General features: G+C 45.3%; 1 long non-coding RNA gene and 1 other non-coding gene across 2 annotated transcripts; both read right to left on the bottom strand.

The window, feature by feature from the left end:
* Positions 1-13,032: 13,032 nt before the first annotated feature.
* LOC114817085 lies at positions 13,033-13,170 on the bottom strand. Its single transcript, XR_003764936.1, has one exon. It is a non-coding gene; the product is annotated as a small nucleolar RNA SNORA7 (small nucleolar RNA).
* A 12,697-nt stretch (positions 13,171-25,867) lies between these two features.
* LOC114816951 lies at positions 25,868-47,894 on the bottom strand. Its single transcript, XR_003764769.2, has 3 exons — positions 47,649-47,894; positions 28,121-28,456; positions 25,868-26,434 (listed from the first exon to the last, which is right to left on the bottom strand). It is a non-coding gene; the product is annotated as an uncharacterized LOC114816951 (long non-coding RNA).
* Between the last annotated feature and the right edge of the window lie 24,195 nt (positions 47,895-72,089).

The following is a 72,089-nucleotide window of genomic DNA, read 5'->3' as shown; positions in this document are numbered from 1 at the left end:
TACTCCATTACAAGTTCTGTGAGGTCAGGGAATCCCAAAGTTTCGCTTAATAGTGTATTCTCCAAGGTGTTTTTCTTACGCATTTGTTAAGCTCTTACTATGGGCCAGGGACCGTTCTAAGTGCCGGGGTAGATACAAGATAATCAGGTTGCACACAGACCCTTACCCATAATAATTTTTAATCCCCATTTTACAGATGAGGTAACTGAGGCACAGAGAAGTGAAGCGACTTGCCCAAGATGACTTGGTGGACAAGCAGTGGAGCTGGGATTAGAACCCAGGTCCTTCTGACTCCCAGACCCATACTCTATCCATTAGGCTACACTGCTTGGCACTATGCTCTGCACCCATTGTTCCCTAAATATTATTGAATGATTAGAAATTCAGGTTCTTATGAAACAAGAGTTCTGCTTGAGAGTACAGGGAAAGTTGCTTTCAGTGAGTCTCATTAAGCGCTTAGTATAGTGATGTGTGTATGGTAATTGCTCAAGAAATAAGATTGATGAATTGATCGACTTTTCCTGGGTCGTGTGCTTCAGAGGCATTTGGTGATTTGGATCAGTCAATCACTCAATTAACGGTTTTTATTGAGTGCTTACTGTGTACCCAGCACTGTACTAAAAGGCTGGGAGAATGTATATCATAGTTGGTAGACCCATTTCCTGCCCACAGTGAGTTTATAATTTAGAGGGGGAGGCAGGCATAAATATAAATAAATTCATTATGGATATGTTCATAAGTGCTGTGGGAGTAAAGAGAGGTGATTAAAGGGAGCAAATTCATTCATTTATTCCTTTCCTGTATTTATTGGGCACTTACTGTGTATAGAACACTGTACTAAATGTTTGAGAGTACAATACAGCAATAAACAGTCACAGTATCTGCCTACATTGGGCTTACAATCTAGAGTGGAGGAGACAGATATCAATACAAATAAATAAAAATTTAGTTATGTACATGAGAGCTTTGGGGCTGGGAGGGGGGAAGAGCAAAGGGAGCAAGTCAGGGTGACACAGAAGGCAGTGGGAGATGAGGAACAGCAGAGCTTAACAATAATAATAATAGTAATGTTGGTATTTGTTAAGTGCTTACTATGTGCAGAGCACTGTTCTAAGCGCTGGGGGAGATACAGGGTAATCAGGTTGTCCCACATGAGGCTCACGGTTAATCCCCATTTTACAGATGAGGTAACTGAGGCACAGAGAAGGTAAGTGACTTGCCCACAGTCACACAGCTGACAAGTGGCAGAGCAGGGAGTCAAACCCATGACCCCTGACTCCGAAGCCCAGGCTCTTTCCACTGAGCCACGCTGCTTCCCCGGCTTAGTCTGCGAAGGCCTCTTGGAGGAGATGTGCCTTCAGTAAGGCTTTGGAAGGGGAGATAGCAAATCCAAATGCAAGAGTAGTGCAGAAGGGAGTGAGAGAAGAGAAAATGAAGGCTTAGTCGGGGAAGACCTCTTGGAGGAGATGAGCTTTTAAATAAGGCTTTGAAGATGGGGAGAGTGAATGTTTGTAGTATATGAAGAGAGAGGACATCCGAAGCCAGAAGCAGGATGTGGGCAAGGGGTTGGGGGCGAGATAGAAGAGATCGAAGTATAGTGTGTAGGTGGGCAATAGAGGAGTGAAGTTTGTGAGCTGGGTTGTAGTAGGACAGTAACTAGGCGAGGTAGGAGTGGGCACGGCGACTGAATGCTTTAAAGCGGAGGGAGAGGAGTTTCTGTTGATGTGGAGCTCCATGGGTGATCTTGAGCAGTATCGTGTCTACCCCTTTAAGAATCCTAAAACTTGAATTTGACTGAGTGTAGTAGCAGTATGTCAGACTCTTTCATGACATTTTATCTCACGTCCTTGGGAGTTAGAATGTCATGAATACAACACACCAGGTAAGCAAATCAAAACTCACAGAATGCAAAGTAATGGAATAATAGCAATAAAGACCCTAAGCACTCAAGGTGCCTGTTTCTATTAGGGGCAATCAGGTACAACACCTGCTTCTGTTCCTAACTCCTTCTTATCCTGACTTATCAGGTGACCTGAGGCTCAGAGGAAGAAAACTGTCTTTTGCTCACTTGGTTGGAGCTGAACTGTCCTAGTTTGGCAAAACTTCTCTGGGGATGAGTTAATCCATATGCTTTAAAAACATCTCTTTGTGGTTAGAGATCACATACCAACTGTTCTTTTGTGCTTTATATAGTATTCTGTACCCAGGAAGTGTTTAAATTCCACAGATTTCCAGTGTATAGGACCACTTCAGTTAGATTATTGGGACTGCCTCTTTTGGAGTCCTAAAACCTGAACTCGATTGAGAATAGCAGTAGGTCCAACGTGTTCATGACATTTAATATCACATTCTTGGGAGTTAGTTATGAATATAACACACGGCTGTAGGCAAATCAAAATTTGTAGAATGCAAAGTAAGGGAGTAATGGAGGAGACATCTGATAGCAATAAGGACCTTAATTAGTCAAGATGCCTTTCTCTCTTACACAATCAGGTACAACACCTGCTTCTGTTCCTAACTGGGGCCTATCCTACCTCATCAGGTGATCTGAGGCTGAAAGAAGGAAACTGCCTCTTGCTCACTTAACAAGCTACCCATGAAGCTTTGCTCCTTTACCTCTTCAAGGTTCCTTCCTTACCATTTGCTCTGTAGGAGGCTTAAGTCATCCCAGGTTTTGGGGGAGTGTGGGGGATTTGTAGTTGAAGTCGGGTGGGATAGGATGACAGAACTCAGGGAAGTGACAGGAGGTGGTATTTTGGGATCTGTAAACGTTCCCAGAGTCCATAGCGTTTTTGAGCCTGTGGCCGAGAGTCGTGTATACCTTAAGGCATTTCTGGAAGGAAGAATGGTCTACTGATCAACCTGATGCCACAGAATTTGGTGAGTTTGGAACCCTAACTGGTGTTTTTATATTTTCTTTTTACTGGTGCTTACCATATGCCAGCCCTGTTCTAAGTGTTGGGGTAGGCACAAGATAATCAACTTGGGTACAATCTCTGTCCTATATAGGGGTGCTAGTCTTAATACTCATTTTGCAAATGAGATAAATTAGGCACAGAGAATTGAAATGACTTGTTCCCTGACACAATGCAGACAGGGGGTGGTGCTGGGATTAAAACCCAGGGCTTTTGCTGAGGTTTTTTCCACTAGGCCATGCTACTTCTCCCCTGTTACTTTTTGAGTATCACCCTTCCACTGGCAACCCCACCAGCTCCAGCTGACCCAGCCTGCTTAAATTAGTTTGGGGAACAAGTTTCACCCTGGATAGATTCTGTAAAATGGAGATAAGGAACTGACACAGTCCTAAATTGGGGAAAAACTTTATAGGGAGGAGTTAATCCCTTTCCTCTAAAAATATCACTCTGTGGGCAGAGATCACTTCTACCAACTGTTCTATTGTACTTTCCCACGTGTTTAGTGTACACTGCCAAGCACACAGTGCTCAATAAATATCACTCAGCTCCAGTGTACAGGACTACTCCACTGTTAGATTTTTCATTCATTCAGTTGTATTTATTGAGCGGTTCCTGGCTTATAATTGCTTCAAGAGTAAAATTGTATTTATTGCTAAGAATTAATTCTGTCCCTTTTAAACTCTCTCCCTCCCCCCTACTTCCTGAAGGGCCTAAAATGGAGCCTTACAAGAATGAAGACTTTTTTATGGTATAAAATGGTTCCTATGTGCAAAGCACTGTTCTAAGTGCTGGGATAGATACCAATTAGATACAGTCCCTGTCCTACATGGGGCTCCTAGTCAAAGTAGGAGGGGGAACAGGTATCAAATTTCCTTTCTGCAGTGGAGGAAAGTGAGGCACAGACAAGTGAAGTGACTTGTCCAAGGTTACTCAGATAAGTGGTGAAGCTGGGATTAAAAGTCAGGTCTTTCAGCTCCCAGGCCCATGTTTTATCCACTAGGCCATGCTGCTTGCCTAAAATGGAGCCTTACAATAGGTTTTCAACAAATTGTTGTGATCTCAGAGCTCTTCATTCTATGACCTTCCTTTTCATGTGGCTGGGGAGCTTCTTCCTAATATCTCATTTAGATCCCTCCTGTTGCATTTTAAGCCTAATCCCCATCTGTCATACATATGCACTTGGATCTGTGATGTTTGGGCACCTATTTGCCCCCACAGCACTTAGGTACATATCTATGAATTATATAATAAGTCTTTAATTTTTTATGATATTTAAACACTTCCTATGTGCCAGGCACTGTTCTAAGTGCTGAGGTAGATACAAGCTAATCAGGTTGGACACAGTCCCTATCCCACATGGGGCTCACAGTCTTAATCCCTGTTTTACAGATGAGGTAACTGAGTCACAGTGAAGTGATTTTTTTCCCCCCCAAGGTCACACAACAGGCAAGTGGCAGAGCCTGGTTTAGAGTCCATGTCCTCTGATTGCCAGGCCCATGTTGTACAGTAAGCGTGTAAGAAATGCCATTATTTTTATTTAGGTCTTTCTGACTCCCAGGTCTGTGCTCTATCATCTAGACTGTGTTACTTCTGTTGTTTACATCACTGCCCCTACTGCTTCAGGTCTTCTGTTCCTTTAGAGGAGGGGATTGTTACTGTTTAAATTGTGCCCTGGGATAAGCTGGTCTATGACCTTCCCCCTGCCAGTAGGGTGGGCAAAATGGCCACCCTGCCATCTGCCCTTCCTTGGTGGGATTTGTGACTCCCTCAGGCTCCTCCGGCCACCTGGTGCCACACTCCTAAAGAAATTTCTCCCATCTAGCCGACTCTTCTGTTTTCTTTCACGGAATTACTTTGATGGGGCCTGAGGACAGAAGGCAATCTCTATTATTTGCTCGTGGATTTAGCAACGGTGCATTACCTCACCCCCTGGGCCTGGTGATTTCCCAAGGAAACCCCCTGTACTATCGGCTCTCGGGAGGTGCCCAAGACCTTCAGGACTAACGTGGAAGGATCAGCAAGAGACAACGTCAACTCAGGATCCAGTCGACGCAGTCTGGAAACAGAAGACTGTCAGATCTTTTGCTTTACCCGTTTTTGCCTGGCAGGGCTCCACTTCAGGGCCGGCAGAGAGGCCAGGCAGAGACAATGCTGGGAGAGAGTTTGGGAGACACGGATTCAAGAGGTGGACCCACTGGGCTCCTTGAATCCTCTGGGTCTTGGACTAAAGTGTCACGGAAGTACCTGTCTTATAGGAAGAAGTGAGTTGAGGGAGAATGAACGTATAGGGAAAATCATTATTATCTCCCGAGTGTTCCATTCATAGTTATCTTCATGTGAAGAAAATTCTCCTGGGATGCATGAACTAGTTGTGAAGAAGCTAGATTGGGGGCAGAGAGTCTTTTCAGGCAACAGAGGCTTCATCGTGGATGGGGGTGGCATGTAAGATCTGGGTTCAGTTTGCCCCATGACTTGGATTTGGGGCAGTAGGGGGTTCTAGCATTAAAATCCCCAAATCTTGATACTTCCATAAGCTCCCTGGGGGCAGAGAACCAACCTACCTGCTTGGTTGATTGAACTTGCCCAAGTGCCTACTTAATTAAGTGCTTTGCCCATAGCATTCAATAAATAGTCTATTGAGGGGAGCCTTATGCCTGCCTATGCTGTCATCTCTTGGTTCACATCAGCATTTCTTACCATGAAGCAACGTCGCCGATTGGATAGAGTTTATGACTGGGCATCAGAAGGACCTGGGTTTTAATCCTGGTTCTGCCACGTCTTAGCTGTGTGACCTTGGGCGTGGCTCTTGGCTTCTCTGTGTCTGTTAGCTCATCTGTAAAATGGGGAGTAAGACTGTGAGCCCCATGTGGGACAGGGGCTGTGTCCAACCTGATTACCTTGTGTCTACCCCAGTGCTTAGAACAGTGCCTGGCATATAGTAAGTGCTTAACAAACAGCATGTTTTTTTTTTTATTATTAAGACACAATGTTCCTTGATACCTGGGCTAGTTCCTTATATCCCAGGGGTTTTGGGTTCAGTTCTGCCTTTTTTCAAAGCCTTGAGAGTGCTCTTAAATCTTCCAGGGGTACCACTTAAGGAGCTAAAGCTTTATGGCAAAACCCACTGTTATTCAAGTTGCTCGAATCCAAGTAACCCAGACCCAAGGGGTGGATGAAATCCAAGCGTTAATACCTTCAAGGGCACGGCCCACTAAAAAGGAAGTGTATCTCTTCCTTTTCCGGGCAAGAAAGATGCTGCTTAATCCTGAGAAGCTTTTGCAGTTTGCCCCAAGGAATGGTTTTGAATGGGGAAGACTGATTTAGCGTTTTCAATCGAGACATCTCTTTGGACTCTCTTAAGCACTCACTACAGATTTGTGTTAAGCCTGCCTGTCAAGACCTCAATGACTGTAGATTAGGTTTTCCCAGAGGGTAGGAAGAAAACAGACTTCCCCTCCTTAAATTGCTCCTGCTCTTCTGTGGGCAGGCAATGTGCCTACCAACTCTGTTAAAGCATACTCTCCGAAGTGCTTAGTATAGAATCCCAGCTCTGCCACTTGTCAGCTGTGTGACTGTGAGCAAGTCACTTAACTTCTCTGTGCCTCAGTTACCTCATCTGTAAAATGGGGATGAAGACTGTGAGCCCCACGTGGGACAACCTGATTCCCCTGTGTCTACCCCAGCGCTTAGAACAGTGCTCTGGACATAGTAAGCGCTTAGCAAATGCCAACATTTATTATTATAGAGAAGCAGCGTGGCTCAATGGAAAGAGCCCGGGTTTGGGAGTCAGAGATCATGGGTTCGAATCCCGGATCTGCCACTTGTCAGCTGGGTGACTGTGGGCAAGTCACTTAACTTCTCTGTGCCTCAGTTCCCTCATCTGTAAAATGGGGATCAACTGTGAGTCTCACATGGGACAACCTGATTACCCTGTATCTTCCCCAGTGCTTAGAACAGTGCCCTGCACATAGTAAGCGCTTAACAAATACCAACATTACACACAGTAAACTCTCAAATATTATGAATGGATAGTCTCTAAGCTGGCTGTGGGAAGGGAATGTCTTCTAACTCTGTATTGTACTCTTTCAAGTGTATTGTAATTAGTATTGTATTGTAATTAGTACGGTGCTTGGCACAGAGTAAGCGCTTGAATAGGATGGATAGATTGATTCCTTAATCCAACCGTTGATGCATTCTGAGGATTTCAGTGGATGGAGTGAGTGTAATTTTTATGACATCCGTTAAGCTCTTGACACTGAGTGTCGAGTACTGAGGTAAGCACTGAGATAGATACAAGTTCATCAGTTTGGACACAGTCCCCGTCCCAGATGGGACTCCTAGTAGGAGGGAGGAAATTACAATTGAAGAAACTGAGGCACAGAGGAGAGAAGTGAGTTGTCCAAGGCTTCCCAGCAGGCCCATGGCAGAACCGGGATTAGAACCTGAATACTCTGATTCCCAGGTTTGTACAGGAGAATGTCTGTTGCACATTTCAAAGATTTTATCTAGTGGAGGGTAACTGTAGTGTTGGGGTGGAAGACAAGCAGCCATTTTTTCCAGCTTGGAAAGATTATCTGTACATAATAGTGACTGTAATATTTAATTGCTTGCTATGTACTAAGCACCAGGGTAAAGATGAGTTAATAAGGTTGGACACAGCCCCTGAGAGCAGATATCGAATCTGCATTTTACAGATGAAAAAACGGACACAGAGAACTGAAGTGACATGCCTAAGGTCACAGAGCAGGCAAGTGATAGAGCAGGGTTTGGTACTCAGGTCCTCTGCCCCTCTCCCCTCCACCTATGCAGAGGGTTGTTTTTTTATGGTATTTGTCAAGTGCTTACTATGTTCTGGACACCGTACTAAGAGCTGGAGTAGATAGACAATGGGGTTGGACACGGTCCCTGTCCCATTTGTGACTCTCCATCTTAATCCCTATTTTACAGATGAGGTAACTGAGGCAGGGACAAGTGAAGTGACTTACTCACGGTCACCCAGCAGAAAAGTGGCATAGCTAGGATTAAAACCGAGGCCCTCTGACTGCATACTCTTTCCACTAGGCCATACGGCTTCTCTTGGCATTCTCAATAGAACTGACTAAACAAATGGTGGTGGGGAGGGTGGGGGGATGACCTAATGTCTTTGACATCTGATTGGCTGCCTTTTTCCACCATCTCTACCTCTCCTCCCCTTCCTACTAATGCTCCTCTCTCAGGACACTCTGTTGCCTGGACAACAATGAGTTTTCAAACTTGTTGTCCAAAGAAATAGCTGTTCTTTATCTTTCTGACAGGGGGAGAAGGGTGAGGGAGGTGTATTGGAATGGTGAATTGAGGGAATATTATGGACTAAGTAAAAAAAAAATGCAAGAAAAAAAATGGTAAAATGCCCTGAAATGCAAATGGAAGAGATCAAGACTGGCTGTCTTTATGGAATTTGAAACTGAAGGTAGATGGAAATTCATTTGAGTCCAGCATGGCTCTAAACTTTTCTACAATGTGAATCCAGGAGTCAGTTCCTGAGAGATGTGGATTGTGTACCCCAGCTAGGTATTGATTTGTCTTTTAATGATATTGGTTAATCACTATGTGTCAGGCACTGTATTAAATGCTGGTGTGGATACAAGCTAATCAGGCTGGACACAGTCCATGTTCCACATAGGGCTCAGTCTTAACCCCCATTTTATAGTCAGGATAATTGAGACTGAAGTGAATTGACTTGCCCAAGATCACACACAGCAGACAAATGTTGTAGCTGAGATTAGAACCCTGGTACTGTGACTAATTTTTGCTCTGGGATGAGGAAAGTGGCTTTTTGTCTAGATGCTTTTAGTCAAATCTGCTTAAAGTTCCTCCCCTTCTGAACCTTCCTGTAAGAAAACAGTCTCTTGGAGCATTGGGGCATACTGGAAAGAGCACAGACCTGGGGGTAAGAGGCACTAGGTTCTAATCCTAGCTCTGCAACTTTTCTGTTGTATGACCTTGGACAAGTCACTTAGCTTTTCTGGGGCTCTGGTTTCTCATCTGTAAAATGGGGATTAAACACACATTCTCCATCCCCCTTTAACTGAGCACCATGTAGGGCAGGGAACTGATGGTTTTGTCTCTATACCAGCACTTATTACAGTTCTTGGCACAGAGTAAGCACTTAAGTTGTTATTATTTTTACTCTGGTGCTAGTATCCCTGGCACTTCATCTGCTTCGTCTACACAGTAGCACAATGGGAAATAGGTGTAATTATCTGGAAAATTTCCACCTAAAAACTCCTATGTGAGAGAGAAGCTCTCTGATCCTGGTATTTGGAATAGGAGCTATGGCAATAGTAGCAAGGTATGCTAGAGAGCATTTTTGCATTCACTGCTTTTATCCAGTCACTTTTTAGACTACCTCCTCTTATATAATAATAGTAGCATTTAAGTGCTCAACTTTGTACTAAGCATTGAGGTGGACACAAGATCATCAGGCCTTAGCTGGGGTTTGAACTGAAGCACACAAGTGAAGTGATTTGCCCAAGCTCAAACAGCAGACAAGTGATGGAGCCATGATTAGAACCTAGGTTCTCTCACTCCCAGGCCGTTGCTCTTTCCAATAGGCCATGCTTCTTGGAAAATGATTTTTATATCAGCAACCCCTACTCGATTGTGAGCTCCAACTGGGCAGTTGTCATATTTTCTTCTTCAATTTTACTCCAAGTGCTTAGTGCAGTGCTCTGCACATTAAATGCTTAGTAAATGATTGAGTCCTCTGAACACTATAGGTATGTAATAATTATGATCTGGAGGATGGGGAGAATTTAGCCAGGTTGTCCTGTGATGAGACTGAGCCAATAGTCTAAGCCTTGGTAGGGAGAGGACAAATAGGGTGTGTTGGATGGGTCATCTATCTTGTAATTTGGGTTATTTATGTGGCTCCATTTCTGTTGGCTTGGGTCAGGGAGGTTGAAAGGTCTCCTGGGTCTTGGGAAGGGGATGATCTTAATGGGATTGTGACCACCAGAAATGGAAGGAGATGCCATAATAATAATAATAAAAATTATGGTATTTGTTAAACACTTACTATGCACCAGGTACTGTAGTAAGCACTGGGTGGATACAAGCAAATCAGGTTGGACACAGTCCCTGTCGCATATGGGCTTCACAGTCTCAATCCCCATTTTCCAGAAGAAGTAGCCGAGGCACAGAGAAGTCAAGTGATTTGCCCAAGGTCACCCAGCAGACAAGTGGTGGAACCGGAATTATGACCTTCAGACTCCCAGGCTCTTGTTCAATCCACTGTGGCATTTTTGCTTCTAGCTCCCAAAACTTTCGTGTCCAGAAATTAAAAAAAAAAAATGAAATGGTTGCAAACGAGAGGCTGTTTTGATGGGATTTTTCCACAGGCAAAAAGGAGGCTGTTTCCAGTTGTTTGGCATCTTTTGGATTAGGGGAATGACTGGGATAAAGTGTGTATGCACTGGTTGCTGAGGTAAATTAATCAGTGGTCCTGCCCCAGCTCCTGAAAGTATTAATAGAGAGACTCCAGGTGCAGTGCAATATGCTAAGCACTAGGGAAGTACAAAACAGACACGTGTTAGATTCCCTACCCCCAAGAGGTTTTCATGCTAAAGAGACACCTGGGAAAAGGTTACAGAGAAGCAGTATGGCCTAGCTGAAAGAACTCGGGCTTGGGGATCAGAGGACCTGCATTCTAATTGCGGCTCTGCTATTTGTCTGCTGTGTGACCTTGGTCAAGTTGCTTAACATCTCTTCCTGTTTCCTCATCTTTAAAATGCAAATTGACTGTGAGCCCCATGTGAGACATGGACTCTGACCGAGCTGATGGTGGTGTAGCAATCCCAGTGCTTAGTACAGTGCCTGGCACATAGGCAATTAAATACCTTTTAAAAAAAAGTCAAGTACTTAGGCAGTGCTCTGCAAGCAAAGTGTTCAATAAATGCTACTGATCGACAGCCTTTCGAAGCACCTAATACTCTGCTCTGTACCTAGAGAGTGCTCAAATGAATCCTGATAAGCCTTAGGTGAAACCGAGATGAGCAGTAGCAAAGAAAAACGGTCACCGAAGTTTCGAGCCGCCAGGACTCTTGAGGTCAGACCTGCAACTGAAACAGAACCCTAAATCTGGTGACTTCCTGGATTCAGGGGATTTCTCCTCATGCCCTCAGCCACAGTTCCCTAGAGTTGTAGGCTGACACTTTACCAGGCTCAACATTTTTCACCCGTGACATAACGAGCAAGCATGACTAAATGGCCATTAGGCAGAATGCTTGTGTGAACCTGGGTAGAAGAGTTCCTTCAAGCTTCCTGAAAAGGAAGATAATGTATCTAAATAACTTCCTGTCTTTGTGACTGCCAAGCCGCTGCAGAATGGGTTATTCAGCATGGAAATATTTAGCGCTTTGGCTTGGAGTGAGTGTGGTCGTGTAAGGGTGTTATCTGGAATGGCACAAAGAGTATTTTCCTTAGTGAGAACCTCAGTGTCTAATTTTTTTTTATTATTATTTTGACAGACCTGAGTTTCTACTTGGCTCTTAGAGACAAATTGGTGAGAGGCAGAGAATGATGTAGATTTTCTTTTTTTTTTTCCCCCAGACTTTTTACTCCTAGAAAGTTTTTTTTATTGAAGCAGCCGGGCCTAGAGAAAATATTACAGATCTGGATTCTAAACTTGGCTCTGCCACTTGGCTACTGTGCAACCTTGAGCAAGTCACTACTTATTTATTGTGCTTCTCTTAGAGAAGCAGTAGAGCCAGGGCACGGAAATCAGAAGGATGTGGGTTCTAATCACTGCTCTGGTACTTGTTGGCTATGTGACCCTGGATAAGTTGCTTCATGTCTCTGGGCCTGTTCTCATGGGTAAAATGGGGATTGATTAGGAGCCCTCTGTGGGACACAGTCCCTGTCCCACCTTATTAGGTTTTATCTACCTCAGTGCTTAGTACAGTGTCTGGCACAAAGTGAGCACTAAACAAATGCCCAAAAACCTCCAAACCCCAAATTTGTGCGTGTTTCCCCATCCCCTTAGTCCCTGTCGCACACAGACCTCTCAATCTGACTGCAGAACATATACTGTATATACCCCAGCATTCAGTACAGCGCTTGGCACATAGTAAGCATGTAGCAAATACTATGGTTATCATCATCCTGTTGGGTCAGGCTGGGTGGTGAGAATGTTGAGCAGACTGATAGGTGAGACCCTTCAAAAATAATGCCCCACTCTACAGAGAACATAAGTGTCAGTTCAGGGGGTCTCTGTGTCAGCTGCTTACCTCATCTGCTTATAATTTCATCTGATCTCTGACCCCCCAGGACCAAGCTTCGGAGGAGGAGGCAAGGCTATTTTGAAAGGTCGTATTAATCTATTGACCAAATGTGCTCACTGAACGCTTACCGTGTGCAGAACACTGTACTAAGGGCTCGAGAGACAACTCTGTAATAGAGTTAGTAGGTGTGATCCCTGCTCACAGTGAGGTTACAGTCTAATCGTACTGGGAGGGACAAGATTGAATTTGTTAAAACCCAAGGGCCGAGAAGGGTAGGGTAAACAACCTTGAAACTGGCTTAGGGTGAGATTATGGTAATAATGATCATGTTATTAGTAAAAATTGTTTAAAGTTCTTATTGAAATAATGATGCTATTTGCTAAGCATTTACTGTGTGCCAAGCACTGGCATCAATACAAGATCATCAGGTTGGACACAATTCCACATGGGGTTCACAGGTGAAATGGAAGGGAGAAAGGTATTGAACCCCATTTTCTAGATGAGAAAATGGAGGCACTATGAAGTGACTTAGCCAAGGTCTCACAAGCAGGCAAATGGAGCATGCAAGATTAGAACTAAGGTCTTCTGACTCTCAGGCCCATGCTCTTAGCACCAGATGACCCTGCAATTCTCTGTCTTATGCTACTGAGATGTTTCTGACCCATAGCAACTCCGTGGATGCATCTCTCTCTCTGAGCACCCCACCTCCAACTGCAATCGTTCCCATAGTGTATCTGTACAGATTTCTCAGTAAAAATAGGAAAGCGGTTTTCTATTGCCACCTTCTACGCAGTAAACTTGAGATTCCACGCTTGACTCTCTCCCACGCCGCTGCTGACCAGCATGGGTGAGTTTTGACTTGGAGCAGATTGCCTTCCACTCACTAGCCACTGCCCAAGCTAGGAATGGAATGGGTAGGCCTCTGCTTGAGTCTCCCTCCCATAGCCAAGACTTGTAGAATACTGGAAACCCTCCAGGTGTGATCCTGAGAGGACCCCAGCTATTCTACTAAGATAATATCTTCTCCACTTAGCCTGTGTGAGAGCTGTACTAAAACCCTCCAGTAGAGTAAATGCAGATTGGACAAGTTTCTTGTCCCACATGGGGCTCACTGTTTAGCCGGGAGAAGGTGTTTTATGACCATTTTACAGATGAGGAAATGAAGCACAGAGAAGTTGTGATTTCCCCAAAGTGACACAACAGGTGAGTGACAGAGCCGGGTTTAGAACCAGTGTCATTTGACTCCCAGTTCTGTGCTCCTTCCCCTAAACCACACTGCTTTTCTACTAAGATCATATCTCCTCCAGGAAGCCTTCCCTGACTAACCTCTCATTTCCCCACCCTATCTGCTCACCCCTATGCAGTTGTGTGTACCCCTAAAGCACTTTGATAATCTCCCCACAACAGTTATGAACATCTCCTCAGACTCTAACATTTCCCCTATGTGTAATTCACAGTCCTCTCTCTCTCTCTAAGCTCCCTGTGGAGGGGGATCATGTCTACCAAATCTCTGTTGTACTCTCCCAAGCGCTTAGTACAGTGCTCTCTCTAGACTGTAAAAGCGTTGTGGGCAGAGAAATATGTCTACCGACTTGTACTCTCGCAATCACACAATAAGCACTCAGTAAATGCGATGAAAGGAATGAAAGATGGCAGGGGTCACTTAATCGGGGGACATGTCTGCCAACTCTGTATTGGACTCTCCCAGGCTCTTACTACAGGGGTTGGCACCCTGTAATGCTCAAAAAAAAATCCACTGATTAAATGCAGATGGGAAAGTAAGTCTTATTTCCAGTCCTGGCTTTTAAGAAATTCAGGAGCCTCACAAGTAATAAGTCTAGTGCGGTAACCTTGCTAAGAGCAGGGAAATGTCCATTAATGGGTGTTCTTTCCCAAAGCCATGAACACAGTGCTCTGCACAGAGTAAGCACTGAATGAAAACCACAGATTGATGGGGTGGGAAAGGTTGAAGACACAGTCATTTTGGCCAGAGGGAGTAAGTTGTTAGTAGTGGGAGTAAGTCCTTTTGGGAACTGGACCTTTCATCTGAACTCTGCCACTTTAAAAATGAATAATTATGCTATTTGTTAAGCACGTAATGTGTCAACTGCTATACTAAGCACTAGGGTAGATAGGTTATCAAGTTGGACCCAATCCCTGTCTCACTTGTGATTCATAATCTAAGTAAAACTCACTTGCCTACTTTGTGACCTTGGGCAATTGATTTTGCATCTCTGTGCCACGGTTTGCTCATCTGTGAAATGGGGATTCAATTCCCAAACTCCTTCTACTTAGAGTAACCACTGTGCATGACCTGCTTACCCTATATCTAGACTATAAGCTCCTTGTGGACAGGGAATGTCATTATTGTTGTATTGTGCTTAGTACACATTAAGCTCTCAGTAAATTCAATGGAATGAATGAATCTACCCCAGCACTTTGTAAATGCTTTACAAATTCCAATATTATTGTTAATAACAATTTGATCAGAGTTCAGAGCCATGTGACTTGTCAGTCATAACTTTGGAGCTTGTTTCCCCATCTGTTTAATGGGGATTACAGTGAATCAATTGTGTTTATCGAGCGCTTGCTGTGAGCAAAGCACTGTAGTAAGCACTTGGAAAAGGACAATGTATCAGAGCTGGTAGACACATTCCCTGCCCACGATCTCACAGACTAGACTTGATATTTCACAGTCGACATCCCTATTGTCCCCTTCATTCAGTCCTGTCCTACATGAATGTCCTAATCTGTCTCATCTGCATATTCTGTTTATACCCCAATTTTTAGTAGCGTGCATAGCAAGAAGTAATCACTTAGCAAATTGCGGCGTTTTCTTGGTTTGAATACTGGGAATCTCCCGCAAACTCTTCTTGTGGGCCCCATGTCCTCTTACTACAAGGGTCTGAGCTGGTGGCTAAACGAGCAGAGCATTCATTTGTATGCTGTTTGCATATAATCTGCATCATTTGCATCCATTTTGCATACTGTTTATTGAATGTCAAGACCCTCTGACATCCAGCCAGGTCCTCTCTGCTCAATGGCTCCCACTCTTTGAGACCCAGCTTTGGGGGGGAAATATCTTTTTGGATTTTACCTCGGATTTACCCATCCTACCCTAGACTCGCCTGGCACCTAGCAGGGCAAAGGAAAGGTAGACAGAGGGCAGTGAGAGCCCAGCTTGTCTGGATGGGCAAAAAGTGAAGAGGGGAAAAAGGTCCTGGAATGAAAATCTCGTGTTTTTCCTCACGATCACCAAGCAACCGAGGTTTGAAATCCTCAGACCCAAAGCGACGGAACATTGTTTACCAGGAAGCAAACGCTTGAAAAGGAGAATATTTGGCGGAAACGGTCTTTGGATTAGCTTGCTTTTTTTTTTTTTTCCTTTTTCGATTGTTTTGTTTTTCTTCTGGGTTCCTCAAGGTACTGACCTAGCTCTCCATCCCCTTTGCCAAGAAACTCTCTGCTTGTCTAATTAGGCTGCCGTATTATGTGGTGCATTGAGTGAGGGGCTGGGGGAGGGAGCTGGACTGAAAAATAAGAGACCGAAAAGAGGTGGTAGAAGGTGGCGGGAGCTAGCCATTAGGCCCTGAGGTCTCTCAAATCCCCCCGTAATTAATTTTCTCCTGAATTAATTAGAGGAATCTTGGAGAGGGGGCAGGGAAGGCAGGGAGAAAAGGATTTGTTGTTCCTGGGATACTTTTCAAAGTGGCTTATGCAATGATGGTAACCTGACAGAGGGGTTGCAATTAAAACTCAGCTCAGGTTCTCTGAGATACTTTGCTGCTTATCAGCTGAGGCTCAATGTTTGGAGTGGGCGTTAGGGGTTCATTTTTTTTCTTCCTCCTTAGTCTGGGTTATAAAGCAAACTCCTCCAGAAGCCTGTGTCGGTGGGGGAGGCTGTGTTTGTGCAGAACCGTGTGTGCCAATGCATCAATGTGTCTCAAACGCATTTTCCTAGGACTCAGAAAACTAAAGAATTGGTGGGAAGGCTACTCCAGAGATGAAACTTTTATATTAGCTTATTCTTTTGAATAAATCCAAAACAATGCCCTCACTTCCTCTTCTCCCACTCCCATCTGCATCACCCTTGCACTTAGATTTGCACATTTCATTCACCCCTCCCTCAGCCCCAAAGCAGTTATGAACATATCTGTCACTTATTCGTACTAACGTCTGTCTCCCCATCTAGGCTGTAAACTCCTTGTGGTCAGAAAACGAGTCTGTCAACTCTGTTATATTGTACTCTCCCAAGTGCTTAGTATGGCACTCGGCACACTGTGAGTGCTCAAATATGATGGATTGAAGAGTGACAGTCTCTTTCCTTTCCACGACAGAGTCCTTTCTGTCTGGTAGAAAATGATCCCTAGGAAATGTTCTCCCCAATATCATGACCCTGAAGTCCTCGTAAGACATTTGGGCAAATTCCCTGACTGTGCTTCACCACTTGAAGGGACATGCTCAGCTCTGTGAGGAAAGTCACCTTGACCTACCCAAGCCTACACCACCTTCATAGCACCAATAATAATGGCAATATTTATGAAGGGACTTAAATGAGAAGCAGCATGAACATAGTGGTTAGAGCTCAGCCCTAGGAGTGAGAAGGACCTGAGTTCTAATCCCGCCTTGCCATTTGTCTGCCGAGGGACCTTTGGCAAGTCACTTAACTTCCCTGTGCCTCAATTACCTCACCTGTAAAATGGGAGTTAAGCCTGGGCAGCCCATGTGCGACAGGGACGGTGTCCAACCTGATTAGCTTATATCTACCCCAGCGTTTAGAACAGTGACTGACACATAGTAAGAGCTTAATAAATTATTACTACTATTATTACTATTATTGTTTTCATCTACCCCAGTGCTCAGTTCAGTGCCTGGAACATAGAAAATGCTCAACAAATACCACTATTATCTATCCCAGCATTTAGTACAGTACCTGGCAGGTAGTAAGAACTTTAATAAATACAATTTAAACAAATGCTAGAGAAGGTGCTCAGTGTGGAGGTAGACCATCCTAAATGGTACTTATTGAGTGCTTACTGTGTGCAGAGCACTATTCTAGGTACTTGGTACAAGATGGTCTCTGACCTACCTGGGCGCTCAGGCCCAGGGAGGCGAACAGGTTACCGGGATGCCCATTTTAAGGAAAGTCAGGTATAGAGAGGTAAAGATGACCTTGTCTCGCAGGAAAGCTAGTGGCAGAGCCTAAGGAAAAGGGAGAACAGGTATTATTCATATGGTCTAGAGGAAAGAATTTGGGCCTAGAAATCAGGGCAACCAGAGTTCTCAGCTCCTCTACTTGTCTGCCATGTGACCTTGGGCAAGTAACTTCATGTCTCTGTACCTGCTATTTCCCCTGTAAAATGAGAATTAAGACTGAGACTTTTGTATGCAGCCTAATTACCTCAATGCCGGGCTCAAAGAAGTGTTTAACACGTTATATTAAAAAAACACTTAATACAGTGTTCTGCACAACTTTGGCACTCAAATACTATTGATTTGATTGTGAGACAAGAGCGCAAGAAGCCCTGACAGTGAGGATTGAGAAACTACAACCTGTTACTAAGGCTATGACATCTGGAAGGGCTTTTAAAACTTCCAATCTACCCCCTTTTAATTTTTTTCCTTAAGGGGGTGAAGGTCAGGGAATTAGACTGTGAGCCTTATGTGGAACAAGGCCAGAGTCAAACCTAATTCTCTTACATCTTCCCCATCGTGTAGACCAGGGTTTGACATATATGTGCTTAACAAATGCCGTTAAAAAAAATGGAAAAGCCATATCTACGCCTTTGGAAATTTTATAGGCTTTGAGAGCAATCAGTGATAAATCACTTGTATTATTGAGCACTTAGTGTGTATAGAGCACTGTGCTAAAGTGCTTGGGAGAGTACAATCCAACAGAGTAGGTAGATTGCTTTTCTGCCCACCAGGAGCTTACAGTCTGGGAGAGGGTGGATATTATACTGTGCAATACTATTTCTTCTGGGTTCCTCAAGGTAATGACCTAGCTCTCCGTCCCCTCTGCCAAGAAACTCGCTGCCTGTCTAATTAGACTGCCGTAATTTGTGGTACATTGAGTGGGGGGCTGGAGGAGGGAGCTGGACTGAAAAATGAGACCGAAAAGAGGTGGTAGAAGGTGGTGGGAGCTAGCCATTAGGCCCTGAGGTCTCGAAAATTAATGGTACTTATTGAGTCCTTACTGTGCACGCAGAGCACTGTACTGAACCCTTGGGAGAGTCCAATAGAATTAGTAGACCTAATCCCCATCCTCAAGGAACTTCCAATAGAGTGGACAAAAAGATCAACTTTCGAGGAGAAGTCACCTTCAGTGGGACTTGGGAAAGGAAGAGTTTGTTTCATTTATGGCCTGCTCCCTGAATTCCAGACCTCTTCACACCGGAGATACCAAAGCATATTAATCTTTTTTTTAAAACATGGTATTTAAGCACTTACTACATGCCAGGCCCTATACTAAGCACTAGGGTAGATGTAAGTTACTGGGATCGGACACATTCCCTGTCCTCCCTGGGGCTCACATTTTTAATCCCCATTTTACAGAATGAAGTAACTGGCACAGAGAAGTGCAGTGACTTGTCCAAAGTCACCCAGCAGATAAGTGGCACAGGTGGGAGTAGAACCCAGGTGCTCTGACTCTGAGCCAGGTCCTCTGACTCTGAGGCCCTGGCTCTACCTACTAGGCCATGATGCTTCTTTACCTGACATTTTACCTGGGCGGGAGGGACCAGTGGAAAGATAGGCCGAACACTGATCCTCTTAGCTCCTACTGGTGATGGGAGAATGGTTAGCAGGTGGAGCTTATGTCTGTGTGCCTGAGTACCTGTATGCGTTCCCTTTCTTGGGGAAACAGCCTGGCATATCAGAACTTGGGGATCTCTCAAGTGAGCAGTTTATACAGCATGTAATTAATGTGAAGCAGAACAGTCCTGGATCTGAGGAAGGGAGCTTTGTGTCTTTCGGCTAGGAAGGTGGTGGGGGGGAAAGGGCGGGGGAGATAGGACCTTAGAAGGTGGGATGGGGAGGGAAGGAAAGGGTGTTTGAAACCAGGTTCCCTGAGGTGCTTTTTTTCCTTTTTTTTTTCTTTTATTATGGTGTTTGGTAAGCGCTTACTATGGGCCAAGCACTGTCCTAAGCCTGGGGTAGATACAAGATAATCAGGTTGGACACATTCCCTGTCCCATATAGGGATCACAGTCTTAATCCCCATTTGACAGAGGAGGGAATTGAGGAAGGACTTCATGAAGTGACTTGCTCAAGGTCACAGCAAAATAATAATTATGGTATTTAAGTGTTTACTATGTGCCAAGCAGTGTACTAAGTGCTGGGGTAATACAATCTACCTTGGTAGGACATAGTTCGGGACCCCTTGGGGCTCTCAATCTTAATCCCCATTATATAGTTGAGGTAATTGAGGCCCAGAAAAGTGAAGTGACTTGCTCAAGATCACAAAGAAAACATAATAATTGTGGTATTTAAGCATTTTGGGCCAGGCAGTGTACTAAAGCCTGGGATAGATATAAGCTAACTGTGTTGGACATGGTCCTGGTCCCACATGGGGCTCACAATCTTAATGCCAATTTTACAGATGAGGCAACTGAGGGCCAGAGAAGTGAAGTGACTTACCCAAGGTCTCCCAGCAACAAAATAATAATAATAATTGTGGTATTTAAAAGCTTACTCTGTGCCAAGCAGTGTACTAAGCACTGCGGTAGATCCAACCCGACTCCGTCACAGTCCCGATCTTCCATGGTGCTTACAGTCTTAATTTCCATTTTGTCGATGAGGGAACTGAGGCCCAGAGAAGTGTAGTGACTTGCCCACTGTCACACAACACCCAAGTGGCCAGCCATGGAAGAAGGCAGGGGCTGCCTTTCCCCTGGTTCTCTGAGGGGTCTGTGTGAACGTCAACCTACTCAGCGCGAGGAAATGGGCAGGTACCCTGAGTTGGCACTCCGAAAGAGGCTTTCTCGTGTTGCTTGAATAGACATTCCTTATCCTCCCCCTCTCCACACTCACCTATATTTCCACTTTATCTCCTTAGCTGGAGTTTCTCTCCCAGGCTTTCGACTTGAACTCTGGCAATTAGAGGAAATCCCTGCTTCTTATATTCCCACACCTTAGCGATATCCAGAGGACTTTCCTGCTTATCCTTAAATAATCCACATCTGAGTTTCAACTCTCCTTAGAGTTTGGACTCTATTTCCCAGAGTCTGACCTACATCCTGCCTATTGCAGGGTGAACTAGTATCCAGTTGGCCTGTGCTCTTTGGCAATGTTCCAAGAGCGACACCCCCTGAACTACAATACAGAGAGAGGCTTCAGGCTTCCCCCTCCTGCCCCCCCACCAACCCCTGCCCCTGGACCAGCAGATTGCCCTTCCCTCCCTTCTGTACCCAAATAAAGGTTAGGATTCTGTTGGGGAAGAGCTAAAGTTTCTTACTGAATAAACTCCCCTTGGCTGATGAGAAATCAAATTTAATGCTTTCGAGGAGGATCAGGAACAGCAGAGAAAATTCTTAGATGACTTTTTTGGACTTAGACCACCTACCACGAACCCATCCCCTTTCCTGCATCTTCCTTCCACCCCCTCCCTCTCTCTCTCTCTCTGTCTCTCTGTACTAACTTGTTCAGCTATGGCCTTAGGGTTTGCCTTCATGTCTCTCTGCCTCTCATTCTCTCTGCGCCTCTGCCCCTCCACCCTCCTCTGTCACCCGCCACCTCTGCCCCCCCACCTTCCCCCTTTTCTCCCCCCTCTCCCTTTCTCTCTCTAGTGCTCTCTCTCTTTCTCTCTCTGTGTCCCTTCACATACCCCTGCCTCCTCCTCCTGCAGAGATATAAACACCAAGAGCATGGCTTGTTCAAAGCTGTCATCTTCAGAATCGGCCAGGTCCAATTTTTCCTATTCCGGTGGGGGGGATGATTAGGGTAATGAAAACTCTGCGATCTCTCCCTGCTCTAACCAGCTCTCCTCTTCAGCCCCATACTACCCCCCCACCCCCTCCACCGGGTCTTCAATAGAAGCTTTGTCCTTGCAAAGAACAACTTGAAACCTATCCGGAATTGGCCATTGTAGTCTGCCGACTCCTGCCCTGTTTTGATTCTACTATGTTAGGGATCTTGTAATTTTAAACCCCAACCTGCTTATTAGAAATTGGAGATAATAGTTTAATAATATTCAAGAGAGAAAGAAAGAGGCATAAGGCTAGCTTTTTGTTCCCGAGTCCTTTCCTCTTCCCTTCAGGTGTTCAGGCCCCATCCCGGATTCTGAAACTGAAATTGGGATTGATTTTTAATTTTTTTAAATGGCTAGTTGAAATAGATCTGTTCGCTCTTGAGGCTTGTCGTTAGTTGACATATTGAATTAAAATGGGTGGGTTGGGGGAAATGGGAGAGAATGTGCTCAAACTGGGGCAGAAACCCTCCTAAACTGAGAGTTACTAGATCAGGAAAACCTGTTGGCTGGACTCGAATTGTAACTGGGATGATACTTTCATTAGTAATAAAAATAATAGTAATAATCATTGTTGCATTTAAGTGCTTATTATGTGCTAAGCACTAGTCTAAGTGCTAAGGTAGATGCAAGGTAATCAGGTTGGGCACAGTCCCTGTCCCTCATGGGGTTCACAACCTTGAGTCCCATTTTACAGATGAGGGAACTGAGGCACAGAGAAGTTAGTGATTTGCCAAGGTCACACAGCAGATAGGTGGCAGAGCCAGGATTATAACCCATGACCTCCGACTCCCAGGCCCGTGCTCTTTCCATTACACCATGATGATGATAAATAATGGTATTCATCAGTTACTCTGTGCCAAGCACTGTACTTAGCACTGGGGTAGATAAGAGATGATCAGGTCCTATGTGTAAGTAAGAAGGAGAACAGGTATTGGATCCCCAGCTGTGCTGAGGTAACTGAGGCACAGAAAAATTAAGTGACTTGCCAGTAGGTGAGTGATATAGCCGGAATTAGAATCCAGGTCTGCTGAGTCCCAAGCCTGCGCTCTTTCCACTAGGCCACACTGCTTCTCTGTTCAAGAATCAGTTCCAGAGGGAAGGGTGAGAAGATGGGGGAACAGTTGATATCACTAAACTCCCCTTCCTCCCATTTCCTTCCATTAAGCCATCTAACTACATAAAATTAAGAAACAAACACATGCTCAGGAGTTCTAAGGATGACTAATGGGATGACAAGATCAGGTGAGGTGGGATTATTCAAGGAATAAGGCCTAGAGGAGGGGACTTTTCAGGATAATGCCTAAAAGATTTGAGCAGGGAGGGAATTCCCTGCAGGAGGAAAGGCATGAGACAGAAAGGGTAAATGGAGAGGAATGGCTATTTCAAAGGTTAGTTTTGAGGAATGAAAAGTAGGGGGTGGGGTAGGAGAAGAGAGGGGGATAAAACCAGGCAGAAGATGGAGGAGATTCTCGAAACAAAGGAGGGGTTTTTTTTAATGGTATTAAATACTTACTATGTGGCAGGCACTGTACTAAATGTCGGGTTAGAGGATAATTAGGTTGGACACAGTCCATGTCCCCTATGGAGTTTGCAGTCTGATTTCCTATTTTACAGATGAGGAAACAGAGACACAGAGAAGTGAAGTGACTTGCCCGAGGCCACGCAGCAGACAAGTGATGGATCTGGGATTAGAACCCAGCCCCTCTGAATCCTGAACCCATGCTATGTCTACTAGGTCACGCTATTTCTCATGCCCTATTCCTGGACGCTCTGACTAGACTTCTTGTCCTATAAACTGTAAGCTTATTGTGGATGGAATAATAATGTTACTCCCAAGCACTCCAAGAGTACAATGCTCTGCACACAGTAAGCACTCAGTAAATACAACTGAATGACTGAAGCCAGAGGAGCCTATAGGGAGCACACAATAAGCTTTCCAAACTGCTCAGGAGTCAGTCAGTACCTAGCTTTCAAGAGGGCCAAGCTGAGACAGACTCTCATGTTTCCTGCCATAATAAACCAAACAGTCTTTTGGGAAGGATTAAACTGGCAGTGATAGGTCCTTTGCTCTTTATTGGGTTTCGCACACACCTCAGAAGAGGGACATCAGCAAGGTGTATCCTAGGGAACTGTTGAATGTCTTTCTCGGCCCAATCTCAGAAAGTCATTTCAGCTTTCATTATTAAGATGGAAAATATTTTGAACATACCATTCCCTTGGAACCCAGAGCACTCCCTTGGGGTGTGAGGGAGGGATTGAAGGAAACTTTTAATATCCCACTAAATGCCTGCATAGAAGGCTAAGGTGTTATTGGTGAGAAAACTGTAAAACAAGGCTGAATCATTTCTCATTTGTGTCAGAGAGAGCTCCCACCCACTATGATTGCTATCTATTCTTCACGGCCTACTTTTTTTCTTTCTTCCTTTCTCTTTTTTTTTGTTGGTTTTTAAATTCAGGGTTGGTAACGTTCCCTTTTAATTTCAGGCTGCTTGAAAGCCCTGTTAGGTCTGACTCGTCTGGGTGAGGAAAACGGAGGTGGATTTTACCCTGGGCAAAACTCGGCTCTTCATTAACTAAACAGAACTCGCTTCTCACAACATTCCTTGGGTCTGGAAAACTGCCACGCGTAGGTACATTTGCTTGGAGTAAAACATTCTGGAGTGGCCAGCTAGCTGAATGGACTTTTTACAACATTAGTAGTGGTACAGTAGTAATACTGTTTATTGACTCTCTACTGGGGTTCAGTGCAGTGGTGGTGATGGTGGAAGTAGTAATAATTGTGAGATTTAAGTCCTTAGGGGGTCAGGCACTGTGCTGGCACTGGGTGGATACAAGCAAATCACGTTGGACACTGTCCCACATGGGACTCACAGTCTCAATCCCCATTTAAAGCTGAGGGAACTGAGGCATGGGCAAGTGAAGTGACTTGCCCAAGGTCACACAGACAAGTGGCAGAGCAGGGATTAGAACCAATGACCTTCTGACACCCTGGCCCCGGTTCTGTCCATTACACCATGCTGCTTCTCAAAGTAATAGTGTAAGTGATGGTAGTTGTGGTAATAGAAGTAATAATGATGATAATGAAAATTGGGGTACTTGTTAAACACCCCGCGCCAAGCACTGTTGTAAGCGCTGGGTTACATACAAGTTAAGTAGGTTGGACACAGCCCCTCTCCCACATAGGGCTCACATTCTTTATCATCATTTTACAGATGAAGTACTGAGGCCCAGAGAAGTTAAGTGACCTGCCCCAGCTCACGCAGCAGTCATGAGGCGGAGCTGTGATTAGAGCCCAGTTGGTGATGGAAGTACTAGAAGTAGTGGTTTTTATTGAACACCCATTGGGGGCAATACACTGTACTGAACACTTTAATGGTGGTAGTAGTAGTAGCAGGTTTTTACTGAACACGCCTCCAAAGCCTAATTGAAAGCACATCTCCAAGAAGCCTTTCTCGTCTATGTCTTCATGTTCTCTTTCTTTCATTCAATAGTATTTATTGAGCGCTTACTATGTGCAGAGCACTGAACTAAATGCTTGGAATGTACAATTTGTCAACAGATAGAGACGATCCCTGCCCAGTGACGGGCTCCATTCTCTTCTCACGCTCCCTTTTGTGTTGTCCTTGCACTAGGGTTTGTACCCTTTATTCACTCCTCCCTCAGCCTCAGGCACTTAGACATTAACACAAATCAAAAAATTAGAGTTACGTACCTGTCTTCCCCTCAAAACTTTAAGCTCGTGGTCGGCAGAGAAAGTGTCTACTGACTCTCTTACATTGGAAGAAGCAACATGGCTTAGTGGAAAGAGCCCTGACTTGGGAGTCGGAGGTTGTGCGTTCCAATCCTGGATTCGCCACTTGTCAGCTGTGTGACCTTTTGGGCAAGTCACTTAATTTCTCTGTGCCTCAGTTACCTCATCTGTAAAATGGGAATTGACTTTGAGCCCCTCATGGGACAACCTGATTACCTTGTATCTTCCCCAGGGCTTAGAACACTGCTTGGCATATAGTAAGCTCTTAACAAATACCATCATCATTATTATTATTATTATATCACACCCTGCCGAGCAAGTACCGTGCTCTGCGCACAATCAGCATTCAAATACAATTAATTGGAATCACTGCACTCTACTAACCACTTGGTAGTGGGGGTAGTAATAGTTTTTATTGAGCACTCACTAGATTCAAAGCACTGTTCTAAACCCTTGATAGTAATTGTAGGAGTAATAGTTTTTATTGAGCACTCACTGAAGGTAATGCACTGTACTAAACACTGGGGGAAATAGAGCAATCTAAGTGTTTGGGAATTAAAAATCAGAGAAATGACATCTTCCTTGATCCCAAAGAGCTTATACTCCAGTGGGGAGACAGAAATAAAAATATTTCAAGGTAGAGTATTTCAAAGAAGCAATTGACTATGCAGTTGCAAATTGTCTAGTGGATAGAGCACGTGCATGTGAGTCAGAAAGAGCTGGTTTCTAATCCAGGCTCTATTTATTTTCTGCTGTGTGACCTTGGGCAGTCACTTAACTTCTCTGGACTTGTGTGACCTCAACTGGAAAATTGGGATTAGGACTGTGAGCCCCACATGGGACATGGACTGTACCCAACCTGATTAGCTTGTACCTACCCCAGAGTTTAGTACTGTGCCTGGCATATTGTAAGCACTGAACTAGTACCATAAAAACATAGTTTGGGAATAAATAAATGAATAATCCTGGAAAGTTTTCCTCAGAGGTGATATGTTTATTTCTCTAACTGGGAAAAATGATTTGTGACTAAGATCTAGAATTCTTTGTTCAACATGCCTCAGTCTTAAGTTTCCCTGAAGCCAGCTCCAATCCCCAAATGACGCTTCTAGTGAAGAAATGAAACTCAAGTCGGGGAGCCGTTTGAAGACTGTTGAACTCCAGAGAAATCAGTTGGGTGGGTGACAGGCCAGGGATCTATAGAGGAGTTTTGTTTCAGAAGGATTTTAATTCATTTCCTTGAAATACTCCCGGATTATCGGGGCATGGAAATGGTTCTACCTTTAGGAGCGTGTTAGGAAAATTACATCTGTTTAGTCACTTCAAGACTTAGAGCTTTTTTTTTTCATTTTTATAAATCACCTGCATCCTTATCGCTTCCTGTCTCAGATGCCCTTTGTCTGACATCATTTGGTTTCTGCTGTGCTTTCTCCTTTTATCTCGTGCAAATAGTCCAGTGTAAATAAACCCCATGGCAAATGTTGGCACATAAGTCTCTTCCTTGGCAGTTTTTTGCACCCCGTCTATCCAGGTAATTAATCCGCTGATAAAAAAAAAAAAAAAGAAACTTTAAGTCAGACATGATACCAGCGTTCAGTGCAGTGTTAGTCCCATAATAGTAGCTCAGTAGATAATATTGATTGACAAAATGCAGCTTGACCTGTGGATGGAGCATAGGTCTGGGAATCAGAGGGTATCAGGGTTCTAATCCTGACTCGCCATTTTTCTGTGTGACCTTGGACAAATCACTTCTCAGTGTCTGTTACCTCACATAAAATGGGAGTTAAGACTGTGAACCCCATGTGGGACGTGGATTGTGTCCAACCTGAATGGTTCGTACCTAACCCGATGCTTTGACACATGGTAGGTCCTTAACAAATTCCAAAAAAACCCCCCCAAAAAGATGCTGTATTGGGCATCTGAATGATCTTCCAGGACTTTCCAAACTGTTTTGAAATCAACTTCCATCAGCATAGCAATAATGCGGTTCCAGTGGGTACTGCAGTGTGATTACTTGATAGTCAGTTGGTGCAGTGGAATTCAATTACAGCCAAACACTGTAGGCAACTTGCTGGGTGGAATGTAGTCACTCTTTGAGCTCCTTCCATCTTCCTTCAGGGTTTGCACTCTCCCTCTAACTGCCCCCCCTCCCCCACCCCCTCCAATTTCCTCTCCTCAAGTCTCCCATGTGCACAGAGCATGCACTTTTGTTCCTGCTATTTTTCTGGTCAGGAACTCCCTTCGTCAACAAGTCCACCAGACCTCAATCAACACAACTACAAAGCCCTCCTAAAATTCTACCTCAAAATAATGATAAAATAATGATTTAAAAAAATGTAGTAATGAGGACTTACTGTGTGCTGAGCACTGTAAAAATAATAATGGTATTTTTTTAAGCACTTGCTACGTGACAGGCACTCTATAAAGTGCTTGGGAAAGTACAGCAAAATTGGTAGACTCATTCCCTTGCCCACAGTGGACTCACGGTCTTATTAGCGCTTACTGTGTGCCATGCACGGGGGTGATGAGGATCAGATCAGACACGGTCCATGTTTCATATGGGGCTCACTGTCTAAATAGGAGGGAGAACATGTATTGAATCTTTGACAACGTATAGTCAATCAGTCAATGGTATTATATGATTACTGTGTGCAGAGCACTGTACTAAGCAATTGGGAGGGTACAATACCACAGAGTTGGTGGACACATTGTCCACAGTGAGCTCACAGTCCAGATGGAGTGATTATAGGGCGCAAAATACTGTTTCAGGTGGGGGTGCCTCTAAATGATTTAAGCCTCAGAAGATGTGTACTTGCTTGAGGAATCCTCTGATCATAAAAATAATAATTGTGGTATTTATTAAGCGCTTCAGATATTCAGGTTGGACTTAGTCCCTGTCCCACAAGGGTCTCCAAGTGTGAGAATGAATGAATATTATAAAGGAATAATAATGTTGGTATTTGTTAAGCGCTTACTATGTGCCGAGCACTGTTCTAAGCGCTGGGGTAGACATAGGGGAATCAGGTTGTCCCACGTGGGGCTCACAGTCTTAATCCCCATTTTACAGATGAGGGAACTGAGGCACAGAGAAGTTAAGTGACTTGCCCACAGTCACACAGCCGACAAGTGGCAGAGCTGGGATTTGAACTCATGAGCCCTGACTCCAAAGCCCGTGCTCTTTCCACTGAGCCACGCTGCATGTGAGGATTTGACCCAACTTTTTACTCACTTCAATGCTGTCTGGCAAATGACTCCCAAACTCGAAGTACTGTACCAAAACGTTTGAGGAAAGAAGAGCCGTCTTGACAGTCTAAGCACAGCAGTGCGTTTGTGTCCTCAAGGCAGGGAATCACCAGTGGAGTAGATTCAAACTCGCCAGATATTAGGCACTGAGGGTCACTCACTTTGGATGTGGATTTGTCATATAACTAAGAATCCAAGGGTTGGGGTCTTTTACTTGTATTCCTAGAGGCATTTAGGCGATAGCAGAGAGTGGCTTGAGGACCTCAGGCTCTAAGTAGAGTCGGGGAGAGGATTCTGGTCTGGGTTTCCTTTCCATGAGAACCTAAAAGAATCCCAAGATTGAGAGGAGAAATCATTTTCAGGGACTAGCATGATGCAGTGAATAAAGCATTCATTCAATTCAGTAGTATTTATTGAACGCTTACTCTGTGCAGAGCACTGTACTAAGCGCTTGGGATGAACAAGTCGGCAACAGAGAGAGACAGTCCCTGCCGTTTGACGGGCTTACAGTCTAATCGGGGGAGACGGACAGACAAGAACAATGGCAATAAACAGCGTCAAGGGGAAGAACATCTCGTAAAAACAATGGCAACTAAATAGAATCAAGGCGATGTACAATTCATTAACAAAATAAATAGGGTAACGAAAATGTATACAGTTGAGCGGACGAGTACAGTGCTGTGGGGATGGGAAGGGAGAGGTGGAGGAGCAGAGGGAAAAGGGGAAAAAGAGGGTTAAGCAGCGGAGAGGTAAAGGGGGGATGGCAGAGGGAGTAGAGGGAGAAGAGGAGCTCGGTCTGGGAACGCCTCTTGGAGGAAGTGAGTTTTAAGTAGGGTTTTGAAGAGGGAAAGAGAATCAGTTTGGCGGAGGTGAGGAGGGAGGGCATTCCAGGACCGCGGGAGGACGTGACCCAGGGGTCGACGGCGGGATAGGCAAGACCGAGGGACGGTGAGGAGGTGGGCGGTGGAGGAGCGGAGCATGCGCGGTGGGTGGTAGAAAGAGAGAAGGGAGGAGAGGTAGGAAGGGGCAAGGTGATGGAGAGCCTTGAAGCCTAGAGTGAGGAGTTTTTGTTTGGAGCGGAGGTTGATAGGCAACCCCTGGAGTTGTTTAAGAAGGGGAGTGACATGCCCAGATCGTTTCTGCGGGAAGATGAGCCGGGCAGCGGAGTGAAGAATAGACCGGAGCGGGGCGAGAGAGGAGGAAGGGAGGTCGGAGAGAAGGCTGACACAGTAGTCTAGCCGGGATATAATGAGAGCCCGTAACAGTAAGGTAGCCGTTTGGGTCGAGAGGAAAGGGCAGATCTTGGCAATATTGTAGAGGTGAAACCGGCAGGTCTCGGTAACGGATAGGATGTGTGGGGTGAACGAGAGAGACGAGTCAAGGATGACACCGAGATTGCGGGCCTGAGAGACAGGAAGGATGGTCGTGCCATCCACGGTGATAGAGAAGTCTGGGAGAGGACCGGGTTTGGGAGGGAAGATGAGGAGCTCAGTCTTGCTCATGTTGAGTTTTAGGTGGCGGGCCGACATCCAGGTGGAGACGTCCCGGAGGCAGGAGGAGATGCGAGCCTGAAGGGAGGGGGAGAGGACAGGGGCGGAGATGTAGATCTGCGTCACCTGCGTAGAGATGGTAGTCAAAGCCGTGAGAGCGAATGAGTTCACCGAGGGAGTGAGTGTAAATGGAGAACAGAAGAGGGCCAAGAACTGACCCTTGAGGAACTCCAACAGTTAAAGGATGGGAGGGGGAGGAGGCTCCAGCGAAGGAGACCGAGAATGACCGGCCAGAGAGGTAAGAGGAGAACCAGGAGAGGACAGAGTCTGTGAAGCCAAGGTGAGATAAGGTATGGAGGAGGAGGGGTTGGTCGACAGTGTCAAAGGCAGCAGAGAGGTCAAGGAGGATTAGAATGGAGTAGGAGCCATTGGATTTGGCAAGAAGGAGGTCACGGGTGACCTTAGAGAGAGCAGTCTCGGTAGAGTGGAGGGGACGGAAGCCAGATTGGAGGGGGTCTAGGAGAGAATGGGAGTTAAGGAATTCTAAGCATCGATTGTAGACGACTCGTTCTAGGATTTTGGAAAGGAAGGGTAGTAGGGAGATAGGGCGATAACTGGAGGGGGAAGTGGGGTCAAGAGTGGGTTAAAGCAGGTGCCCGAGAGTCAGAAGGTCATGGGTTCTGCTACTTATCTGCTGTGTGACCTTGGCTAAGTCACTTCATTTCTCTGGACCTCAGTGACCTCATCTATAAAATGGGGATTGAGACTGTGAGTCCCTTGTGGGACAGGAACTGTGTCCAATCTGAATAACTCGTATTTACCCCAGCGCTTAGAACTGTGCTTGGCTCATAATAAACATTTAACAAGTACCATAATAATTAGTATTATATCCCTTGGCACTGACCCAATAATACTTTCAGGAGTCTGGCTTTTTTTTTTTAATGGTATTTGTTAAAATCTTACTTTGTGTCTGTACTAAGCGTTGGGGTAAATTAAAGATACTGAGATTGGACTATCCTGCCCCTGTCCCACATAGGGCTCATGATCTGAATCCTCATTTTACAGATGAGATAACTGAGGCACACAAGTTAAGGGACTTGTCACCCATTAGATACATGTTGGAAACAGGATTAGAGCCTAGGTTTTAGGGCACCATCCTTTTCCCACAGCTTATGTTATTTCACACCCTCCTTTGAGAACCGTAGGGATTTCAGAGTTAAAAGAAGGAAAATTTGGGAACAAAACATGCCCTTAGTTTTTACCCAATCCTAAATATTGGAAGGCAAGGGGGAAAAACTAAGCTGGGGACATCTTGTCAATTCTAAACCATACCCAAGTTCTCCACAACCTTATCAGGAGTCCAGAAGGCAAAAAGCCAGCTTCCTGCCTCACTGACAAAAGCTACCTCCTTCCCTCTCCTCTCCCAGCCAGCGGGTTGAAAGCCTTGAATTTAGCTAACAGAGGATTGTCTTTGTCCTCTGCTTTTGCCCTGTTTGCTCATGGACCCTTGCTTTACTCTCCCTCAGTTTGGGGGTCTGTTCACTAGGCCAGGACGACCTCAGCCAAATAGGGCATTCAAGGCCACAGCACTTCAATCAATCTTATTTATTGGGTGCTTATTATGTGCAGAGCACTGTACTAAATGCTTGGTAGAGTATAATACAACAGAATTAGCAGACACTTTCCCTGTCCACAGTGCGCTTACAGTTTAGAGAGCTTAAGTGCGTATCTTTAAATTGTATATTATAAATTACTGATTTGTATTACTGTCTGCCTCCTCCTCCTAGTTTGTAAGCTCGTTGTGGCTAGGGAATGTGTCCACCAACTCTGAATCACATTAGCTGGAAGCAGCGTGGCTTAGGGGAAGCAGCATGGCTCAGTGGAAAAAGCCTGGGCTTCGGAGTCAGAGGTCATGGGTTCGACTCCCGGCTCTGCCACTTGTCAGCTTTGTGACTGTGGGCAAGTCACTTCACTTCTCTGTGCCTCAGTTACCTCATCTGTAAAATGGGGATTAACTGTGAACCTCACGTGGGACAACCTGATTGCTCTGTATCTACCCCAGCGCTTAGAACAGTGCTGTGCACATAGTAAGCGCTTAACGAATACCAACATTATTATTATTATTAGTGGAAAGAGCACGGGCTTGGGAGTCAGAGGACATGGGTTCTAATCCTGAGTGCCACTTGTTTGCTGTCAGACTTTGGGCAAGTCACTTAACTTCTCTGTGCCTCAGTTACCTCATCTGCAAAATGGAGATTAAAGCTGTGCACCCCTGTGGGACAACCTGATTACCTTGCATCTACCCCAGCGATTAGAACAGTGCTTGTCACATAGTAAGCACTTAATAAATACCATGATTATATTTGTAATTATAATGCGAGCTTAATGAATTTCATGGATTAAGCGGGATAAGGGGGTGTGAATCTGAGGAGAGCTGGTTGGGCACAGCATCCTGACAATGATAATTATGGAATTTATTAAGTGCTTAATATGTTCCAGGCACTGTTCTAAGTGCTAGGGTGTATGCAAGATAATTGGGTTGGACACAGTCCCTGTCCCACATAGGACTCACAGTCTTAATCCCCATTTTACAGATGAAGTATCTGAGGCCTGGAGAAGTTAAATGACATGCCCGAGGTCATACAGCAGACAAATGGCAGAGCAGGAATTAAAAGCCATGTCCTAACTCCCAGGCCCTTGCTCTATCGATTCATTCATTCAAATCTACTGAGCTCTTGCTTTGTGCAGAAAACTTTACTAAGCATTCAGAGTACAATATAACAATAAGCAGACACATTCCCTGCCCACTACGAGCTTATAGTCTAGAGGGGGAATTACAGTCTAGACGACTAGGCTATGCTGCTTCTCCATTACAGATGAGGAAACTGAGGCCCAGAGAAGCAAAGAGACTTGCCCAAGGTCACACAGCAGGCAAGTGGTAGAGCAGGGATTAAAATCCCTGCCCTTTCCACCAGGCCCCACTGCTTCATTCTGGTTTCAGGTTGGTTTTCTAAACAGGCCCAAGGTACCTCCGTGGAGGGGGACTGGAGGAGGTGTTAGGTTTGGGGTGATCCCAAAGCAAAAGCAGGTTTGAGCCGGAGATTCTACCCAGCAACGCTTATCCGCTTGGTCCAAACCCAAACAAGCCGGTGACTTACCGGGTTCTCTACCCCACAGCCGGTTTCTCCTCCCTCCTCCCTCTGACTCATGACTTTCATCACATCTCATGAAAGCATCTGTTACTCTGTGCTCTCAGCTGCCAACTCTGTGTGAACGGGAGAGATGGCCCAAGCGATACACAGGAGTCCTGGCTTCCTCTCACAGACAAACGCTGGGTGATTCCTTGAGCAATCTCACCGCCTCCAAGCCCAGCCCTGGTTTCTTGGGTCCCTGGCTCTGCACCTCCTTCTCCCTGCTGCTTCTCCTTCCCCTGACTTTTTCCTGGTGCTCTTCATTTTACCTTTATCTCCTCTTCTTATGCAGCCAGGACATATAGTTGGATTGTAAAGATTGAAGAACTCCCTAAAAATAATGACTATTTATTAAGTGCTTACTCAGAGGGCAAGAGCTGGGGTAGACAAAAGGTAATCACGTTGAAGTTTTGGTCCCACATGGAGCTCCTGGCCTGAGGGAGGAACCGGGATCTTGCCGTTTTACAGATGAAGAAACTGAGGGACAGATAATAAGTGATTTGCCCAAGGTCATCCAGCAGAGAGAGAAGCAGGATGAGGAAACCGTATCTCCCGAGTCCCAGGCCCCTGCTCTTTCCACCATTTTTTAATTCATTCAATCATATTTATTGAGTGCTTACTGTGTAAAGAGCACTGTACTAAGCGGTTGGGAGAGTACAATATAAGAGTGAACAGACACATACACTGCCCACAGCGAGCTTACGGTCACCACTCCAGGGCAGTTAAGGGGATAAGAGCAAAGTTTCAGTGTGGTCTTTGACCCTTCATTTTCCCCTTGGGTCTTTAAAATAGAACCAGACATCCATCCTTTAGTCCTGGAGGCTCCACACATTAACGCACTCGACTTGGATTCTCATCTGTGTGTTCTAAGAAGAATAGAAATCACGGCAATCTCTCTTCAGTTAAACCATATAATTACAGCTTGCTGCGAAGGGGCTTAATGGCTATCACTGTGGAGACGAAAGAGCCGAGACGTTAGGCAAAACATCAATATCCCGCAATAATCCGAGGTTTAGGAAAACAAAGTGTTCTTGCTTGATACCCGGTTTAGACTCAGGAAGACAAGGGATCTAGAACTGTGTATCTAAGGACAGACATCTGTCTTCCCTGCCTTAGAAAGACAAAGAGAAGGAACTGGACACAAAGATGGGCCCCCTCCCCCCTCCGCCCCCACACACTTTCTCTCCTCCTCCTCCTCTTTCCCTCCCTTTAGTTCTCTGCCTCCCTCTTGCTCTCTCCCTCTTCTGCCCCTTTAACTCCATTCCTTGTGCTGTGCCCCCCTCCCTTTTGCTCTCCCCTCTTCTCTGGCGCTCTTCCTCATACTCCCTGCCCCCTTCATACCCTATCCAACACTGCCTCCCCCGCCCCCAACCAACCTGTAGACCTGTAACCGAGAAGAAAAAGAAAAATCTCATGTGGAGGAATTCACCCCCAGAGATCGAGGCCGACAGCCTCAGTGACATTGTTGAGATTTACATTTTAATATGTTTTCTTTGTACTTCCTCTGGGGAGAAAGTCAAATTTCACGGACTTCATCTATTAAGGGAATTTCGGGGACTTCCTTCTACCTACCTATAGAACTTTTCAAAATCTTCCTTATAGGTCCTGGTTCTTATCTCCACTGGCACGTCTCCTCTATTCAGAGACCCTGGAATAACGTCCCTCTATCCTGACCCTGAAATGAGGTAACCTTGTCCACACCTGCTCCAGTATGTGGTGCAAAAGAAGGCCGTGGGGGATTTGGGGGCAGATACCGAAAAGGCAGCCAGATCAGTTGAAGTTATTTTTCCGAGATTACCCACCTAATCAAGAGGAGAGATCTGTGCAAACCGGAGAGGAGAGATCTGCCAAGCTTCTGATTGAGTACTCCTCCCCCTTACCTCATTAGATACAAGTTCAACTCGGGGCTATGAGGAGGCACGGATGAGATCATGGTCTCAGGAACTCTGGGTAGGCAGGGGCCATCTTCTTAGACTGGCCTTTGGTGGCACTGGACTGCCGTGAATAGTTGATTGGCATCCGGGTTTACCCTTCCTGAAGAGGGAAAGCTTAAGCAGGAGCCAGGGGACCTGAGGGACTCCATTAAAGACATCTTTCTCATGACTAGTGATGCTGTTGGTGATAGGAGTAATGCCAACACTAGGCCAAGGATCCTTCCCAGAAGACTTTGGGTTGGATTTCTCAACTAGGAGGGAAGATTTGTGTCCAGTGTCTTTTCCCAAAAGGGTTGATTTAAGAGAGCCTCTTGGATACTAAACCCCTTCAGGCCTGGAAAAAATCTTCCCCACTTCCTCCCTCACATAGAGGTGAGGACAGCCTAAGGTTGGGAATTCTAATTCATTGTAAAAGGGCAGTCTAGAGAGGAGGTCTTAAAATTGTCATTTATTAAGCACTTTTTACATGCTAAGCCTTGAGGTAAATGCAAGGTTGTGAGGCTGGGCACAGTCTCTGGCCCATCCCGGGCTCACTATCTAACTTATCCTCTCTGGCAGATGAGGAAACTCAGAGACATTAAATGACTTCCCCGTGAGTGAGAATCATGTGAGTGGCAGAGCTAGTATTTGAACCTGGACTTCCTGATTCCCGTGTCTAACTCTATCCACAAGGCCACACTGCCTCAGCTCAGTTTTCACTGAAATCCATATTATCAACCAGATTCTTTGCATTAAGATCCCTCTGGTTTCTAATGTCTGTCTCTCTCAGTAGACTACAAGCTCCTTGTAGGCAAGAACATGTGTCAACCAGCTCTGTTGTGTTGTACTCTGGCCAGCACTTAGTAGAGCGCTCTGCTTGCAGAAGGTGCTCAATAAATACGATTGGTTGATTACAGCATAGGATAAGGCAACTAACCAGTCCATTATCCAGTGAAGAGTTGAAGAATATGTTCTGAGTGGTCCAATTCCCACCTCGTGCTACAGTACAGCTCTATAAAGTGGGTGAGTTGATTTTAAAACCATTTGCAGGGTCCATTTTCAGTGAACTAGAATTCCTGTGTATAGGCTGTCCTGTCCTCGCCTCTATGTGAGGGAGGAGTGAGGAAGATTTTTTCCAGGCCTGAAGAGGTTTAGGAAGTATTCAGGAGACTCTTCTAAATTAACTCTTCTGGGGAAGACACTGGCCATAAATCTTTACTCCCAGTTGGGATTTGCGATTGATAGCTATTTTTATATTTTAGGTTATTTGGGTTATCCTGTTAGTACAATTCTCAAAGGTAGAAACTGTGACTTGGTCTTTTTTGTTGCTCCTCTCAGTACCAAGTCCTTTGTATTAGCCAGTCAATCAGTAGTATTTATCGAGCACTTACCGAGTGCAGAGCTCTGTACTGAGCATTTAGGAGAGTATAACAGAATAAGTAGACAAGATCCCTGCCCATAAGGAACTTAGTCTATGCCTAATGCAACCAGCTGAGTGCAGAGAATGTGTTTATGTGTGTGTGTGTGTTGGTACTATCCTAAGGCTTAGTACAGTGCTTAGGATTCAGGTGTTCAATAAATGCCACCCATGGTTTGATCGATTGATTGAAATGTCCTGATGACTTCTTGCCTTGAGGATCACATCCTGTTCAGACAGTTCGCTGTTCAAAGAAGCAATGTTGCCGAGTGGAAAGAGCATGAGCCTGGAAACCAGATTTTTTTAATGGTATTGGTTGAGAATTTACTATTTGTTTAACACTGTTCTAAGCACTGTGGTGGGTGCGAACTAATTGTCGGACATACTTCCTGTCCCGCATGGGGCTGATGGTCTAATTAGGGGGGAGAACAGGTATCCCCACTTTACAGTTCATGAAAGAGAAGTTAAGTGGCTTCCCCAAAGTCATAAAGCAAGCAATTGGCAAAGCTGGGTTTAGAATCCACATCCTTCTGACTCCCAGGTCCATGATCTAACCACTATGGCACACTGCCTCTTTGCATCCAGATAACCTGGGTTCTACTCCCAGCTTCACCAATTGTCTGCTGTGTAAGCTTGGGCAAGTAACTTGACTCCTTTGTGCCTCACTTGCCTTATCTGTAAAGTGGGGATTAAATCCTACTCTCTCATACTTCGACTGTGAGCCCTACGTGAGCATGGACCATGTCCAACCAGATTATCCTGTATCTACCACAGTGTTTAGTACAGTGTCTGGTATATGGTAAGTACTTAAGCATCATAATAGTAGTGGCAATAATAATAATTATAGCAATAATAAAAAATCTCCAATCCTCATGGCATTGGTGCAAGCCTCCGCTTTTCTCTGAACCCCTCCCACACCCAGCAGCTCTACCAAAAGAGGTGAAGGAGGGTGGAATCTAATGTGGAGGTGCGTCAGTCTTTTAGCCCTATCATTGCAGGTGATGGAATTAATGCAAAAAGGTTTCAAGCTCATAGGGAACTGGGAAAAAATGAAACAATTCTCCAAAGCAGTGTCCTTACTTCAAGCCTTGCAAATAGTTATAGGCTGCAAAGAATCTATCTAGCCTGCAACATTTTCACTCATCCATTCTTTACTGGACCTTGCTCACCCAATCCAGTCTCGCCTTCCTTCTATTATTCTCAGCATCTTCTGAGTCTAAGAATCTCGCTGCAGTCCTCTAGACTGTAACCTCACTGTGGGCAGGGAATGTGTCTGTTAATTGTTATATTGTCCTCTCCTAGCTGCTTAATACAGTGCTCTGCACGCAGTAAGCACTCAGTAAATCCAACTGAATGAAAGAAAACCCACTGAACATTTTCCTCTAAACCCAGCCTGAAGAATAGCAAATAAGAGCAGCTGAATGGAGAACTGGGAGTATATGTGCTTTTTTTAGGACCCCACCATCTGATGGGTTTTTTTAATTTCATTAGGCTTGCTACCTGAATGACTTTTAAGTCCACTTAAATATGAGTTAGTGGTCAATGTAAGTCAGTGCATATTTTCACTGATGAGCTACTCAACTCTTCTCCCTAGCCTGGATGGCCTAGTGGATAGAGCATGGTACCGGGAGTCAGAAGGACATGGGTTCTCATCCTGGCTCTGCCACCTGTCTGCTGTGTGACCTCAGGCAAGTCACTTCACTTCTCTGGGCCTCAGTTACCTCATTTGTGAAATGAGGGTTAAGAGTGTGAGCCCCGTGTAGGACAGGGTTTGTGTCCAACCTGATTAGCTTGTGCCCATCTGCAGTACATAGACACATAGTAAGCACTTAACAAATGCCATCATCATTACAAGAGCAAACTGTCATACTTCCTGTTTCACAGATGGGAGAACTGAGGCCTTGAGCATTAAGTGCTCAGTCATGAAGAGAAACCCAATCCCAAACCCAAGACCTCCAATCTCACTCCTTGACATCTTCCCTGTCTGCTGCTTTCCTCCTTTAACTGCTGCAGCAGCTCTGAGCCAACCCGTGCTCCTAATTGAACTCCTTCTTCAAATTTGGCAGTTGTGCTAGAAATGGGGGATGTGTTGTCAGGGAATTTTCCCACTTGGCAAACTGGTGTGAAAAGCAGGAGGGAGTGTTTCTCCTGCACAGCTACAAGAAGTATCAAATCATTATTTCTCCTTTGGCCGTCCCATGTGAAATAACATTAAGCCCCACAAACCCCGTTGCTATTTGTGTGGATTTAATCTGATGCCATAATAATATCTGCAATTGGGGAAGAGGCTTGAGAATCTGAGAGATTTAACCAAAATAAATAAGGAAACTCAGGCAATGGGGTCACTTGGACCATCACACAAATGCAACCGTCTCAGGGGATGAACAACCCTGTTATTAAACAATGCGCGGTGGTGGTCCGCGATGCATTCTGGGAGTAGATTTTTGAAATTGCAGAGGGAATTGAGGCAGGATGGAGAAAGGCAGATGGGTGGAAAAAGCACGGAGCTGGGGTTGATCCAGTCCCACTTCTACTACTGGTTTGCTGTGTGACCTTGGGCAAGTTACTTAACCTCTGTGGTTCTCTGTTTCCTCATCTGTAAAATGGGGATGAGACTGGGAGCTGGTCCGTGGGACAGGCAGGGGTGGATCCTGGTTCAATTAACTTGCACCTACTGAAGCACTTAGTAAGTGCTTAATAAATGTCACAGCAACAATACTCCCTTAGAGCCCAGCTCTATTGTTACTTCAGAGCTGTGATTTTTGAAGGATTTGGTTGGGGGGAAGAAACCTTGGCTTGTTTCGACCACAGTCCTTGACACACAGTGAGCATTTGACAGTTACTATTTAAAAAACTAAATAAAATGAAGAAATACTGCTCCCGTACCAACTGACCAGCTTCGAGCAGTGGGAATAGTGGCAAAAACATAGGCCTGAGAGGCCAGAGACCTATGTTCTAATCTTTCCTCCACCACTTGCCTGCTGTGTGACCTCAGGCAAGTCACTTCTCTGGGCTTCAGTTACCTCACTCGAAAAATGGAGAATAACACTGGAGCCCCATGAGGGACTGCATCTAACCTGATGTGCTTGTATCTGCCCCAGTGCTTGGCACATAATAAGCACTTAACAAATACCTCATATTTAACAAAAAACACCAAAAAACACTAAGAATACCCAATACCAGGAAGGCAACAGGCCAAAGTGGTAGAAATGAGAGCTATTGATTAGAGGACAAATATTAGAGCATGCTGGTAGCTCACTGAATTCTGATTTGAAAGCTGAGAGCATAGAATGATATGGGTTCTAAGGGTCATTATTCAAAGATCAGTGGCATTTAGTATTTATTGTGGGGACTGCACAGAGAATTAGAGTAAGTACAGTACAATAGATTAAGTGGATATGATTCCTACCCACAGGAATTTATAGTCTACTGATAGAGACAGACTTTAAAATAAAGTACAGATAGGGGAATTTTAATCAGTGGTAATTATTGAGCACTTACTGTGTGCAGGGCACTGAGCTGAGTGTTGGGGTAGGCACAAGATAATCAGTTCAGAAACAGTACCTATTCCATGAAAGAGGCCAAACCCCTCACCCACGCTAAGACCCAAGCAATGAAAACAGCAGGGCACAAGAGGTTGAAGCTTGATTTTTTTACCCAAATCTTGCAGGTGAGCAGAGGACCCGAAAAAGGGCAAAGAAGGCAGGAAAGGAAGCTGCCATTTGGCTCTTTGATTTGTCCTAGGGCCACGTCACATGCTCTCGGATGACACCCTAACCTTCCAAATTATGGTGAGGCCACATGGGATTCAATATTGGAGTGTTTTCTGCATTCTTCCCCTCCAGGAAGAAATCTGTCAAGGAAGGGCTAAGCAGAAACATGTGGCCATTTCTTCTCTCTGTTTTCTTCTGATCATCATAATAATCTCCCCTGATGGAGGTGAATATGATGGCTCAAAAAGCCAGCTGATCCCTTTGATTAGAATGGCTCAGCCTTGGTTTTTAGGAAATTTCATGTCCTTTCTGTGTATGAGGGATATTTTCCCCCACTTTCCATTTGTTTGGACTCACTGGTCAGGCCCCTGGTTGATACATATCTTGTTAGCTAAGTGGTATTCCCCAAAGGTTTGAAGGTTTCTTTGTTTCATCCTGAAACTTCCCTTTTTTAGATCCCCTTTGTGTAGAGACATTCCTATACCTGGACCATAGAGTGAATCACTTCTGGAAGCCCCTTCTCCCATTAGGATTCTGTAGAAATTCAAGAAAAGATCTTTGTGTTTGCGCCGAATGGAATTGCAGGTAACATGTGAGTCAGTGGGTGGTATTTACTGAGCGTTTGCTGTGTGCAGAGCACTATACTAAGCTCTTGGGAGAGTACGATGTAACACACATTCCCTGCCAACAACAAGCTTACAGTCTAGTGGACATGTCTTTAGTTGTGGTCAAACTGATTCTTTAATTGTTAACTCTTAATTTTCTATGGAACCAGGAGACCAGAACAGTTAATGGAAATTCAAGGATGATTTCCCAACGCTATTTTTCCCCCCAGTTTTCACCATCTCACCTACAAGTCTTTCAGCCCAGTTAGTGGGGGTTTTTATCTTTAGGGAAGCATTGTGGCTTAGTGGAAAGAGTGTGAACCTGGAAGTCAGAGGACCTGGGTTCTAATCCTGCCTCTGCCACTTGCCTGCTGCTACTTAACTTCTCTGTGCCTCAGTTCCCTCTTCTGCATAATGGAGATTGAATACCTGTTTTTCTTTCTGCTTAGAGTATGAGCCCCAGGTGGGATAGGCACTGCGTCTGACCTGATTACTTTGCATCTACCCTAAAGTTAGTATAGTGTTTGGAACACTGAAGGGCTTAGCAAATGCCACATTATTATTATTATCATTTTTATTACTATTCTTAGTATTATTGAGAGTTTTCTCACTATGCCCACACAAATGCTGGTAAGGCATCTTTTGAGTCCCCCATGCCAATTGGGTGAACATTGTTTAGATTTCTAGATTGTGAGAGCGTTTCTAAACTGTGAGCCCGTTGTTGGGTAGGGATTGTCTCTATCTGTTGCCGAATTGTACTTTCCAAGCACTTAGTACAGTGCTCGGCACACAGTAAGCAGTCAATAAATATGATTGAATGTATGAATGTCAGTAGATAGCAAGATAACAGGACCGTCCCTAGCATTGTTGGTGCATTAGTGGTGAAGGTTTGCACTGCACCATCCACACTCTTCCCCCAAAGGGCCCTGTGCATTATAAGACAGAAGGTCCAGTGCTTAGTACAGTGCCTGTTGTGCATAGTAAGTGCTTAACAAATACCATCATTATTCTTAGGGAGGGCAGGTGCAGATTGGACATCATAGGAGAGAGTATCTGTGAGGCTTCCAAAGGAGCAGAAACCACCAGAGACTCACCCACTTGGCTATTAGCCATTGTTGATATGATACTCAGGGTGGCTTAGTAAGGGGGAGGAATGGATCTTCTTCAGTGTTTTTGCAAAAAGCAAGGAAAAAAAGCAGCAAAAATTTTAAATAAACCGAAGTGAAAAATAGAAGCAGCAGCATGGCACAGTAGGAAAAGCATGGGCCTAGGAGGCATAAGGGCATGGGTTCTAATCCTGGCTCTGCCACTTCTCTGCTGTGTGACCTTCTCCATGCTTCAGTTACCTCACCTCTAAAATAGGGATTAAGACTGGGGACCCCATGTGGGACTCCGTCGAACCTGATTACTTTATATATACTCCAGCGCTTAGTATAGTGCCTGGCATATAGTAAGCACTTAAATACCATTAAAAAAATTTACCAAAAGGGAAAAAAATACAAGTGCCCTCCACACTTGATATACTAAGAGCAATAATTATAGGTGACCGGTAAGGACTTAGAATTTGTCAAAGACTGTGCCAAGATCTGGGATAGAAGCCGTATAATCAGTCAGACACAATCCCTGTCCACATGGACTTCACACTCTAAGGGGGAGGGAGAACAGATTTCTAACCCCAATTTACAAATGAGGCCCAGAGAAATGAAGCAAATTGCCCAAGGTCACCCAGCAGGCGAGTGGCAGAGCCGGAACTGGAACTGGTCTCTCCTGCTGCGTAGGCCCTCGTTCTTTCCACTTGGCCACATTGCCTCACTAGAATTAGTATCAGAGGAGGACATGTGCAGGGAAAAGTGGCAGCAAAATGGCTCAAGGTAGGTAGAGAAAGGAGGAGGAGATGGGGAAGCAGAAGAACTGGGTAATCCCCAAACCTGACAAGCAGCTTTTGAAACCTCATGCTGGCTTTCTGGATGTGTGTGAGAAGGAAGAGAAGCAGCATTGCATAGTGGAAAGAGCATAGGCCTTGCAATAAGAGGACCTGCTTTCTAATCCCAGCTCTGCCCCTTGTCTGTGTGACCTTGAGCAAATAACTGAATTGCTCTGTGGCTCAATTTCTTCCTCTTTTGAAAGGGAGACTCAATACCTGTTCTTCCCCCCTCCTTTGACTGTGAGCCCCAGGTGGAACTGGGACTGTCTGACCTTGTATCTACCCCAGCGCTTAGTACAATGCTTGGCCCATAGTCAGTGCTTAACAGATGCCACAGTTATTGTTAGAGCTGAGTGATAATCGGCTGGGATCTGCTTGTCGGGGGTCAGGGATTGACTCACTCTCTGGGTAATATATGCAGCAGTTTCTGGCTTGAAGCTAGGACAACCAAGCCTGCTGCTGTGCCCTGATTGAGAGTGAAGCTTCAGAATGTGATCACAATCAAAACCAGGTCACTCACTGGACAGACTCAGCCTGAGAGGAATCAGCAGCCTAAAGCTGGAACAGAGCTAACATTTCTCTCTCCCTCTCCCTGTCTCTGTGTCTCTCTGACACACTTCCTCTCCCTTTTTCTTTTTCCCTCTGTTTCTCTGTCTCTGTCTCTCTCTTCCTCTCCCTTTTTCTCTCCCTCTCTGTGTCTCTATCTACCTCTTACCAACATTATTATTATTATTATTATTTTCTTTTATCTTTTTTCTCTTCCTCTCTCTCTCCATCTTCCTTTCTCTCTCTCTTCCACTCCCTTTCTTTCTCTCTCCCTCTCTCATCCTCTTATTCTATCTCCATCTCCTTTTCTTTTTCTCCCTTTCTCTTTCTCCTGCCTCTCTCCCTCTTTTTCTTCTCTTCCTCTTTCTCTCTCTTTCTTCTTATTTCTCTGTCTCTTCCTCTCTCTCCCTTTCTTCTAATTTCTCGCTATTTCTCTGTCTTCCTCTCTCTCTCTCTCTCTCTCCCTCTTTCTCTCTCTTTCTGACTCCTCTTTCACTTTCTCTCCTTTTCTCTGTCTCCTATTTCTCTCTGCCTCTGTCACTTTTTCTTTTTCTTTCTCTTCCTCTCTTTTTCTTTTTTAAATGGTGTTTATTAAGCACACGCAAGTGGCCAGACACTGTACCTAGCACTGGGATTGATATAAGCTTTTCATGGTATTTGTCAAGTGCTTAGGACAGTGCTTGGCACATAGTAAGCACTTAAATATCATTATTATTATTATGTTGGACTCAGTTTATGTCCCAGTTTGGGTTTACAGCCTTAATCCCCATTTTATGGTTGAGGTGACTAAAGTAAAGAGAAGCTGAGTTGCCCAAGGTCACACAGCAGACAAGTGGTGGTCAGGATTAGAACCCAAGTCCTCAGACCCCCCGACCCGTACTCTTTCCACTAGGTTACAGTGTTTCTCATTCTCTTTCCCTCTATCTTCTCCTCTTCCTCTCTTTCCCTCTCTCTGTCTCTCTGCTTATGACTCTTTTCCTCTGTCTCTCTCTCCCCCACCTCTCTCCACACTTCTCCTTTTTTGTGGGCTTTGATAAGCAATTACTATGTGTCAAACACTGTTCTAAGTGCTGGGTTAGATACAAGTTAATCAGGTCAGACCTAGTCCTTGTCCTGCATGGGACTCACATTGAGTCAGAGGGATCTCTTCAAATCCCTCTTTCTTGCCCCAGATAATGAAATATGAGAACACTTCCCCAGAAAACACTGTGGTGTGGTCATAACTTGTTAAATACCATAATTAAAATATTTCTCTTATTAACTTAGTGATAACAGTTTTTTTCTTAAATTACATGTTAGCATTTTGCTAATTAAATTTCCAGTTAGAACAAAGCTTCCCCCGAGCCCCCCGATCTGGGTGACCAGAAGCTGGGGCCCTGAGTCAGGGGAGCAGATGGGGAGTGTGTGTGAGACTGAGCTGAGCTAGTGTGGACGTTTTCAATCACGAGACTTTTAGAGGGCAGAACGGAGTTGGCACTGTCTCTTTTGAATGGAAATTGAATTGTTCTCTCAACCAGAACGATGGACTCTTGAGAGGGGATAGCAGGATCATACGGCAAAGCCTCCAGATTGAAGGCTAAAATTCTTCTAGTTGCATAGGCCCACCCTCAGCCGCATGGCCTCCACAGACCCGCCCTCAGTCCACAGTGTCCACAGGTCCACTCTGAGTTCTCAGCCTCCACAGGCCCACCCTCAGCCATGGCCTCTGAGGGCCCACACTCAGACCTTGGCCTTCACGGGTGCACACTCAGCCCTCAGCCTCCACGGGCCCACCCTTAGTCCATGACCTCTACAGGTGTACCCTCAGATCTCGGTTGTCGTAGGTCCATCTTTGACCGCCATGGGTTCTCCCTCGCCTCCAAACCTTCAGCCCTCGGCCTCCAAATGCCCATCCTCAACCTCTATGGGCCCACCCTCAGTTCTTGGCCACCACAGGGGCCCACCCTCAGGCCATGGCCTCTCCAACCCCACCATTCACACTTGGCCTCGCTAGTCACATCTTTATTGATCTAGATATGGCAGAGGTAGAGTGAACAGAGGGAAACTGTGGGATCAGAAGATGTGTTAGCTGGCATTGGCTTCATTCCTTATGTGTGGTGTATTCAGGAGCATATCCATTTCTTCTTCCTAGGTTTCCCCCTCTTTCACCTCTCTGTGCCTGTTTCCCCACCCATAAAATGTTAGGAGCAACTAGGCCACCTGTTGACCCAGGGTGATACTTCAAAGACACAGTTCTCACAAGTCAGGGTGGATATTAGCCTGCCTCTAGTCTGTGCTTAATACAGTGCTCTACACACAGAAAGAGCTCAATAAATACCCCTGGTCCATGGGAAGACATGAATTGCTGGTGTTATTCACATACCTGTGGTCTTAAATGCATCCAGTCAGTAGGTATGACTCTAATTTGAGCAGTCCCAACCCACAATTTTACTTATACTCTTGGGAAGCAGCATGGCGTAGTGGATAGAGCCCATGCCTGGGACTCAGAAGAACCTGGGTTCTAATCCCGACTCTCCCACTTGTCAGCTATGTGACCCTGGGCAAGTCACTTCATTTCTCTGTCCCTCAGTTACCTCACCTGTAAAGTGGCGATTAAAATTGTGAGCTCTGTGTGGGGCAAGGACTGTGCCCAAGCGCTTAGTATAGTGCTCTGCACAGAGTAAGCGCTCAATACTATTGAATGAATGAATGAACCTGATTATCTTGTATTTTCCCCAGTGCCTAGAACAGTACTTGACAAATAGTAAGCGCTTAACAAATACCATTATCATCATTCCTCTTGCCTCCTCTTCCTTCAGTGTCTAGAAAGGATAAATGCCCAGACCTGCAGTGTCAACTCCATTTCCCCCTCAAGGCGCTTTTGCTCCTCTCTTCTTGGTTTTAGTGTCCCTCTCCTCTGCCCCTGCCAGATTTCTTTTCTCTAGGGCGGGAGGGGGAATGGGCAGGAAGAAGAGGGATTGGGAGAGAAAAACCCTCAAGACTTCCTATGGTGAGGGTTACCAGGTTTCAACCTGAACAAAAAACACGCTGTTGCGCTCTTTCCACGATTACCTGTCCTTGGATCCAAAATGGGAGTTCTCCCTCAAGTCAAAGATTGCGGTTCAGGGTGAGGACAGACTTATGTACACATTGCCATGGCAACGTTTAGGTAAAATTGCTGAAAGGCACTAGGATGGTTATTATGGGATATTGGCTTTTTTTCTCTTCCCTTTCTTTCTTCCCCAACATTAGCCTAGGGTTATAAGTGTAACTGAGCTGTATTAATTGACTCCTTTTGGTGTGGGTGTTATCTCTCACTGAACTGTAGATTGGTTCCCAGCATTATGTAGCAACTCAGTCAGCAAGTCAACAGTATTTACTGTACGTCCAATGTGTGCTAGGCGCTGCACTGGACATTATGGTTAATCGTAAAGCCGGATGAAAGTCTTGGTTCCATCCTCATGAGACTGAGAGTTTAAATGAGCAGACAGGTCAATCCAAAGATATCAATCAATCTTATTTATTGAGCGTCCACCGTTTGCAGAGCACTTAACTAAGTAATTGGGAGAGTACTGTGTTCCCTGCCAAACATGAGAAGCAGTGCAGCCTAACGGGGAGACCGTCACCCTGAGAGTGTCCCTGGGTTCTAATCCCGGCTCCATCACTTGCCTGTAGTGTGACCTTGGGCAAGTCACATGAGTAGAGAAGCAGTGTGGCTCAGTGGAAAGAGCAAGGGCTTGGGAGTCAGAGGTCATGATTTTGAATCCCGGCTCTGCCACTTGTCAGCTGTGTGACTGTGGGCAAGTCACTTCACTTCTCTGTGCCTCAGTTACCTCATCTGTAAAATGGGGATTAACTGTGAGCCTCATGTGGGACAACCTGATGACTCTGTATCTCCCCCAGCACTTAGAACAGTGCTCTGCACATAGTAAGAGCTTAACAAATACCAACATTATTATTATAAATCCTCTGTGCTTCAGTTTCCTCCTCTGTAAAATGGGGATACAGTAGCTGTTTTCTGCCCTACTTAGTCATCGTGGCTCAGTGGAAAGAGCACGGGCTTTGGAGTCAGGGCTCATGAGTTCGAATCCCAGCTCTGCCACTTGTCGGCTGTGTGACTGTGGGCAAGTCACTTAACTTCTCTGTGCCTCAGTTCCCTCATCTGTAAAATGGGGATTAAGACTGTGAGCCCCACGTGGGACAAGCTGATTCCCCTGTGTCTACCCCAGCGCTTAGAACAGTGCTCGGCACATAGTAAGCGCTTAACAAATACCAACAAATACAAATACCAACCTTATTATTAGTCTGTGAGCCTCATGTGGGATGGAGACAGCGTCATACCTGATTATCTTGTATCTATCCCAGCATTTAAAACAGTGCATGGATGTGCAATAAGTGCTTAGCAAATACGGCAATTACTAAGATAAATTTGCAAATCTAACATTCAGATGGCAGTCCCCTAGCACTCTAAAGAGACACCGAGAACATAGCAATGTAGAATCATAAAATATGGAGAGGCGAGATAAATGCTCAGTAGGTCCTGAAGTGATTGGCAACAGGAGAAATCAGTCTGGGAAGGCTTCCTGGAGGTGGTGGATTTTCAGACATGACTTTAAGAAAGATCCAGACTATGTTAGGTAGTGAGATGGGGGTCAGAGGATTCTGGGGGAGGGATTGATAACGTGTGATGACTTGAAAAAAGGAGTCATAAGTGGGGGGGATGTTAAAAAGATTACCTTGGCAGGAGCCGAGAATACCAGGAGAGGAGGGAGTGGTGGATGCCTAATGTCAAGAGCTTTAGTGTGATGCAAGTGGAATCCAGCAGTCATCAAATTGCCAGAGAGTCACTTCGGGGATGTCTTTCGGCGGTTCCGTTCGGCTGGGATCTGGAAGTCCTGGAACTGTTGTGATAGAAAAAGAAGCCTGTTGCGATCTTTCCCTGGAGCAGACGGTGCAACCAGTTTGCAGCTGCCCCCTGAGGCTGGTTTCCAGGATTAGGCCTCTTCACATTGTGACATCAGCTATCAGAAATGAAGTGGGAAGAGGGCAGGGAGGAGGAGGGGGAGGAGGAGACCGCCACTCAAAATCCTCTCAGAACTGCAGTCCGGGCCCTCACCTTGCAAGCTATGTCGGAGGATCTGGTGGGAGAGAGAATACCATATGACAAAATGCAGGGTGTGGCCTGTGGAGAGAGTTTGGGGCTGGGAGTCAGGAGCCCTGGGTTCGAATTTAGCTGCTCAGTGACCTGCTTTGTGAGCAGGGAACTACTTACTCATTGGGCAACCTTACTTTGTGGTGTAGTAGTTGATTCTCCCAAGCGCTTAGAACAGTGCTCTGCACACAGTAAGCACTCAATAAATACAGCTGACTCACTTCAGAATAATAGTTTTGGTATTTGTTAAGCACTTACTGTGTGCCAAGCACTGGGGTAGATACAAGATAATCAGGTTTGACACAGTTCCTGTCCCACAGGAGGCCGTGGTCTTAATCCCCATTTTATAGGTGAGGGAACTGAGTCACAGAAGCGAAGTGATTGGCCCAAGGTCACACAGTAGACAAGTGACAGAGCTGGGATTAAAAGCCATGTCCTCTGAGTTCCAAGCCCGCGCTCTTAGTTTCCTCATCTATAAAATGGGGTTAAGATAAATTGTGAGACCCGTGTGAACAGGGACTGTGTCCCATAGCATGACCTTATGTCATCATCATCCACGGTATTTATTGAGTGCTTACTGTGTGCAGAGCATTGTACTCAGCTCTTGGGAGAGTATAATTCTCCCTTGAGCACTGTATGCAGCGCTTAGGGGAGTACAATTCTCCCTTGGTGCTTAGCGTATAGTAAAAGCTTAATAAGAGTCATTGTTATTACAGTGGGGCTTTTGAATTTTGCTGGCATTATCAGAGGGACACACATCTCAGCATTGCAGACTCCCTAAAACACTCAGCTAATTCACATTCTTCAGTGGATCTCTGGTCCTGCTACCAGGCTAGTTCCAGGTGTGTACATATGTGTATGTGTTGTGTTTTGGGGATCCTAGTTAGGGATCAGAGAGAGACACAGATACCCCAACTCAGATCTTAATGCAGTGCTTGGCACATAGTAAGCACTTAACAAATGCCATTTCCAAAAAAATAAAGACTCCCCTACAGCCCTCTTGGGTAATGGATGAGTCATTTCTCTCTGAGTTTCTCTTGGCCCATGATGTCACCCTGCTCCTCTGTGTTGCTGTTTTTCCACTCCACAGTTTAGACTGATGTGCTCAGAGCATGAAAGAGCTTCCTCCTTCCTATCCCGTGCCCTCCGACAAAGACAAACACAAACATAGACAGCAGATCATGCGTTCTGTAGCCTCTGGGTCCCCGCTCCCAAAAGAGCAGTGTTTCCTGGTGGAAAAAACAAGGCCTGGAGAGTCAGAGGACCTGGGTTTTAATTTCAGCTCTGCCACTTGTCTGCTGTGGGTCCTTGGGTGAGTCACTTTGCTTCTCTGGGCCTCATTTACTTCATCTGTAAAATGGGGATTAAATCCTTCTCCGTCTGTGAGCCAACTTGGAGCAAGGGCTATGTCCTGCCCGATTAGCCTGTAGCTACCCCAGGGCTTAGGACAATGCTTGACACATAATAAGCACTTACCAAATAGCATAAGAAAATGATCAATCAAACTGGAGCAATGAGGAAGGCCTCATTCGTCAAGGTTTGGGTATGAAGAACAGTAATCTGCACACAATAAGTGCTCAATAAATACGATTGAATGAATGAATGCATAGAGTTGGTAAGGCATGATCCTTCCCCACTAGGAGCTTGGAATCTGTAGGTGAAAACTGACATTAAAATACAATACAGATAGGGGCAATCCTACTGACAGAAAGATGCGAGAAGCCCCATGGTCTAGTGGAAAGAGCCCAGGCCTGAAAATAAGAGGACCAGTGTTCTAATTCCGGCCTTGCCTTTGACTACTGTGTGACTCTGGGCAAGTCACTTAAATTTTCTTTGCTTCAGTTACCTCATCTGTAAATAGGGATAAAATACCTGTTCTCCCTTCTACTTAGATTGTGAACCCCATGTTGGGACAGAGACTTGTATCTAACCCAGTGCTTAGAAAAGAGTTTGACACCTAACAAGTGATTAACAAATTCCATTAGAATTATTATTATAATCATTATTCTGCCAATAGGTGTTGTGGGCCTGGAGTGTCTATCAAAGTTCTTAAAGGATATATAGTATCACAACTATTTTGTAATCTCCTTTGTGGGCCAATTGAATCCTTCTACAGGACATATGGGCAGGGAATGTCTGTTATATTGTTATACTGTACTGTCCCAAGCATTTAGTACAGTGCTCGGCACAGCAAGCGCTCAATAAATACTAATGACTGAATGACATCTAACACTTAACTGGGTCAGTCATGGTTTGAGATGACCATAATGACTAAATGAGAATTTCTATACCCCTTCCATAATAATTCTAGCTCAGTGGCCTGATCCTGAAGCTACTCAGTATAGAGGCAGTGAAGTTACTGCTCAGTAGACATTGGTGAAGGGAAATCTTTCATTTTCAGAAGTTATTTTTCACTTGCCAAGTAAATGCAGTGTTAAAATGGACCGTTTGCAGGGGAGAAAACTAAAGAATAACTGTGGTATTTGTTAAGCGCTTAATATGTCAAACACTATACTAAGCGCTGTGGTAGATTCAAAATTACCAGGTCCCACGTGGGGCTCAGAGTCATAGTAGAGAGAACAGGAATGGAATCCCCACTTTGAATTCCCCTCTAGACTGTAAGCTCATTGTGGGCAGGGAATGTGTCCATTATATTGTTATACTGTACTCTCCGAAGCACTTAATACAGTGTTCTGCACATAGTAAACATGGATAAATATGATTGATTTTGTAGATGTGGAAACTGAGGCAGAGAGGTGAAATGGTTTCCCCAAAGTCACACAGCAGGAAACTGATGGGGCTGGGATTAGAATCCAAGTCCTCCGCCTCCCAGCCCCTCACTCTTTCCACTGAAACACACTGTTTCTAATAAGACTAAGATTCAGTTGGTTTTTCCTGAACAAGAAAAAAAATCTATTAAGAAAGGAAAAAAAATTCCTCCCCAACCCACCAAATTAAAGGAGAAGAGCAAAGCAAATAATATAAGTGATGGCATTTAAAATAAAAGGCAGCTGACAATACTAACCAAAGGGATCAGTAGGTGACTGATATCTGTTGGTATATTTGCACAGTAGGTGGGCTGTGTGTGTACCTTAATTTTGTAATTTAACTGCTTACTATGTGCTCAGCACTGTAGTAAGCGCTGGGGAGAGTCAAGATAATCAGGGCAGACACAGTCCTTGTCCCACATGTCTACGTTATGTAGTACTCCCCCATGCACTTATTACAGTGTTCTGCACAAAGTAAGCACTCAGATACTGTTGGTTGATAGGACTTGGAGTCATTGTGTAGATAGCTGAGATGAGATTAATGTCGTGTATCAGAATTAGGACATTTTTGAAGGGAAGTGTTTCTTTTTCAGAAGTTATTTTTCACTTGTCAAATAAATGCAGTGTCGAAATGGACAGTAGGCAGGGTAGAAAACTAAGGAATTGCGATGATGGTTAAGTGCTATGTGCCAAGCATTGTACTAAACATACATTGGACTATAACATATAAGGTCATCAGGCAGGTTACAGTCCTTGTCCCACACGGGGCTCACAGTCAGAGGAAGAAGGATTTAGTTCTCATTTTCCAGATGAGGTAACAAACCCAGAGAAATGAAGGGACTTGCCCAAGGTCACAGGGCAGACAAGGGGCAGAGCAAGGATTAGAACTCAAGTCCTTCCGACTCCCCGGCCCTTGCTCTATCCAACAGGCCCCCCTACTTTGTTTGCATTGGTTGGTTGCTTTAAAAATGCAGTGGTTCAGGTGGTAGTTATTTTCGTTGCTGCTGGAGACTTGCAAACCTGGGGGCTGCAGCTGTACTATTACTAATAATTGTGGTGTTTTTAAAGCCTTCCCTGCATACCGCCCACTGTACTGAGTGTTGGGGAAGGGATAAGATCATCAGGTCCCACAGGAGGTTTAGAGGAATAAAGAGGGTCAAATTCCCATTTTGGAGATAAAGGAGCTGGGTCATGGAGAAGTTGTGACTTGGCCAAGATCACACAGCAGGTAAACGGGGGAACCTGGAGATTTGATAGACGGGTTCCCTGCCCACCACCAGTTTACTGTCTAAATTGTAAACTCATTATGGGCAGGGAATGTGTCTGCTAATTCTGTCATATTGTAATCTCCCAAGTGCTTAGTACAGTGCTCTGCACACAGTAACCACTCAATAATTACCATTGATTAATTGACTGATAGAGGGGGAAATAATAATAATGGTATTTGTATAGCACTTACTAAGTGCAGGCACTGTTCTAACCGCTGGGGTAGATACAAGATAATCAGGTTGGACACAGTCCATCTCCCACATAGGGCTCACACTTTAAATGTCCATTTTACAGATGAGGGAACTGAGGCTCAGAGAAGTGAAGTGACTTGCTCAAGGTCACACAGTAGACAAGTGGTGGAGCAGAGATTAGAACCCATGACCTTCTGAATCCCAGACCCGTGCTCTATCAAATAGGCCATGCTGCTTCCTCTTGTGCCCATAGCTGCCCAGGAGAAGGAATGGAACTAGTTTGGGGATGTTGTATTTAGTTTTTAAATACAAAGCCCTGACAGTGGTTCCTACTTAGAGAATAAAGTAAGTGTATCCGCAGAAGTCACTCTTATTTTCTTGAGACCTCACTGATGCTTGAAAGCATAATAGTTCTTCCATCAACCAAAATCTGTCCTCTCAGGTTGGGGAGAAGTTGCAGAAAACACTGAAACGATGAGGCTGGTTCAGAAAATAGATGATTTTCAAGCGAGTGGGAACTAAGTCGGCCACTTAAAAAGGTATTTGTGTGAATACGTGCAACTTATTGAATTGTGTCTGCAGAAATGAAATAGCTCTTAAAACATTGGGCACAGGAAGTTGACCTTTGCTTTTGTTAAGGGTTTACTACGTGCCAGATACTGTTCGAAGCGCTGGGGTAGATATAAGGTTGGGCATAGTCCTTGTCCCACATGGAGCTCACAGTCTTAATGCTCACTTTATGGATGAGGGAACTGAGGCACAGAGAAGTGAAATAACTTGCCCAAGGTCACACAGCGGACAGGTGGCAGAAATGATATTAGAACCCAGGTCTTGCTGATTCCAGGCCAGGCTCTAACCACTAGGTAACACTGCTCAGTGGCCGTGCTGTTTCTCAGTTCTGGGTAGTGAACGTGGCTACCAACTCTGTTATAATGTACCCTCCCAAGCGTAGTGCTTAGTACAGACCTCTGTATATGGTAAGCACTCAATACATATGCCTGATTGAAACGTAAAAAGGAGCTCTCTGAAATGCTCTGTGGATGTAACAAGGGTTGGGAGCCCAAGGCAAAGTTGCTAACTAGTTGGTCTCTGTGTATGTGAGTTTTGCAATAGTTTAAGTATGATTCCCTAATGAAGTGCACGCTGGAAGATAAGATGGAGAATTATGGATTCAGGGTCCTGCTTAGGCCTCTTCTAATTGGTAATCAAGTCCTAATTGGTAATCACCTGCAGCCCAGGTGTCATGTAGATCCAGGTACAGGCAACTTAATGGGTAATTTGGATGGAACCCACAAGGGGCTTTGGAAACAGAGCCAACATTTTTTTTTTCTTCAGCCAGTTGATATTTCCTTCCCAGCATGCAAAGGATGTTCTGCTTTGGAGCCAGGTGCAGAGCAGTTTATATAACGTCAGCGTCGATGCGAGCCAAGAGCAGAGAAAGTCGTTCACAACAACTAGCCTTCTCAAAGATCCTCTCTTTTTTCCTATTTAGACTGTGAGTCCCATAAGGGACAGAGACTGTGTCCAATCGGATAACCTTTTATCCACCCCATTGCTTAATTTAGTGCTTGACATACAGTGAGTATTTAAAAATACAACCGTAATCATAAAAAAGAGAGTATAAGGTCATTGTAAGTAGGGAACAAGTCTACTGATTCTGTTGTATTCTCCCAAGCACTTAGTACAGTGCTCTGCACATAGTAAGCATTCAATAAATGCCATTGATGTTGATGATATCAGCAATAACAATAGTTTTGCATCCTCTTCAAATTCTAGAACAATTAAAGGCCTAGGCCAAATCACCTCCTCGAGGAATTAATCCTAAATACTCAGTCCTTATAGGGAAAATATTTATCAATTGTTATTATGATGGTATTTAAGCACTTAATATGTGTCAAATACTGTCCTAAGCACTGGGATAGATACCTGCTAATCAGGTTGGTCACTACCCCTGACCCACATGGGGCTCACAGCCTAAGTAGGAGGGAGAACAAGTATTGAATCCTCATTTTACAATTGAGGAAACTGATGTACAGTGGAAGTTAAGTGACTTGCCCCAGGGCACACAGCAGGCAAGTGGTAAAGCAGGGGATTAGAACCCAAGTCTTCTGATGTCCAGGCTTTTTCCACTAGGCCAGGCTGCTTCCCAATTGTCAATCAATCCCTTTGCACTGAGCCTTTAACTGCGCTGAGCCTAAGAATCTAATCGTCTCTGATTGTTCTGCTAATTTGTGTCCCTCCCCCAGTCCCCAGTCGCATGCTTTGCCACTCTGGGACTTGATTTCTCCACTTGCTTGTCTTTTGAGCATTTCCTCCCTTCCCAGTTTCCTCTTCTCCTCATTGTGAAACCATTTCCTTTCTGTTGCTGCCTGTCCCAGCCCTTAGGCGGGAAGTACTTGAATGTATTCATTAGGCTTTGCCCTGACCTGTGAGGATAGACTCTGCCTTTTGGCTTTATTAATCATTTCAATTTGACATTGTATGTTTTTTATACTCTTTATTCCTGCTAGCCCCTTCCAATTCCCTCTTTTGGATTAGCTAAAAAAAAAAAAACCCAGAAAACTCACAATGGCAGAAGGTAATATATATTTCTAACAACTGTGGAAGAGATCTATTTCTCATCATGGAAGAAGGGAAGATCTTTTTCTCTAGTGATTTTTTCTTTTCTTTTTCTGGGTGTGTGTTTGCATTCCCTTTTCTGCACACTGTTGCTTCCATTTCTTTTCCATTACCAACAGGGGCAAATGGTTAGAGTCAGGGATCTCTGTCTTTTAACATTTAAATGAATGAAATAGGAAGCAGCGTGTTGTTCAAGTGGTTAGAGCACAGGCCCCAAAATCCTCTCTGCTACATACCTGCTGTGTAACCTTGGATGAGTTTCTAAACTTACTGTGCCTCAGTTCCCTCACTGGCAAAATGGGGGTTCGATACTTGTTCTCCCTATTTATTTTAATGGTATTTCAGCATTTACTATGTACCAGGCACCGTTGTAAACACTGGGTTAGATACAAGCTAATTAGGTTGGGGACAATCCGTGTCCCACATGGGGCTCACACTCTTAATCTCTATTTGACAAGTGAGGTAACAGAGGCACAGAGACATTGTGTCCTAGCCAGGCCACACAGCAGATAAATGGTGGAGCCAGGATTAGAACCCAGGTCCTTCTGACTCCCAGACCCAGGCTCTATCCACTAGGCCGCTTTGCTTCTCACTTAAACTATGAGCCCCACGTAGGACCTGATTATCTTTTATCTACCCCAGCAATAAGTACAGTCTTTTACACATAGTTTAACAAATACCACATTATTAATATTGTTGTTAATATTATTGAAAACATAAGTGGTGTTCTCAAGAGTAAAAGTCCTATCCCCTCTCTCCCAGCCATCTCTCTCCATTTAGAAAATTTTGTCTTTTGTCAAGAAGCTCTCCTGCCTTGAGAACCCAGAAGGCCATGAAAGGATGAAGAGCTTGTATCGTCCAGTGGCATTTCTCTCTTGGATTTAAGTCACATGTTCCTTCCCTAAGCTCCCCTATGATAACACTTAGCTGTCATTGGCTGGGAGACAAAAGAAATGCATTTAACTGGAGACGGAGGGACTAATGGTAGCTTTATCTCCATGTAATTAACGTTCTGACTGACTGCGTAATTACCCATAAGTCCAACTAAAATGTTTGCATTAGTCTTTCGTCTCTTAGGAAAGTTCACTTAGAGACGTAACTGTCGCTCTGTGTTCGTGAAACAGCTGCTTCTGCCCGACATGATAGCAGGCCCTTGGGGTGACCATGAAGAGTGCTTCAATAAGACACAAAGCTCGGAGTCCCTGTAACTTCCTGGGCTTGGGACTTTGTTTTTGTGAAAGTGAGAGAGTAAAAACTGTAGTATTTGCTAAGCGCTTTCTATAGACCAAGCAGTGAAGCAGATGCAAGATAATCAGGTTGCATCTGGGGTTCAGAGTCAAGTAGGAGGGGAAAGAGGTATTTGTTAAGCAGTTACTATGGGACGGGCACTGTACTAAGCATTGGGGTAGATACAAGCTAATCAACTTGGACCCAATCCATGTCCCACATGGGGCTCCCAGTTCTAATCCTGGCTCCTCCACTATCTGCTGTATGACCTTGGGCAAGTCCCTTCATATCTCTGTGCCTCAGTGACCTCATCTCTAAATTGGGGTTGAAACTGTGAGCCCAGGTGGGACAGGGACTGTGTTTAGTCAGATTTTCTTGTATTTTCTCCAGCTCTTAGTACAGTGACTGGCACACAGTAGGGGCTTAAATGCAATAATTAATATCATTAATTATTATTATTTGACAGATGAGGAAACTGAGACCCAGGAAAGTTAAGTGATTTGCCCAAAATCTCACAGCAGACAAGTGGCAGATGTAAAATTAGAACCCAGGTCCTTCTGACTCCCAGGCCTGTGCTCTATTCACTAGGCCACACTATTGAATTCCCATTTTGTAGATGAGGGAACTGAGACATAGAAAAAGAGAGTGACTTGCCCAAGGTCACCCTCCCCTTAGAAGTTATTTTAATTTTAGTAAGCTAGAGAGCTCCATGGGGTGGGCTTGAAAAGACTCACCTACACATTCACCTCACAGTTCCCATCAGATTGGGGTTTCAGCTGTCTAATCAGCCTTAGACATAGCAAACTCTCTATGCGACAGTCACTTCTTCTGTTCTCTCTTTTAAATTATAAACATCATGATATTTGTTAAGCGCTTACTATGTGCCGGGCACCGTACTAAGTACTGAGGTGGATATGAGCAAATTGATTTGGATAGATTCCCCATCCCATGTGGCGCTCAGTCTCAATCCCCATTTTTACAGATGAGGTCACTGAGGCCCAGAAAATTGAAGTGACTTGTCCAAGTTCACACAGCAGACAGGTGGTGGAACTGGGATTAGAACCCATGACCTTCTGACTCCCAGGGCTGTGCTCTATCCACTACGTCATGTTGCTTCTTTATCTGTCTCTTGGTCTCTCTCTATGTCTCTCTCCTTCTGGCATTCATTCCACCTATTTTCTAGTTAGTAATAGCCAGGTAGACCTATGACACGTATCCATAATAAACCCTGAACAGATAAAGAGTATTATTATGCCTCGTCGAGATCACCCCACAGCATGTCGGCTCCTACAAAGTCTCACAGCCGAAAGATGGCAGAGAATGTTTTCTTTTGTCTCCCTTTCCTCTCTCTAACCGCCCACCCCGTCCTCCCTTTTTTCGACTCTTAAGTGTTCCACGCCAGGGCTGCAGAGTGTCAAATCACTCAACGGGCTTAATCTTTTCAACACTCCGGCATGCAAGTTATTAAGAGGAGATTGCCAGGGCTGTGCTCTGGAATGGATGGAGACTCTCACTGGATCAAAAGGTCCTTGTCCGGGATTATTTTCACTTCGTTTGAAGTAATCCATCCACCTCTAGTGCTCCGAGAGGGGTAAGGCAGGTGTGGAGTTCAGCAAATGCTACTGAAATGTGGAACGGGCTGAAGAGATGGGACAGGCGCCACCGGCAGACATTTTGAAAGGGTCGAGAGGCAAAATGGAGACTGAAGCATCTCCGGTTTCAACAAACTGTTGGCTGAGGTGCAGTGAGCACCACTGTCAGTCTCCACTGCTTCTCCTTTCCACAACCAAGACTTCTGCTGTTCTGTTTCAGTACTCACTCCCAATCTTCCAAGCCTGGCTGAAATCGCCCTTCCTCCAAGAAACACTCTTCGATTAAATTTCTTCTCCTCCATTCAAACCCTCCCAACTCCCTCTGAACTTTGGCTCTCACCGCTGAGCCAGTGCATTGCTGGGCTAGTTGAGCATTTGTTTATTCTCTGATTGGTTTTTCCATTTATGTTTTCCACCCCTCTCTTACTCCATGACTGTCTACCCTGTTGAGTTTCCAGCTTCTTGAGGACAGGGGTTTTGTATTCTATCTTTCTCTTCCAAGATCTTAGTGTAGTGCCCTGCACACAGAAGACACTCGATGAGTAGCCTCTGGTTAATTGATTCTGCTTTGCTGAATGAGAATGATGATTAGCTCACCTGTTTTGCTATCTTTCCTGTCAATTACACAAAGGATAGTCTTTCTGGATAGTGATTCTGCTCTTTGGCCAATTCCTCCAAGGGAGTCTAATAAGGTCACATCTCCTCCAAGAGGCCTTCCCCAATTAAGCTTCATTTCTCCGTCTCCCTACCCCTCTGCGTCTATGCACTTGGATCTGTGCTCTTTGGACATTTGTTATTCACTCCACCCTCAAGCCCCCCAAGTACTTATATAGATATCTTTAAATTTTATCTTTTAAATTACTTATTCATATTAGTATCTGTCTCCCCTCAGCTGTAAACTCACTGTGGGCAGGAAACGTTTCTGTCCACTGTGCGGTACTTTCCCAAGTGCTTAGTACAGTGCTCTGCACACAGAGCAATAAATATATTGATTGATTTGACTAGCGTGTCACAGAACACTGCTGACTCAAGGACTAAGTCCTTTAAGCTAGTCAGAAAACCTTGTGGAAGGGCAGGACATTGATGGGTTATCCTGAGATTAACGTGAGTCAATTCTCCCCTGACTCCGGATGTAACCCTGCAGGTCTTAGGAAGAAGGATCTAAGATACGTGCCTTTTGTTGGTGTGGAGGAAAGAAACATAATAATAGTAATAATAATTATAATGATGAGAAGCAGTATGGCCTAATGGAGAGAACATGGGCCTGGGAGACAGAAGGACCCGGGTTCTAATTCTGACTCTGACAATTGCTTGCTGGCCTTGGGCAAGATAGTGCCTCAGTTTCCTTAACTGTAACATGGGGATAGCTGTTCTCCATCTTAATTAGACTGTGAGCTCCACGTGGGATGGAGACTAATTAATTTGAACCTACTTCACTGATTAGAACAGTGTTTAACACATAATAAGTGCTCCACAGAAATCACAATAATAATAACCATCCTTCTGGTATTTAAGTTCATACTGGGTTCCAAGGATTGTAGTAAATGTCTGGGTAGGTACAATACAATCAGGTTGGACACAGACCTGTTCCATATAGAGTTCACAGTCTAAAGGGGAGGGAGAACATGAATTGAATCCCCATTTTACAGGTGAGGAAACTGACACAGAGAGCCTGAGTGACTTGCCCAAGGAGATATAGTAGGTAAGTGAAGGATTTGGAAATAGAGAGGCCTCTTGGAGGAGATGTGCTTTTAATAGGGTTTTGAAGGTGGGGAGAGTGAAGGTCTGTTGGATTTAAGAGGGAGTTCCAGGCCTCTACACTTTCCACTGAGTTAGACAGGTGGGACTTTTTTCTATTTCAGGCAAATTGTTGGGAATATATCTTTAATCCAAGTGAAAAATACATCTATGCTCATGCGGATATATCGCCCTCCATGCGAGAATTTCAGTCACCTTTTTCCCCTTAACCCTATGGATAATCTTCAAAGGTGAACCTAGCCATGGATTCTAGGTTGACAGTATTTCATTTCCAGTTAAAATGGTGTTTGCCCTGGATTTTACACTTCCAGCAAAAAGGTCTTAGAATGAGAACACAGGCACACCTTACAAGCTATGAAATTACTCATGGGAACCTCGATGTCAATTACAAGAGCAAAATAACAGGGTGGTTTTTTTTGTCTTGTTTCAAAGATCACCTCCCTGTAAAACGCTGTGGAGAACATCCGGGAACCGGATGTGCTGTTTCCCAAAAACCTCGGCTAGCACGCCGGGACCAGCCCGCCAGTGGCTATGTGAGGCCTATGACACCAAACTGCAGGGATCGGCCGGTCCGTGGGACCGTTTTTGATTCGCCTTTCCCAGCCGTTGGCTGCTCTGGGGCCTCTCAGCCCCCGGCTCTCCCTGAAAATCCCACCTCATCTAGTGGCCTGCCTAGATTCATCCCTATCACCCCAAGTTGCGTCAACCCAATAGCTACTCTTGGCATTCACGACAGCAGCATGACTCCCAGAACGGGTCTGGGAGTCGGAAGGATCCGAGTTCTAATGCCGGCCCTGCCACTTCTCTTTTAGGTGACCTTAGGCAAGTCATTTAACTTCTAGATGAGAACAGTACAGTGCTCTGCACACAGTAAGCTCTCAATAAATATCACTGGTTGATAACCTCCATCCTGCCATCAGGCACGATTGCCTCTCCCAACTGATAATCATAAAAATCTTTGGGGTATTTGTGAAGTGCTTACTACATGCCAACCACTGTGTTAAGAGCTGGGGTAAAGTCAATTCAGTCAGCTCAGAAATAACCCCTCTCCCACCTGGGGCTGTCAGTCTGAGGAGATTTATCGAGCGCCTTCTATGTGCAGAGCACTGTACCAAATTCTTGGGAGAGTCCCATATAACAGAGTTGGTAGACATGCAAGGAGTTTACAGTCTAGAAGGGGAAACAGACATTAGTATAAATACACTATGGATATGGATGTAAGTGCTGTGGGGCTGGGGGCGGGGAGAGGGATGAATAAAGGGGGTAGATCCAAATGCCAGGGCAATGCAGAATGCGGTGAGAGAAGAGGAAATGAGGGCTTAGTTGGTAAAGGCCTCTTGGATGAGATGTGCTTTTGATAGGGTTTTGAAGGTGGGGAGAGTGAAGGTCTGTTGGATAAAAGAGGGAGGGAGTTCCAGGCCAGAGGCAGGATGTGGGTGAGGTGTCAGTGGCATGATAGGCGAGATGGCGGTTCAGTGAGTAGGCTGGTGTCAGAGGAGCCAAGTGTACGTGTTGGGTTGTAAGAAGAAAGGGGCAAAGTGATTGAGTGCTTTAAAGACGAGAGTAAGGAGTTTCACTTTGATGTGGAAGTGAAAGGGCAACCGCTGGGGATTCTTGAGGAGAGTGGAAAATTGACTGAATAGTTCTGTGGAAGAATGATTCAGGAGCGGAATGAGTATGGACCAAAGTGAGGAGGCAAAGAGGTCAATGAGATGGCTGATGGAGAAATCAAGGAAGGAGAGGATAAGTGCTTGGATTAATGTGGTAGTCTGGAGAGAGAGGAAAGGGCAGAAAGGGAAGGGAGAAATATTATTTGATCCATAATTTACAGACCGGAAAACTGAGGAACAAAGAAAATAAGTGACTTACCCAAGGTCACACAGCAGGCAGATGGAGGTAGAATTAGAGCCAAGCCCTCCTGACTACAAAATTTGTGCTCTTTCCCCTAGGCTACTCTGCTGCTCTGTTGCAGTGAGTTCCAAGAAAAGGAATCCAAACTCACTGGGCCACTATGTTATAATGATGGTATTTAAGCACTTACTATGTGCCAAGCACTGTTCTAAGCACTGGGGGACATATAAGGCAATCAGGTTGTCCCATGTGGAGCGCTCAGTCTTAATCCCCATTTTATAGATAAAGTAACTGAGGCACAGAGAAGTTAAGTGACTTGTCCAAAGTCATAGTTCACAGTTGTCATCGTTGAGGTTTTTTTTAAAAATAGCATTGTTAAGCACCTACTATGTGTCAGGCACTGTGGGAAAGAAACAAGATAATTGGGTTGAATACAGTCCCTGTCCCACATGGGGTTCAAAATCTTAATCCCCATTTTACAGATGAGGAAACGGAGGCACAGCAGGCTGTGGGGTTGGGGATGGGGTGACTATCCAATGTCCAAAGGTCACGGATCCAAGCGCATAGACGCAGAAGGGAGACAGTGCTGGGGAAAAGAGGGCTCAATCGGGGAGAGCCTCGTGGATGAGATGTGACCTTAATAATGATTTGGTGGAGAGATTGGTGGTCTGTCACTTAGACGGGGAAAGAGTTTTGTGGTAGGGGGAGGACTTGGGAAAAGAGCTGATGGCGAGGTAGATTGGGGTACAGTGAGCAAGCTGGCAAGCTGAGTGTGCGGGCTGGGCTGGAATAGGAGATCAGTGGGATGAGGTTAGATGGGCTGAGCTGAACGAGTCCTCAGTGGTATGGAGCACTCCAACTGTAAGGAGTTTCTGTTCCATGCGGAGTTGGATGGGCAACTGAAGTTTCTTGAGGAGTGGGGAGGCATCGACTGAATGTTTTTGTTGATGAATGTCTTCTCTGTGAATGCAAGCATTTTCTCTAATAACAAATACCACTCTCATGATTATTATTATAATCATTATTATTTTTGGTTTACTATGTTCCAAACTCAGTACAAAGTGCTAGGGTAAATACAAAACAATCAGGTCAGGCACAATCCCTTCCCAATGGGGATCATAGTTTAAGGGGAGGGAGAACAGGTGTTTAATCCCCATTTTACTGATCAGGTAAATGAGGCCCAGAGAAGTGAATTGGCTTGCCCAAGATCACACAGCAAGCATGTGGTAGCTTGGGGATTAGAACACAGGTCCTCTGACTTGACAGCCCGTGCCCTTTCCACTAGACCACGATACCTCTAGCCTTGGGAGCAGGGTAAAAAGAACTGTGGAGTCAGCACGATTCAGGATAATGTGTCAGTTTCAAGGCCAGCACTCTTGTCAGTTTGGCGTTTTCAATGTGTGACAGTTGAAGGAATTGCTTTCTCATTCCGGCATTCTGATATGGTCCGCTTGGATTTACCTTTGCCCTTTCGGCATCTTAATTCTTCACTTCCTTCCCCCGAAACACCTCGCATCTGCTCCCAGTTCTTAGCAAGGGGCGTGGTACGTAGTAAACAGCTATTCCATCATCATCTTCTTCATTCTATTATTATTATATTCTTTTTATTATCATCATCCTCATCATAACTCATTACACGGCTTTTTCTCTTTCCCTCTCCCTCCACCCGACATTTCTCAAAGAATTTAACCTCCCTCTTTGCTCCGATCGCTTTCGTGGCTTTGGTTTTGATGTCGGTGCTCAGACCTGCGTGCCGAGAAGAGCAAAAAAGTTGGAAAGTCTGTAATCTGATGCCCGGCTAACCTGTTTTATCCTGTTCTTTGGTACAGTAGGAGCTGAAATACCTGTACGGTAGAATAATAACCACAGGAGATGAAAAGAGAAAAGGGGTATCCTCTCTCTTTCATTTGCTCTGACAAATACCTGTCAACAAGATCAGGGAGACTAAGGTAATGAGGCCTCAGAGTAGCGACTGATGATTTTGTTTCTTAAAGCAGACAGGGCAGCCACTGGGATGGGAAGCAGAGTTAGTTCTCATTAAAAGTTGCTCTTTTGGGGAGGAGAAAAAATGTCACTTTTCTCTCAGAATTGCCCACCAGAGTGACCTTCCCTTGTTAGAATATAGATATTTGCAGAAAATCGTTTCATTTCCTTGGGCTTTTTCTGCACCAGATTCTCTTGTGGTTGTTTGGAAAAGGGTTAACTCCTCACTTTTTCCATGGTGGAGAAAATGATTTTTGAAGGACTTGGTTTTTTCTGCTTGGTGTGTGGTACAAGCAAGTATGGGAGGTTACTGGAGCTGCTGATTTGCTCATTATTTATTTCTAAGGTCCCTACTGTGCATTTTAATGATGGTGATAAGAATGATAATAGTTGTGGTATTTGTTAACTAGCACTGGGAAGATACAATTGGATCAGATGAGATCCAGTTCCTGTCCCAGATGAGGCTCATTCTCTAAAGGGGAGAATGGGTGTTGAATCATCATTTCACAGAGGAGAAAACTGAGGCCCTGAGAAAGGAAGTGATTTTCCCTAAACTCACACAGCAGGCAAAGGGTGCAGCCAGGATTAGAACCCAAGCCCCCTTATTCCCATTCCGATCAATGAATCATAGCATTTACTACTAAAGATAATAATTATGGCATTTCTTAAGAGCTTTCTATGTACCAAGCATTGTTCTAAGCGCTGGGGGAGATACAAGATAATCAGGTTGTTCCATGTGGGGCTCACAGGCTTAAATCCCATTTTACAGATGAGGCAACTGAGGCACAGAGAATTTAAGTGACTTGCCCAAAGTCACACAGCTGATTGCTTACTATGTATACAGCCCTTTATTAAGTACTTGGGAGAGTAGAGTACAACAGAATTAGAAGGCAAGCTCTCTAAAGCCTTGAAGCTTTTTCCTGAAAAGGTGCAGGGATTTCCTGAAGGGGGGACCAATCTATCCGTCGTATTTTCTGAGCACTCACTGTGTGCACACACTGTCTCTCCAAGTGCATAAATCAGTCCACTTTCAACTAGGGGAATATTGGGATGTCATTCTCCTCCAGAGGACCCTGGTGGGAATCCTTTTGTTGGAGAGATTTGGATATTCCCTTCATTGCAAGTTTTTTTATGTCAGGAATCGTGTCTACCACTTTTTTTATTTTACTCCAAGTGCTCAGTATAGTTTGCTAACCACAGTAAGTGCTCAACAAATGTCCTTAATTGGTTGATAACACCCCCTCCTCGCCCATTTCCATCTTCAGAGGGGATCCAGCGGGACGCACCTTCTCCTTAAGCAAAGACCACCGGTTTAGGAGTCAGAGGACCTGGATTCTAATCCTGGCTCTTCTGCCTCCCTGCCATGTGACCTTGGGCGAGTCTTGTAACTTCCTCATGTCTCTGTTCCCTCATCCATAAAACGGGGAATTCAATCCTACTTCCTTAAACTTGGACTGTGATCCCCACATGCGATGGGGGCCGCGTCAGACCCAAGTCAGTGAGAAGCATTGTGGTTCGGTGGAAAGAGCATGGGCTTGGGAGTCAGAGGACGTGGGTTCTGATCACAGCTCCACCACTTGTCTGTTGTGTGACCTTGGGCAAGCCACTTAACCTCTCTGTGCCTCAGTTACCTCATCTCTAAAATGGGGATTAAAACAGTGAACCCCACGTGGGACAACCTAATTACCCTGTATCTACCCCAGTGCTTAGAATGGTGCTTGGCACAAGTAAGCGTTGAACAAATAGAGTAATAATATTAATGAGTCGTATCGACCCCAGCGCTTAGTGGAGTGTGTAACACCTAGCAAGTGCTTAGACGATCCCGTACTGATAGTGACAGTATCATCACCCTTCAACCTTTTTGTCCCAAAGCACCCGGGGCCTCTTGGCTTTCCCTTGAGCTAGCCGGGGGTGTCAGACAAGCAGGCTGAGCCGGTCTGGGAGGTTGGAGGGAGAGCACGTTGACTCTCCCCTGGAAGGTGGGGACAGGAGATGGGTCCATGTGGGAGTTCGCGTTCTGCCTCATTTTCTTGACTAATTAGAGTCGGCAGATAATGGGTTACTAATTGGTTGGTTCCTTTTATTGGGTTACTACCCTTTTGTGAGTTAGTTCTCAAGGCCCTGGGCACTGGGGAGGGGGTGACGGTTTGGGGAGCAGAGGGAAGGAGAGGCTAAATCGAATTGCAGTAGGGTTGACCACGTGATGAAAGGCCAGAGTCGCCGTCGGAATAATAAGAATTATGGCAGTTGGTAAGCACTGGCTATGTGTCGAGCACTGTTCTAAGCACTGGCTATGCATCGAGCACTGTTCTAAGTGCTGGGGTGGATGAAGGTTCTTGCCACCAGACACAGTCCTTGTCCCCTGTGGAGCTCAAGGTCTAAGTAGGAGGGAGAATGGGTATTTCATCCCCATTTTACAGTTGAGGAAACTGAGGTCCAGGGAAGTGACATGACCAAGGTTACATGGCAGGCAAGGTGAAGCAATGGGATTAGAACTCAGGTCCTGGGGGTCCCGGGCCTGTGCTCTTTTTCCTAAACCATGCCTCTTCCCTTATTCCCTGGATCCTCTAGCAGAATAGCTATGCACACAGTATGTGATCAGTAAATATGATTGAATGAATAACTCTAGAATCCTCAAGATGTAGGAATGCCAAAAGTTCAGCGAATCCAATCCCCTGTCCTTAGGAGGAAGAGACCTGATATAACTCAGGAGAGCATGTTTTTAAACACGTCCCCAAGCTGCACAACCTTCTTCGGTAGCTGGTCCTGGGGTTGGATTCCTCTTAGCTGTGTGAGTTTGGTCCTGGTGGTTGACCCAGCCCTTCACGCAATTGAATGATTTAAGAGTGGCGGAGTTGGGAAGATTCAGAGAACTGCACTCCAATCAGCCCCATTTCTTTTAGGGTTGAACATGAGGAAGGATGGTGTGCTTTGCTTGAGTGTCTAGAAGGCTTTTTTATAGTATTTACATGCCACTCTGTGCCAGGACTGTTCTCAACACCGGGATAGATATAAAATAGGTTGGACACACTCCCTGTCCTACATGGGATTCAGAGAAATTGTCTATATTTTACAAATAAGGCAAGTGAGGCCCAGAGAAGTGAAATGACTAGCCTAAGGTCACACTGCAGACAAGTGCTGAAGCCGGAATTCGAACCCTGTTCCTTCTAACTCTCAAGCCTGTGCTCTATCCACTAGGCAGCACAGCTTCCCCAGAACAGTTCTTGGCATTTTATTAAGGCCTCTAGGTGTTCGCAGTCTCAGCCACCTTGCTCTAAGATAAATCACAACCCTGTATGCTGTGGAGCTTGCAGTCGAAGAGGGAGAACACCTATTGAATCTCCATTTTACAGATGAAACTCAGAGGAAGCAAAGTGACTTGTCTGAGGTCAAACAGCAGATATTGGGAGAGCAAGGATCTGAACCCAGGTCCTCTGATTCCAAGGCTCTGGTTCTCTCCATTGGGCCGGGCCGCTTCTCTTGTTGAAATAGGGGAGAGTTGTGGTTCTCCCAAAGGGACTTCCTTTGCCCGAGGCCATCGGTGACTCATTGTCCGCTTTGCAGGATGTGGAGGACAAAACCGACGGGAGAGAGAGAATTCTGAGCTTCATCAGTGTCTGGCTTTTGGGGTTTTTCTGAGCACAGAGCTGGTCTGCCGTTTTTCATTCCTGATCTGGAGATCTTCTCTGGTGGGATAGGGGGTCCATTTGGCTCGCAAAATTGGAGGTTGACCCACCCCAACCATCACCATCAGCCACAGAGTAGCCAGCCACTTCCGAGACAGCCCCCTCCACAGAAGTCTTTGGCTGCGGGACGTCGATCGGTCAACCGGTGGTGTCGATGGAGCTCTTGTTGAGGGTAGAGTGCTGTACTGAGCCCTTGGGGGAGTCCCGTACGTGGCTTCGGTTTGCTTCCTGTGGCTTCCCAGCGGGAGCTGTTCCTCCCAACCCCGTGGCCTGGGCTCCAGGATGCCAGTGGTTGCTCCCGGTGCCAGTTTCCCAGAAGCAGCATGCCCCGGAGGAGGCAGCTGTGGGAAGGGAGGCAGATCACAACAGGTTAGCAGCAGCGGCAGCTCAGATGAGCAGAGCAGCCAGGACTCCGAGCTGGGCCAAGTTTCACTCAGGAGCACATTTCTCCCCGAGTTTATAACCCCTGCAAAGAGGGAGTCAGTAATGAAAAAAAACACACCACACCCATATTGCCATAACATTACTCATGAACACCTTAGCGTTAATTAACAGGGGTAAATACCGCAGTTATTTCGCTTTTGATTGCAACCCCTGGGCCGGATTGGGGCCAGGTGTGGTGGGTTTTCTTTCTGGAGCTAGAAAGGGATCATGGGGCAGGGATGGAGACGGCGGGGGGCAGCGCGTTGCAGGTTGAGCTTCCGCCGCTGGCGACTGCGATCGGCGGGTCATCCGGGAATCCGTCCGAGAGACCCCGGGGATGTAGCGTCTGGCTGTGGCTTCCCCGGCAAATGTTCGTGTTGGCGCTTGCCGGTCTTTGGGCGAGGTCCAGCAAATGGGAATTTCTTCAGAACAAACAAGTCTCCGATCGCCCTTTGGCTGTTTTTCTCCCCAAGGGGGGAGGCCCGCTTTGGCGCTGGGGTGGCCATGAGCCAGGAAAGTCGTCTAACCTTGGGGCATTTTTACTGACGATCCATCGGTGGTATTGATCGAGGGCTTACTCTCTGAAGAACACAGTACCGAACGCTTGGGAAAGTACAAGTTGGTAGACTTCCTGCCCTCCTAACCTCATAGCCTTTGACCATCGATCGGTCAGTCGATCAAAGGTATTGATCGAGCACTTAATCTCTGCAGACCACTGGACCAAGCTTTTGGGAAAGTACAAGTTAGTAGACACACTGCCTTCCTAAATGCATGACATTTGACCGCCGATCTATTAGTCCATCTATAGTATCGATCAAGTGCTTATTCTGTACAGAACACTGTACTAAGCACTTGGGAGAGTACAATATAGTCACAACATGATGCCTGCCCCCTTCACCCTGTGGCATCTTACAGTCAGTCAGTGGTATTGACTGAGTGCTTACGTTTGCAGAACACTGAAGTAAACATTCAGGAGAGTACAATAGAGTTGGTAGACAAAATTGTTTCCCTTAAGGAGCTTACAATCTAAGTGGGAGACAAACATTAAAATAAATTAAAATAAACTAAATTGTGGTGCTTATTAAGCACTTACTAAATGCCAAGCACTGTTCTAAACGCTGGGGTAGAAGATAATCAGGTTGGACACATTCCATGTCCCACATAGGGCTCACAGTCTTTATCCATATTTTCCAGATGAGGGAACTGAGGCACGGAGAAGTGAAGTGACTTGTGTGAGGTCGCACAGCAGACAAGTGGCAGAGCCAGAATTAGAATCCAGGTCCTTCTGTCTCCCGGGCCTGTGCTCTATCCAGCGACTCTACTTGTCTACAGGTAGGGGAAGCAACTGAGTGTAAGGAGATAGTTTTAAGTGCTTTGGGGGTGTTAGCGGAACTAAGTGCTTGGATATTGGGGCTAAGTGCATGGGAGAGGCAGTAAAGAGGGAAAATAGGATGGGGGTACCCCTCATTCTCCCCAGGAAACTGTCAAAGGGGAGCTCTCTGGCTTCAGACCATTCCCAGGTTCTTCATCGCTACAAGATAGATTGTAAACTCCTTGATGGCAGGGAACATGTCAGCCAACTCTCGTACTCTCCCAAGCTATGTGCTCTGCTCCCTTTAAATTCTCAGTCAGTATTTTGCTTGCCTGATTGATTGATCAATCGAGTTTCTTGAGGATTTGTGTTTGGGAAGCAGCAAGGCCTAATGGAAAGAGGACAGGCTTGGGAGTCAGAGGACCTGGGTTCTAATCCTACTTCCTCCACATCCCTACTTGGAGATCTTGGGGAAGGTAATGAACCTCTCTGTCCCACAGTTCCCTCATCTGCAAAATAGAGATTCAATACCTGTGCCTCCCCCCTCCCCCTTTTTAGACTGTGGGCCCTATGTGGGACCCAATTATCCCTCTAGACTGTAAGCTCGTTATGGGCAGGGAATATATCTGTTGTTATATTTTACTCTCCCAAGCACATAGTACATTGTTCTGCACACAGAAAGTGCTTGATTAAATTTGACTGACTATATCTACCCAAGTGCTAAGTACACTTCTTGGTATATAAATGCTTAAAAAAATGCCAAAATGTTGCAGTCATTCAATCATATTTATTGAATGCTTACAGTGTGCAGATCACTATACTAAGTGCTTGGAAGAGTACAAAATAGTGTGGCCTGATGGATACAGCACGGGCCTGGGAGTCAGAAGGACCTGGGTTCTAATCCAGACTCCACCACTTGTCCTCTGTGTGGTCTTGGGCAAGTCACTTTGCTTCTCTGTGCCTCAGTTCCCTCATCTGTAAAATGGGAATTAAGACTGTGAGCCTCATGTGGGGTATGAACTGTGTTCAACTTGATTAGTTTGCATCTACCCGAGTGTTTAGTACAGTACCTGCTATGTAGCAAGTGCTCAATAAGTACCATGAAAAAAGGAAAGCAAAGGCCCGAGGAACCAGGTATGTAGACATGATATTTCCCCTAAACAGCTCCTTCCTTATTCTCTGTGCAGGTTTTCTAGCCTGACACAGAGTGTTGCTCCTTAATCATAACCATAGCAATTGTGGTATTATTTAAGTGGGGCAGATACGAGCTAATCAGATCAAACACCATCCCTGTCCCAGAAGAGACTCCAAGTTTAAGGGAGAGGGAGAGAGGTTTTGAATCCCCATTTTACAGATGAAGAAACCGAGGGACAGAGAAGCCAAGAGACCTTCATTCAATTGTATTTGAGTGCTTACTGCATGCAGAGCACTATAATAAGAGCTTTAGAGAGGACGAGAGCAATAAGCAGACACATTGCCTGCCCATGAGAAGCTTACACTTTAGAGGGGAAGACAGACAATGTAAATAAAGAAATTACAGATATGTACCTAAGTGTTGTGGGGCTAGAAAGGGGGATGAATAAAGGGAGAAAGTCAGGACAATGCAGAAGGCAGTGGGAAAAGAGGAATGGGGGGCTTAAGCAGGGAAGGCCTCTTGGAGATGTGCCTTCAATCAGGCTTGAAGGGCAGCAGGGGAAGAGTAATAGTCTGTCAGATTTGAAGGGGGACATCATTGCACGATGTGAGCGAGGGGCTGGTGGCGAGATAGACTAGATACAGAGTATCTAGTACAAGGTACAGTGAGAAGGTTAGCATGAGAGGAGTGAAGTGAGTGGGATGGGTTATAGAAGGAGAGTAGCTGGGTGAGGTCAAAGGAGAAAGGTGCTTGAGTGCTTTAAAGCCGAAGGTGAGGGGTTCCGTTGGAGGCAGAGCTGAATGGGCAACCACTGGAGGTTTTTGAGGAGTGGGGAATCATGTCCAGGAGACCTGTCCGAGGGCACAAAGCAGGCAAGTGGCAGAGCTGGGATTAGAACCCGGGTCCCCTGACTCAGGTCCGGGCTCTTTCCACTAGGTCACACTACTGGGAGTGCTCTTTCCGCTGCTATGTTTTTCTCGGGCCTTGGGGTTATGTGGCTGGTCCCTGCACCTCACCTGAGTTGGGTGGTTCCATTTTTGCTTCAAATGAAATGACTGCTTGCCAACCCCAATCCTCTTTCTCCTGCCTTCCCCCACTCCAAGGAGCCAGGCATCTCTGTCAACTCACATCAAGACTTTTGACCTCAAGACAACTTCTGCTATATCGGTGAGGGGCCCAGAGGCCTGTGGAATGCCCTGCTGCCGTATCACATCACTGAAAGTCGTTTCTGGAGATAAGGCGGTGATGTCCACTAAGTATTACTATGACCCAATTACCTTGTAACTAGCCCAGCACTTAGTACTGTGCCTGGCAAAGTAAGTTCTTAACAAACACCATTATTATTGTTAGGACCAGAGCTCTGATCTGAACCACAGAAATTCAAACATCAGGTCCTTTCTGTAGACTGGAAGCTTGTTATGGGCCAGGAACTTGTCTGCTACTTCTGTGGTGTCGTACTCTCCCAAGTGCTTAGTATAGTGCTCTGCACCTAGTGAGAGCTCAATCACTGATGGATTTCTTTACCTCTAATGTAGCCCTGTGCTCCTTGCCCCATCCTTTGACCTCCTCTCATCACTATCTAATCCCATTCCTATCTCACGACAGACCAGCCTGCAGACTTTACGGAACAGCAGTATGGCCTAGTGGAAAGAGCCTGGGCCTAGGAGCCAGAGGACCTTTAGACAGTAAGCTTGCTGCGGGCAGGGAATGTGTCTATTTTCATATTGTCTTCTCCCAAGAGCTTAGTTCAGTGCTCTGCACACAATAAGCGCTCAATAAATACGAGTGACTGACTTAATTCTGAATTGTTTTTTCACTTCTATATCAATCGTTGTGTTGTCAGTCAGCATGCTGCCTAGGAAAACTCTATTCCGTAGTTGGATTTCACGAATATGAATCGATTGATAGTGGTTTCCTCGGTATAAGCTGGTATAACATTTGGGTTTCCTTTTAGCTTACCGTCAGCCCGACATGATGCCTGGCTGATTTGGTCAAGTGGTTTACCATAGATTCCACCCCATTCCCCCCAACACACACACACAAACACACACTCAGTCAAGAAAGAAGTGATCTGTGAAGTGGAGGGTGGGATTTTCTCAGTAGAGGTTTCCAGTTCCAATTTAAAAGAGTGGTCAAAGGTATGTTTTGGTTTTGTCTTGATTGGGAAGATTCCCTTCTCAACCCTAAAGCTAATTTCCACCTCACCCTTCC

This window comes from Ornithorhynchus anatinus, chromosome 15, assembly GCF_004115215.2.
Source record: "Ornithorhynchus anatinus isolate Pmale09 chromosome 15, mOrnAna1.pri.v4, whole genome shotgun sequence".
NCBI lineage: Eukaryota > Metazoa > Chordata > Mammalia > Monotremata > Ornithorhynchidae > Ornithorhynchus > Ornithorhynchus anatinus.
This window is presented reverse-complemented; position numbering and strand designations above follow the sequence as displayed.